Genomic DNA, 72,089 nt, shown 5'->3' on the forward strand with positions numbered 1-72,089 from the left:
TCCTTCCTAAACGAATCTCGGCCGTTGTTTATCTAGCCAAACTTTGTTTTGTATTCTGGATCATCATTGAAAATTCTTTAATTTATCAACAATAAAAATAAAGGAAATACTAAACATCAACTTTTTTATACATAACATTATTTAATAATAATAATTATTAGTAGTAGTAAATTTAATATTATATATTTATTTATTCAATACCAAAAAAATCATTATTTTTAAGCACACTAAAATGCACTATAATCTTCATAGAAATATTTGTCTTGTCATTTGCTACAACAAAAATGGTTGAACCTGATAATCTACGAAATAATTTTGCTCGCTTTTTTAACCGTCTTTAACATTAGTTTATGTTTCGTCGAACGTCAATTATTTTTTGTACATAGCTTAGTTCAGCAGCGCACACTAGAAACACGTTGTTGTATAATTCACAACAATACTAAACTAATCCTAAGCATTAATTAATAAAAATATATTTATTATAACTGTTGCTAGAATAATTTATTTATTATCACTCATAATTGACATTTATTATGGAAAATTAATAAAAAAATTATTATGAAGAATTAATGGAACATTAGTGATATGGTAAGTAAATTTTAGCCATTAGATGTATATCTAATCCTAATCACAACCATCACTTGTGACAAATAATTACAGCCGTAGATTTATCTCTTGTGATGACAAATCGGGATCGCCACTTACATAGGAAAAGTTATTCAAACCGTGCTCTGTATTCTTGAGTTGGATGTCCATAAAATAACAATAGCATGGTATTAGAGACGTTATTTTTACTTGTGTCGAGTCATTTGACCGCATCTTTACTCTGCGTCACTCGATATATTGTCCATGTATTAGACCCAATGAGGCTAGACGTGAGGAGGCGTGTGCATATTATTATAATTGGGACATTATTAGTCCCATATTGTCTGGGTTATCTAAGACCCTACGGTTTATAATCCTTAGGGATACTCCAATTATTGCCAATTGGTTTTGAGTTGGATGCCTATATTCTAGCATCGTCCTATATGTTTTGATATCATCCCTGAAATATAGGGTACCTGCCATTATCAATCATGAAATATATGATTTTAAAAACAACGATTTATGCGATAGGGTACCAAAGATAGGAGGTGTACGATTTGAGTGATCCAACGGTCATGAACATTGTCCTATATAATTTGATATCATTCCTAAAATATATGGTACATGCGTTTATCAATCGTGTTAAAAACAACGAACCATATCTTTTATAATATAATGTTATCCGTGTTGTAACGACACAAAACTAATATTGTTCACAACTATTTATCAGCACCCTCCGCCATTATTTGTTCCACCACCACTACCATAGACGGAGCCATGATTTTGAGAAAGGAAAAGCAAAAAGTCTTTGCAAGTTTGGATACAAGTGCAAAATGGACTTAGTAGACCATTTTATGATAAAAAAAAACCAAAAATAATTACAATTGGACTTGTCTGCGCCCCTGACCACAAATATTTCCGCCCCCACCCCTTTTAAAAAACAAATGATTAGCCCCCACCATGCAGTAGTCTATTGATATTATTTTTATCAGAATTATTTATTAACGGAAATACATATTTATTAAATTAATTAGGGAACTTTTATAATGTAAATAAAATAAAATAAGGCACTTATTGTAACCAATAGGGAAACATTAATTATAATAGAAAAATTTAATAAACCATTTGTTATGAGCAATTAGTGAAATATTAATTAATAAAAACACTTATAATATTTATGTTGAACAAACCACGATATATCCCCTCCTAGAAAAATCTCGGTCGTTGCTTATCTAGCCAAACTTTATTTTCTTTCACAATACAATCGTATATGCGCTGTAAAGACACAAAACAATAATATTGTCCACCACTATTCACCAACACCCACCACCACTATTTTTTCTACCACTATTACCATGGGTGGAGCCTGGATTCTGAGGAACGGGTATCAAAAGTTTTTGGCAAGTTGGATACGGGTGCAAAATGGACGTAATAGTCCATGTTATAATAAAAATACCCAAAATAATTACAATTATACTTGGATCCGCTTCCGACCACCGTTAATATTTCCTTCTCCACCACTCTCTAAGAACCATCATTGTTTCCTCCACCCGGTACCACCACTGATGTCCATTGATATTATTTTGTCAAATAATAATACGAATACATATTTAATAAATTAATTAAGAAAACATTTACAATGGAAAAATAATAAATTATTTATTGTGAGTAATTAATGAAACATAATTAATAAAACACTTTATAACGAAAAAACTAATAAACCATTTATTAGGAGCAATTAGTGAAACACTAACTAATGAAGCATTTCTAATATTTAAGTCTAACAAACCACGGCGGTAGATTTATCTCCCTCCTAAACAAATCTCGGCTGTTGTTTATCTAGCCAAACTTTATTTTGTATTCTGGATCATCATTGAAAATTCTTTAATTTATCAACAATAAAAATAAAGGAAATACTAAACATCAACTTTTTTATACATAACATTATTTAATAATAATAATAATCAGTAAATTTAATATTATATATTTATTTATTTAATACCAAAAAAATCATTATTTTTAAGCACACTAAAATGCACAATAATCTTCATAGAAGTATTTGTTCTTGTCATTTGTTACAACAACGATAGTTGATCCTTATAATCTACGAAACAAATTTGCTCTCTTTTTTAACCGGATTTAACTTTAGTTTATGTTTCGTCAAACGTCAATTATTTTTTGTACATAGCTTAGCTCAGCAGCGCACATTAGAAACACGTTGTTGTACAACTCACAACAATACTAAACTAATCCTAAGCATTAATTAATAAAAATATATTTATTATCATTGTTAGTAGAATAATTTATTTATTATTACTCATAATTGACATTTATTATGGCCAATTAATAAAATATTTATTATGAAGAATTAATGGAACATTAGTGATATGGTAAGTAAATTTTAGCCATTAGATGTATATTTAATCCTAATCACAACCATCACTTGTGACAAATAATTACAGGCGTAGATTTATCTCTTGTGAGGACAAATCTGGACCGCCACTTACATAGGCAAAGTTATTCAAACTGTGCTTTGTATTCTTGAAAGTTCAACAAATGGAGTATCGCTCACAAAGATGGAATTTAAAATGAACATAATTACCTCTACATGGTCGTAGAGAGTTTCAAATTTCCAATGACAAACTCCAATGGTGGTGCGTTTCTTTAATGATTATATTCTCTTTATACCCGATGGAAGTAAAAGTTAAGAATTTTGAGAATGGTCAGATAACACAGTGAAATAACTTGCGTTCTTGAGTTAATACATGTTGGTGGAAATGTTAAAGACAATGGAGTGATTTTTTTAGCATGATTAATACCACCGTGCTCACAAATATATACACTTTAATTTTAGAATGAAATGCTTAATCTAGTGTGTTCTAAGTCACAAACTTAATTAAAAGGCTTTATAAAACAGTAATACATTCCAACATAAAAGTTAGTCGTAACTGTTGGTTTTCAAAACAATATAGATTGCAAAAGTACAACCCACCGACAGTAAAAGAGACTTATTGTTGGTATTTCCCCTTCGGCTTGGTCATTGAACGGTTACAAAAGCTAATACTATTGTTGGAATGTTTAGAAGAATGTTTATTTATTTATTTTCATATAAAGAACATGAATAAGGGATCCACCATGTTTTTTCTTATATTACTAACAAATTGCACTTCAAAAATCAAATTAGATAAATACATCTTCTAATTTTATTATCCATCCGGTGCGTATGCACCGGGTTAGAGGATTGTTATTACTAGTTTGTGTTATTTCTCTGAAATGTTTTGTTATTATGCTAGTAACCTCATGTTGTCCTTCTATCCATAATCCACTATTGTGTCTGATAGAATAGATATTGTTTATTCTTTTTTCTTTCCAAAGCATTCTCATGAAAAAATTTAGTGTTGTGTTCATTATGTTTTATCCATTTATCTTTCACATGCTGACTCTAGTATATCTTTTCTATTTCATACCATGAACTAAGTTCATTTTGAAGTGATTCCAACCTATTTTTTGTGTCTGTATTGTAGGGTTTACTATTCTCAATGTCAATTTCAGTTAGTATATTTGTTATGTTTCTAAAAATATTTCCGAATTCAGATTTATTCCAAAGTCTAAGATCATATTCCATTTTTTTAATTAAACCATTTATATTGTAGTTACTAGTTTTACCTTCTTCTATTGATCTGTTTATAGTGTCATTATAAGTTTTATGTTCCATCCAACATCTCATATATCTGTAATGTTTACTTCCTTTTTCACAATTAGGTATGGTTTCTAGCATGATAGGAGCATGGTCTGAAGCTATTCTAGTTAAATTCCTAGTACTCGATTTTGGTAGCCATTCTAACCATTTGTGATTAACTATAGCTCGGTATATTATTTCCTGTATATGTTGATCTCCTGTTCATTTGTTTATCCAGATAAAAGGTAAGCCAGTAAAATTTAAATCAACTAATCCTAAGTTTTGTATACAGCTATAAACATAGGATAAACTACTTGTTGAAGCATCATTTCCTCCTTCCTTTTCATCTTTATGAAGTATGAAATTCATGTCTCCTATTATAGCCCAGAGTATTTGTTGGTCACTAAAGCTACTAATAAAGTCTCATTGATTAACTCTCGTATTATTATTGAAAGCACCATAAATAAAAGAAATGTTACAACTTATATTATCCTTTATGACATGGAAATTGAAAAAATTATCTTTAAAAGACATAAGATTAGCTGAAACTCCCTGAAACCAAGCCATAACAAATCCTCCAGATCTACTTATTGATGGATAAATAAACCAATCTTTTGGTTGAAGTTTTTGCAAAAAAAAATCTACTGTGTTATTTTGAACTTTTGTTTCTGATAGAAATATCATGTCTACTTTATGTGTCCTATTTAGGTGTTTAAGGTGATCTTGTTTTAACTTCGATCTAATGCCTTGCAAATTTCAGGATAAAATCTTAAAATCATGCCCAGTATTGTTTTCCACCATCACAACATGAAAGCAGGCATTTTTATAATTATAAGGAATCATGCTACATATTACAATGTCAAGGGAAAAAATGACTAGTTTAAGATTGTCTAGCTAAGATTGTCTAAAAGAGGCATTTTCATCACTGTTGTTATTGATCATGCATAGCAGAATTTGCGGAAGTATATAGATGAGTATATATATAATGTAAAAATCCACTTTAAGTGGGATGTAAATTTATTTTAGAAATTAAACAACAAAGTTTTGTTTTCCAAACCTCCAAGTGCTCCTCTGGAAATTGTGTGGTATTCTCTTGCTCATTGGAAGCCTCCTCGGCAGTTGCTCTTAAGAGATTTGAATTTTGTTGAAACATTTCCTGGTACAGTGGGTTTGCTCTTTCCATACCAACCAACTCATCAATCTCTTCATTGCTCATCATAGTGTTAGAGTTTATTCTAACTAGTTCATTTCTTCTTCTCCCATTTCCTATTTCAGAATCCTCATTAAGGATTTTTTTAGCAACTTCAACTTGGATACATTCCTTGCTTTGTTCAATCAAGTACCAGTCATTAAGAATGTTCTGGTTCAGCTTCTCCCTTTCCTCATCAATAACAATACTCTTATTTTCTAGAAATACTAGTATATTGGTCTAGCAATCTCAACCAATCCTCTTGTCTTCTTTTTTGTTGTTTTTCTTATTCAAATCCATTTGCTTTTTTTTTGCTGATGTAACTCTTCTTCTCTCTTGTGCTTTCTTCTGCAAGGGTATCATCAATGATAGGTGATTTTCCTTTTAGAGCTTTCTTTAGGTCTTCTGCAGTTATGATCCTCCTTTCTATTTCCTTGTTTTTTCCTTTTTCACTGCTCATCTCTTCATTTTCTTCACCTTCTACATATATTCTTCTTCTTTTAATTCCTCTTGTCATGTGTTCATCTTTATCCAGTTGGATTTCACAGATTCTCAAGGTGGTGGCAGATTCAACCAAACTTTCTACATTCTTTTCTTGCTTTTCTGACTGAGCCATTGTTTCTTCCTCATCTTCATTGATAAAGATTCTGGGGAAATGTTTTCTATACTCCTCAATTCTGTCTTCACATTTATTCCCAATATCAACATACCAGCAATCTCTACAAGTGCTATGAGGGATACACACATAAAAGATTCTTCATTGTATTGTTTCCTTGTCTCTTCCTTTTAGAAGTATGATCTTTATTTTATGAACTAGGGCTTTTGAAAAATCTACAAGTACATGTGATGTGTAGTCACCTTTTTTGTTGATAGGACCCGATAGAGAAAGAACATAACCCACCTTTTCAGCTACTTTCCTTGCAACATAACTTTTTGCTACTAGATCACTTCTCAAGGTAAACTCAATACAAACATCTTGCCCTTTAAAATCAATATCATGAATATTTTCATCACCATTAAAGAGATGCATGCTAAGAAATTTACCTTGAACTCTGTTTGGGTTTGAGAATCTTGCAATGGCAAAGTCACTTGCTTGGCAGAATCTGATAATGAAGATTTGAGGATCAGCTGTCTTCCTGATGATGAGACGACCCATATTAGACCAATCCATATTTAAAGCGAAAGCCATCTCATCAATTCTAAGACCTTTAGGATTATCATCTCCTTTAATTCGAAAGGGTTACACAAATAAGAATATTAGTATTGATCTCAAAGGAGGGACATGAGAAATTGTCAGAATAAAGCTCTTGGAAAAACTGATTAATAAGCTCCTTTATACCAAGATTTAAAAAACGACGGTTATTTCTGAAAAACAGCCGTTAAAACGGTCATGCCTATGTAGCGTATCTATGAGGGTTACCGACACCCGCGTCTATATAATAAAGATAAATAGAAAATAACGACGTTATTTAGACCCGTTATAACTGTTTTTCTAAAATTGAGTTTTACATTTTTTCCTTCTAAATAACATTTTTTCTTTATAGAAAAAGATCATATATCATCTAGCAAATACATTACAAGAGATTTACAAAGTCATTTTTATCGAAAACATTAGAATACATGCTAGATTTATGAATTTTTTGTCGCATGTTATCTGACATGTGTTGTAGCTTTTTAATCATTGCCTCCTTTGCAATGAAGTCCGCTGCTGAGTTATTCTTCCTCTTGATATATTTCACTTTAGCTTGAGGTAGATCGCCCAGTATTATCCTTATTTCTTGCAAGGCATTTTCCGTTGACCACGAAGAGTCTGTGCTTACCTTATTTAAAGTGTCCGCCAAAGCTTTGTAGTCGGTTACTATGAACACGCTTGATAATTTATTTTCTTTTAACCACGTAACAACCTTTAATAAGGATTTTGCTTTTGCGTGGAAAGCTGACGTTGCCCACGCTGAACCCGTAAATAGGTGCATGAAAGTCTCATCATCAGCTGAATATAGAATGAAAGCATATCACATAGACAAATCCTATTTCTTAAAAGAAGCGTCAATGGAGATTATCCAATCTGAATTTAGGTAAGACCAAGAGCAATTGTTTGAGATATTCTGTTGCGTTTTCATATTACTTTGAATGATATTTGATTGGGAAGATTGTAAGAAACTATTGATTTTCCCGTTTTTTAGACCATTTTTCCCGTTTTCACGTCAGTTATAACCGTTTTTTAAGAAAAAAGAATATCATTTTTTTTTACAATTCTTTATATTTTAAAACAAAGATTAAAAAATTACAATTAATATTTTAAAAATAAAATAACAAAATAATAATGTATTGAAAACGTTATACCAACGTTATTAGGTTTTCACGCACGTTGTAACCGTTAGATAGAAATTTCAAACCATAATTATTTTTTATTTCCTATTTAATCATTATAACGCCCGTTATTTTAGAATAACGTATGAAAAACGCGTTTTTTTTTCCTAATTAACGCGTTTTTTTCCCGAAACGTGCTCACATCCGTCAAAACGCGTTGTAACGGTCGCGCACAGTGGCCTTGACCTGAGTCGTGACCTTTGTTTTCAAACCTTGCTTTATACCGTGAGCATCAAAAAACCCATTCCCCATTCGGATTTTAAGAGCATTGATCTTATTTCCATGCCTCCTTACTAACATGGAGATATGCAAAACACATGGTATTAAAATTCCATACTTGCCATTGAACTTTGGACTGTTGAGCCCAAAAGGCTCCTTAAGTTTAAGATGATGTAAATAATTCTTAAACGTTATAACACTCGTCAGTTTAAAACTAGATGACCGCTGTCACGATAGGACGACCAACCGAAAAAATTGACGCAAAACTATATTTTGTACTCACAATTTAGTTCCGCCATAATGACATCAAATACGGACATCGTCCGGTCCAACTAACGGCACATGAAGTGAAGGTCAAAAAAGAAATAGGTGAGTTAGCCGAGTCAGCTGATCTGACTCGGTCTGATTGCACGGAGTTGTGTCGGACCAACTCAGATTGATCTGGCTCGGTCTGCAAGTATAGCTTTGACATGGTAGCATGTCAGTTGGAAAGACATATATAACAGTTGTCTAAAACCTTATAAACCTCCTCATTTGACCTTTTTTTTTTGATAAACAACTCAACTTCATTGATAGTAAAATTAGGTTACATAGGATTTCAATACATCAAGATTTAAGAAACATAATGAACAACCATACCATACTAGTACAACACCAACAATTCTAACAAGAGAAGAGGAAGAAAATTGGTAAAAGACTAGAAACAAGTATGAATAGAGAACCGACTGAATCGGTGGAGAAATGGTTTTCGTATTATGAATCCACCATTTTTGATAGTTTTCTTCTTCTTGAGAAAGAGGTACCCCATAGAAGGAGTGATTTGCTTTTGTTCTTGAATTTTCCGATGAAGTTTCTGGTAGCCGGAGGTCGCCGGAGATGTATTTTAAACCTTCTAAACCCAACATAAAACGACCATTGAAGTCGAGATAGGATGCTCCAAGAGCACAAAGACATCCTCCATGAAGACGAAGATAACTTGCCGTCGGGAAGGATGGGTGAAACCCAAAACTAAATCTAAAAGAAAGCATTTAAATCCTAGCTAAAACAAGAAAAAACTAACAACAAACGAAAGGGAAAAGAGGGTACGGCTCAGATCTACTCAAAAAGAGTAGATCGTCGGAGAAGGATGAGCTTGGTGCCCGAAATCGTTTGTGAAGAGAATAAAAAAAAGGAGAGAGAAAGAAGTGCTATGACAGAGCCGACTAAGAAGAAACATTTAAAAAAAAAAAAAAGTAAAACCCCCCTCTAAATTCATGTATAATCACCTAGATACGTTGTCGAAGAAATAAAAAGAAAAAAAAAACATGAATGACTCAATTGTGTTGAACACCACTAACAATAAAAGTTCTAAGAATTAAAGATTTAAGTCATCATCCATTCCATGCTGATTGAACTAAGTAAGTGGTAACACACATTGTTTCAATATCTCTAACTTATAGCGGATGAGAGTATCGTGTGGGTACAACAAGTCTACTTGTTAGGCTCACAAAACCATAGATAACATACATTTTTTTGAGATACAATTACCCATGGAAGTACCATTTTTCCATCTTGGAATGATGATATACCAATGGTGTTTGCACATTGGACGATAATAATATTACCAAGGTAGTTCAGCTATCAAATAAGATCAAATTTGCAATTATAAGGTCAATTTTTATTCCCAGTAATCAGAAACACATACAGAGGAAACAACTAAATCATCATAAAACTAAACAGGATAACTCAAAAAAAAAAAAAACTATTCGAAGAAACAAGTTAAATCCCCGTGTACCTACCTTTAGTTGTTGAAGGAAGATAACAGAAGTAGCATGAGATTGAAATCCAAGATTAAACTTAAATCCACGATCAACTAAATTTACCATACCATCATCACATCCAACAACGATCTTCCCTCTACCGAACAACAATTTATCAAGTTTAGTTTTATTTTATTTTTTTGATCTTTTCTTTTTCTTCGGTCGGCTTTGGCCGTCAAAGGCTTGACTTTGTCAAGATTTTTCATCCTCTTTGGATGCTTGTTTTCTCTCCTGAATTAAGGTGTTCTGTTCATCTATTTTGGATGATTGTTTCTCCCCTGTTATAGGTTGTTCTTCTTTCTCTTGTTTTGGTGTTGTAGATTCTTTCTCAGTTCTCTGTTCTTTGCTCAGTTTTTTCAAGTTCTTATGGTGTTTTAGTTTGGTTCAGTTCCTATTTCGTGTTTTTCTTGAGATACAAAGTTTTAGAGTGTTATTCTTTGATGGCCTCAACATCTTCAGAAATCAAAGAGGGGGAGGAGAGCAGTACACATAATACAACTATTATTGAAGAACCAAATACTCCTGTGTTTGAAGATGATGATGAAAGTACTATTCCTGCAGAGCACAATAAAAGTTAGTTTTCAGATTTATTTCAGGTAGAGATTACAGCTTACAAATCCTAAATGAGATCATTGCAAAGGCATGGAGACCTTCAGGAACTCTAAATATCATAGCTCTGGGGTGTGGGTGTTATACTTGTTACGCACTGCTCGGTCGAACTCGCAAGCGTCGCTATCTCAAGATTGTTTGTCAACTTTAGTTGCCAAAACTATAAGTCTTGATTTCTAGTCTACTTATAGCTAAGTCTCGGACTAGGATAGAAAGTATAGTTGAGCTCTAGACTCCACGACGTTCATCATGCAAAGACGAAGAACTACTAAAGGAACTGGTGGAACTTCGTCGAAAAAAAGGTACGTGGAGACTTGAACTTATCTATCACTCAAAAGTCTATCTACTCTATCTCCTATCTTGAGACAAAAGTCGTATTACTATATAGACTTCGATTATACACATCTGCTATTTCGACCCGAGTTTATCTCGCTTATCAATTTCTCTAAATATGTGTTGGTAAGCTTTCGCTTTGGCCAAGTTCATCTTCACTAGTGACGGAAGTCATGTTGATTATTTCAATTACTTGAAAATCTCTTTGATGAAAAATAGTTTGTGAATAACAACTATATAACATCCTCTAAGAATTTTTCAATGATTGAAATGAGAGTTTAGAATATATAACAATGTTTGGATATAAACATTGTATCTGAATTCATACTTGTATAAGTCCAAAATCCTTGAACCAAAGTATACATACTTTGTTGTTTAGGATGACCGGATCTAAGTCCGCGTACATGTCCGCATACTGTCGGAAGTTCACATCCCGTGAATTTCTACTGGAGTTTTGAACTGAAAACAAGCTCAGTCCGGGTACTTAAGTATGCGTTCCGGTATGCGTAATTAAGTGGGTTATTTTCTAAAAACAGTTTAATTCGTGAAGTAAGACATTTATAAATTAAGGAATGCAATCTGTGCAAACCGTGGCTATAATGTTCATGAATTGATTCGAGAAAATCAAAAAAAATTTTGCTTCGATTGTGTCTTATATACTTCTATGAGATCTAAGCAATTGAACAACTCTCTAACTAGTTCTTTTGAGTCATTTGAACTAGTTATGGTGAAGATAAATTAGGTTGATATGAAAGTGCTCATATGGCTAACCATTGGTTAACTGCTGTTGAGCCAACGACTTGTACACGTTTAAGTACGGTTGCTCAAACCTAAATGAAGTTACATTTTATGTGTGTATAACAAGCTAAGTTCGATCTAACGGTTGAAAGATATTATCTTGCATCTAATGAGGTTTTCATCTAACGGTGAATATAGAATGCTTAGTTACCAAGGTAGCATTGATTGCAAACCCTGATTTGAAGACTATATAAAGGAGAACTCTAGCAACTGGGAAACCTAATCCCCACACCTCGTGTGTGATACTAGTTTTATAAGCTAGAGTCGATTCTCCTTTAACCTTAGGTTTTTACCGAGTCCCTGTAAGTTAACGATTTGAAGACTTCATTGGGATTGTGAAGCTAGACCCAACTATTTTCTCTGTAGTTACGTGATCTGATCTTGCTGTTTCTATCGTGATTGAGTACAATCGTAAGATTGGCTTGAGATTAATTTCTCCGATAGGCAATATAGAAAAGTAGTAGTCACAAACATCATTTGTTATTCCACAATATCTTGTTTCGCTATTCGATTAAAATTATTGTGTGGTGATTCATATTTCTAGGCTGTTCTTCGGGAATATAAGTCTGGTATATCAATTGGTTCCTGTTCACCTTGATTTATCAAAAGACGGATTAAAACCCGTAGGTATTTTTGTGGGAGACAGATTTATCTATTCTTGCATACTTTTCTGTGTGATACAGATTTGTTTATTAAGGTCTTCGACTTTGGGTAGTAGCAACTCTTAGTTGTGGGTGAGATCAGCTAAGGGAATCAAGTGCGTAGCATCTTACTAGGATCATAGACGTAAGGAGCGGAATTGTACCTTGGATCAGTGTGAGATTGATTTGGGTTCAACTACAGTACAGACCGAAGTTAGTTTGTAGTAGGCTAGTGTCTGTAGCGGCTTAATACAATGTGTGTTCAATCTGGACTAGGTCCCGGGGTTTTTCTGCATTTGCGGTTTCCTCGTTAACAAAACTTTTGTGTCTGTGTTGTTTCTTTTCCGCATTATATTTTGGTATAGAATTGAGATATCACATGTTGTGCGTTGAATCGATCAATTGGTAAATCCAACTTTTGGTTGTTGATTAAAATTGATTGATCCTTGAACCAATGTCTTTGGTACCGTTCAAGTTATTTCTCTTGTATTCAATCAGGCTCGCAGATTTCTTGGGTTTGGAATAGCCATGATTTTGCAGTATTAATCTTTATGATTTCATATATTGCAACTTGTTATGGGATATGTGTGTTTGCGTTCGTGAACTATGAATGTCCCAAACGTGGTCAAAAGTTAAGTCTTTCATATGTCGATATGCATGTATTGATAAAAGATTGAATGAAATTTTGACAAACAAAAGTTAAGCCTTTTATGTCATTATGCGAATATTTATGGAAGATAGGATGAGCTTTTGTTTACAAATATTAATTCTATTATATGTCATTGTGCAAATGGCGATAAAGAGTATAATGAATCTTTGTTTATTCCGCAGTATTGATCTTCCCTGATCCATATTTTTATGTAAATATTGTGCGGCTCCGTAAGTTCTCTTATGTAAGCATTTCCAATTGAAGTAATCATGGGTTATCTTGTGGTTAATTTAATTGAGATTTTTTAATACAAATTCATATTCTTATGTGATTTGTTAATGTCCAAAAAAATCCTTCTTTTCTTGTAAAAGTAAGGTCGCTCTTGTTTGTTAGAGCACTTCTCGGTCGAACTCGCAAGCGTTGTTATCTCAAGCTTGTTTATCAAGTTTAGTTACCAAAACTATATGTCTTGATTTCTAGTCTACTTATAGCTAAGTCTCGGACTAGGATAAAAAGTGTAGTTGATCTCTAGACTCCACGGCATTCATCGTACAAAGACGAAGAACTACTCAAGGAACTAGTGGAACTTCATTGACTAAAAGGTATGTGGAGACTTGAACTTATCTATCACTCAAAAGTCTATCTACTCTATCTCCTATCTTAAGACAAAAGTCGTATTGCTATATAGACTTCGATTATACACATTTGCTATTTCGAGCCGAGTTTATCTCGCTTATCTATTTCTCGAAATATGTGTTGGTAAGCTTTCGCTTTGGCCAAGTTCATCTTTACAAGTAATGAAAGTCATGTTGATTATTCCAATATCTTGAAAATCGCTTTGATGAAGAATAGTGTGTGAGTAACCTCTATTTAACATCCTCTAAGAATGTTTCAATGATTGAAATGAGAGTTTAGAATATATAACTTGAATAAATATAAACATTGTATGTGAACTAATACTTGTGTAAGTCAATAATCCTTGAACCAAAGTATGCATACTTTGCTGCTAAGGATAACCGGAACTAAAGTCCGCATACCTGTACGCGTACTGTCGGAAGTTCACGTCCCGTGAATTTCTGCTGTAGTTTGTGAACTGAAAACAAACTTAATCCGGGTACTAAAGTATGCGTACTGGTATGCATACTTGAGTGGTTTATTTTCTAAAAACGGTTTATTCGTGAACTTAAACTTATATAAACTAAGGAATGCATATTTGCAAACCGTGGCTATAAAGTTCATGAATCGATTCGAGTGAATCAAAATCGTTTTTGCTTCGATTGTGTCTTATATACTTCTATGAGATCTAAGCAATTGAACAACTCTTTAACTAGTTCTTTTGAGTCATTTGAACTAATTATGGTGAAGATGAATATGGTTGATATTAAAGTAGTCATATGGCTAACCATTTGGTTAACTACTGTTGAACCAACTAGGTATGCACGTTTAGTTACGGTTACACAAACCTATGAATGAGCATTTCATTTGTGTATAACAATCTAAGTTCGATTTAACGGTTGAAAGATATTAGCTTGAATCTAATCGGGTTTTCATCCAACGGTGAATATTGAATGCTTTGTTACCAAGGTAGCATTGATTGCAGACCCTAATTTGAAGACTACATAAAGGATAACTCTAGCAACTGGGAAACCTAATCCCCACACCTCGTGTGTGATACTAGTTGTATAAGCTAGAGTCGATTATCCTTTAACCTTTGGTTTCTATCGAGTCCCTGTAGGTTAACGACTTGAAGACTTCACTGGGATTGTGAAGCCAGACGCTACTATTTTCTCTGCAGTTGCGTGATCTGATCTTGCTGTTTCTATAGTATTTGAGTACAATCGTAAGATTGTCTTGAGATCAATTTCTCCGATAGGCAAGATAAAAAAGTATTCACAAACATCTTCGCCTCATCGTTTGTGATTCCAAAATATCTAGTTTCGCCATCATACTATTAAGATTATTGTGAGGTGATTGATATTTCTAGGATGTTCTTCGAGAATATAAGTTCGGTATATCAATTAGTTCATGTTCACCTTGATTTATCAAAAGACGGAACAAAACTCGTAGGTATTTCTATGGGAGACAAATTTATCTATTCCTTTAGACTTTTCTGTATGATACAGATTTGTTTATTAAAGTCTTCGATTTTGGTTCGTAGCAACTCTTAGTTGTGGGTGAGATCAGCTAAGGGAATCAAGTGCGTAGTATACTTCTGGGATCAGAGACGTAAGGAGCGCAACTGTACTTTGGATTGGTGTGAGATTGATTGGGGTTCAACTACAGTCCAGACCGAAGTTAGATTGTAGTAGGATAGTGTTTGTAGCGGCTTAATACAGTGTGTGTTCAATACAAACTAGGTCCCGGGTTTTTTCTGCATTTGCGGTTTCCTCGTTAACAAAACTTCTGGTGTTTGAGATAGATTGTCTTAATGATGAATTCACCAGAACCATGACTTTAAAGGAAAAAGAGATTTATATTCTTAAGAATGACATGCAAAGGTTATCCGGAAATTCTGCCAAAATCTCAGCAATGTTATTCGGTTAGAAGTCCTTTGGAAACACAAATTGTCTGGGGTTTAAAAGCAAAACTGTAAACACAAACAACTATTCTATTCCGACTAATGCTGGAACAATGTATGTTGAATGTTGTGATAAGCAAAATGCAATTCAACAGAACAAAAAATCTTCATTGATTTTTTCGTTTTGTGGAAATGCAAATCATGTTCAAAGTATGTGTTGGAGATTCAAAAGGAACAACAAAAGAATTACCAAACTTCAGAAGAACATGCAGAGGATGAATCCGGCGTTGGATGATCAACAAGGTTTTCATAAAAAATCCAGAAATTCCAGATTCAGACGAGGTAAGAAATCTGTTTATACAACAAACTTTGATATGCCACTAGTTGTTAAAATATGTGAGCATTCGGCTCACTCTGTCACTGTCTAATACCAGTGACGTTCACATCCTCGTCTTTAGCTTGAGAAAATGAAGAAAATGAGGCTTGCATCAAAAGTGGCTCAAGACCTTGTATATGTGTATTCTTTTCTTATTTTTGTTAAGAAAATATTCTCCTTATAATTTAGATAATGGATAGTAAACCATGAAAGACTTTTTCAAAGTCATTCTAGGGTTTTGGAGGCCATAAGTCTATTTATAGTCATTTGTGATCAAGTCCTTCATCTTTTTTTCCTTGAAAGATACAAATTAATGGATCCTGTAACTAAAGGTACCACCAAAAAGGATGCAGTTGAAGCAGTTAATGTGTATCTGTGTGAAGAAATCACTTCCTCAAGGAAGAAGAAATAGATATTTACAAATGATGGAGAAGGTTCTTCCTCTAACTGCCTCTTGTCGGTTTGTCATTTTGATAAGGATCTAAGAGGTATGGTGAAAGACTTCATCAGCAAGAGAAATAATTTAAAATCTCAAATTGTTTCGTCTTTAGAAAAGATAACTCACTATGAGAAAATGTTGTCTCTAACAAAGAACACCCTGCATGAGCTAAAAAGAGAACTTAGTGAGTTGACTGATATTTCTGAAGATTTAGAGGAATTGAATGACCCCATAATCAATGGGTTTTTCAATAATGAGAAGGAATTCTCGGTAGATGCTCTGAGAAAGCTCTATAATGTCTGGGAAAACTTCTTATGATAATTTTATTCTTGTGTTTTTAAGAAGAATAACTAGAGTTTGGAATAGCCATTATTGTGATTACACATAGCTATGTCCAATGATTTTCATCTTCAATGTTTTTAGATTTATTCATTTAAATTCTAAAGGTTGTTTGGAAGATGATTTTTGCAGTATTAATCTTTATGGTTTTACATATTGCAATTTGTTATGGGATACGTGTGTTTGCGTCCGTGAACTATGATTGTCCCATGCGAGGTCAAAAGTCAAGTCTTTCATATGTCGATATGCAAGTATTGATAAAAGATTGAATGAACATTTGACAAACAAAAGTTAAGCCTTTTATGTCATTATGCAAATATTGATGGAAGAAAGGATGAGCTTTTGTTTACAAAGATAAAGTCTATTATATGTCATTGTGCAAATAGTGATGAAAGATAGAATGAGTCTTTGTTTATTCCGTAGTATTGACCTTCCATGATCCATATTCTTATGTATATACTGTGTCGCTCTGTAAATTCTCTTATGTTGAGCATTTACGATTAAATTAATCATGGGTTCTCTTGTGGTTAATTTAATTGAGTATTTTGGATACAAATTCATATTCTTATGTAATTTGTGTTGTCCAAATAAATCCATCTTTTCATGTGAAAGTAAGGTCGCTCTTGTTGTTATTTCAGGAATGACATTTTATGGGGGGAGAGTTCTTAATTGAACTTGTGCTTAATTGCCAAATTTTTGTGGGGAGTGCGGATGTGGAATATTATAGGGGTTATCTTGTATCTTTATAAACTCCTTGATGAATGCATTTAGTTTAGGCTATGTGATTGCATCTAAAAAGTTGATATGTGTTTTCTTTTGGTTATGAAGTGTCTTTATGGAAATTTCATTATGATCCCACTAGTTTTCGTACCTTTGCCAATTTTATTGACAAAAAGGGGGTGAATTAATTTGTAGTTCACTCTACAAATACATATGGTTTTCGGATCATTATGTAAGGGGGAGTGGTTTCTATGTGAGATGCAGTATTGACTAAGGGGGAGTGACACATATCACCAGAGCATTGTTGTCGAAGTTGTGATACAATTGAACTTTGATGATGTGTAATAATACTATGACACTGTGTAACAATGATTGAGAGCTTTTGTATTCTCATTGTTATGGCTACGGATTTTCAACAACGATAATGTTGAACTTACAACCTTTGGAATCATTGGAGTACTTGGAAGTGACGAAGATTTCGAGTAATTTTGGAGAACCAAGGAGATCATGCATGTGGAAGAGAAGCTTCAAAGTTTATTTATTTTGTATTCCATATGCATTGATAGTTCTGTCACTAAAATTGACAAAGGGGGAGATTGTTAGAGCACTGCCCGGTCGAACTCGCAAGCGTTGCTATCTCAAGCTTGTTGGTCAAGTTTAGTTTCCAAAACTGTAAGTCTTGATTTCTAATCTATTTATAGCCAAGTCTCGGACTAGGATAGAAAGTGTAGTTGAGCTCTAGACTCCACGACGTTCATCATACAAAGATGGATAACTACTCAAGGAACTGGTGGAACTTCATCGACTAAAAGGTATGTGGATACTTGAACTTATCTATCACTCAAAAGTCTATCTACTACATATCTTGAGAAAAAAGTCGTATTGCTATATAGACTTCGATTATACACATTTGCTATTTTGAGCCGAGTTTATCTCGCTTATCTATTTCTTGAAATATGTGTTGGTAAGCTTTCTCTTTGGCCAAGTTCATCTTTACAAGTGACGAAAGTCATATTGATTATTTCAATATCTTGAAAATCGCTTTGATAAAGAATAGTGTGTGAGTAACCTCTATTTAACATCCTTTATGAATGTTTCAATGATTGAAATGAGAGTTTAGAATATATAACCTTGAATGGATATAAACATTGTATGTGAACTCATACTTGTGTAAGTCCATAATCCCATAACCAAAGTATGCGTACTTTGCTGCTCAGGATAACCGGAACTAAAGTCCGCGTACTGTCGGAAGTTCACGTCCCATGAATTTCTGTTGTAGATTGTGAACTGAAAACAAACTTAATCCGGGTACGAAAGTATGCGTACCGTTATGCATGATTGAGTGGTTTATTTTCTAAAAACGGTTTATTCGTGAACTTAAAGTTATATAAACTAAGGAATGCATATTTCCAAACCGTGGCTATAAATTTCATGAATCGATTCGAGTGAATCAAAATCGTTTTTGCTTCGATTGTGTCTTATATGCTTCTATGAGATCTAAGCAATTGAACAACTCTCTAACTAGTTCTTTTGAGTCATTAGAACTAATTATGGTGAAGATGAATATGGTTGATATGAAAGTACTCGTATGGCTAACCATTTGGTTAACTACTGTTGAACCAACTAGGTGTACACGTTTAGGTACAGATACACAAACCTAAATGAACGAGCATTTCATTTGTGTATAACAATCTAAGTTCGATCTAATGGTTGAAAGATATTAGCTTGAATCTAATCAGGTTTTCATCTAACGGTGAATGTTGAATGCTTTATTACCAAGGTAGCATTGATTGCAAACCCTGATTTGAAGACTATATAAAGGAGAACTCTAGCAATTGGGAAACCTAATCCCCACACCTCGTGTGTGATACTAGTTGTATGATCTAGAGTTGATTCTCCTTTAACCTTAGGTTTCTACCGAGTCCCTGTAGGTTAACGACTTGAATACTTCATTGGGATTGTGAAGCCATACCCAACTATGTTCAATATGGACTACGTATCGGGGTTTTTCTGCATTTGCGGTTTCATCATTAACAAAAGTTCTGGCATATGTGTTATTTCCTTTCCGCATTATATTTTGTTATATAATTGAAATATCACAGGTTGTGCGTTGAATCGATCAATTGGGAAATCCGACCTTTGGTTGTTGATTGAAATTGATTGATCCTTCAACATTGGTCTTTGGTACCGTTCAAGTTAATTTCTCTTGTATTCAATTAGACTCGCAGTTTTCTATTTGCTTGAGTAAGTATTGAATCGAGAAATTGAGATATAACTCCTTGATATACTTTTTATTAAGATTGAGTTTGACCGTCTAATTGATTCTCTTAAAAGTATATTGGAGTTAGTCCATAAAGATTGCTAAGTGAATTATTGGGTGAGGTTGTTAGACCCCCGCTTTTTCATTGTTGTTCACTTGGGAATGACATTTTATGGGGGAGAGATCCTAATTGAACTTGTGCTTAATTGCCAAATCTTTGTGGGGAGTGTGGCTGTGGAATATCATAGGTGTTATCTTGTATCTTTATAAACTCCTCGATGAATGCATTTAGTTTCAACTATATGATTGCATCTAAAAAGTTGATATGTACTTTCTTTTGGTCATGAAGTGTCTCTATGAAAATTTCATCAGGATTCCACTAGTTTTCCTACCTTTGCCAATTTTATTGACAAAAATGGGGAGAATTAATCTGTAATTCACACTACAAATACATACGGTTTCCGGATCATTATGTAAGGGGGAGTGGTTTTCATGTGAGATTAAGATTTGACTAAGGGGGGTGATACATATCACCATAGTATTGTTTTCGAAGTTGTGATACAATTGAACTTTGATGTTGTGTAATAATACTATGACATTGTATAACAATGATTGAGAGCTATTGTTTTCTCATTGTCATGGCTACGGATCTTCAACAACGATGATGTTGCATTGAATATCTTTGGAATCATTGGAGTACTTGGAAGTGATGAAGATTTCGAGTAATGTTGAAGAACCAAGGAGATCAAGCATGTGGATGAGAAGCTGTAAAGTTTATTTATTTTGTATTCCATATGTATTGATAGTTTTGTCATTAAAATTGACAAAGGGTGAGATTGTTAGAGCACTTGTCGGACGAACTCGCAAGCGTCGCTATCTCAAGCTTGTTTGTCAAGTTTAGTTTCCTAAACTATAAGTCTTCATTTCTAGTCTACTTATAGCTAAGTCTCAGACTATGATAGAAAGTATAGTTGAGATGCAAATAATGATTCAACAATTAAGGTACACGCACATCCTCCGGTATTGGGCCACAATTTAGGCACCCTAGCCCATAAATTAAAGGAGAATGTTGATATCTATCTTACACAACCCAATAAAGAAACTCAAGTTATTTCAAGCCCTCAAAACAGCTATTCTCAACCCTTTTATCCCAAAACTCGTTCTCCAAGGAAAGATCTAAAATCCCTAGTAGAAGAAAATGACGATGAAGACTATTCTTCTTCAACATCTGCATCAGTTCTGGAGAGTAATAATAAGAAGATAAATAAAGGGTGGAAAAGATCTGCAAGGAAACAAGAACAATTATCAAGTGACACTAAGATTGAAGATGAGGGTTGCAGTTCAAAAAGATTGGCTTGCCCTATGGAGATCGATAAACCAATTAAAAGACTCAATAAACTGCAATTCTCTCAATCGCGTGTGGTGGCTGCCCAAAATCAGCCACAAGCTAGATGTTAATCTTCTCATGGAACTGTCGAGGATTGAGTAACATCTCGACAGTCCGTAATCTCAAGGCGTTTCTTAGGTCCTGCAATCCCCAACTTGCCTTTCTTACTGAAACTCTAATTGGTGAGTTAAATTCTCATAATTTCTATAATTCGTTTGGTTTTGATAATTTTAAATGTATCCCGGCAATTGGTAGAAGTGGTGGCAGTGTGATTCTATGGAACAATGACATTAGTTTGGAAGTCATAAGTGCTGATAAAAATGTTATTCATTGTCGTATTAGACAAACTCTTGGGCAAAACTGGAATTTGTTGTGTGTTTATGGTCCATCAGAGCATTATTTGAGGAACAATTTTTGGGCTAGATTTTCTCAGTATACTTAAACTTTGGCTAACCCCTGGTATGTTGTTGGTGATTTGAATGCTATCAAGTCTATTCATAGAAGCATGGAGGTAGTCAGAAGCTGAACACCGCTAATAAGGAGTTCAAGAACTTTATTAGTGATAGAAGGTTGATTGATTTGGGTTTTGTTGGAGCAACTTTTACTTGGTCTAATGGAGTTGTGGTTGATAATCCTATTTTTGAAAGACTGGACATGGCTCTTTGTACTACTGAATGGTTGCTTATGTTTCCGTACAATGGTGTTTTGCACCTTCCTAGAGTGAGTAGTGATCATGCTCCCATTATAATTAACATTCATAGAACTAATAAGAGGAAAAGGAAGTTCTCGTATAAATTTGAGTACTATTGGGTGGATAATCCTGAGTTCAATGATGTTGTTCATAGGGCTTGGACTTCTAGAAATGGAAATACTTTGATAAAGATAAATGAGGTTGGTATGGAGCTAAGTAAATGGAGCATAAAGAGTTTGGCAATATATTCAGAGCTACAGAAGATGCAAAGAATGAGCTGTTGCAAGTTCAATGTGAAGCCCATATCAGGGACACCATAATTAAAGAGAAGGAACTGTGCAAGAGAATTGAACAACTGAATACTATGCAATATAGATATTATGAGCAAAGAAGTAAAGTGAAATGGGTTCCTCACATGGACACAAACACTCGTACTTTCCATTTGTCTATCATTCAAAGGAAGAAGAAGAATCAAATTGCAGCACTCAAATCTTCTGATGGTCAATGGATTACGAATGCTGAGGGAGTGGTAAATTATCAGGTGAACCATTTTACTTCTTTATTTCAAAGGGACCCAAACAAAGAAAAGTATGCTATTGCGTTCCAAGATCCTAATCCCATTGACTGCACTAGTAATTCTAACTTGGTTGCGGTGCCTACTTCCGAAGAAATATGGAATAGCATTAAAAGAATGAAGAGTCTTAAATCTCCGGGATCGGATGGAATGCCTACGTTATTTTATAAGAGGTGCTGGGAATTGGTTGGAGTGGAGGTGATAAAAACTGTCAAAGATTGCTTCGTTACGGTGTCTCTTCCACCAGGACTGTATCACACGAACCTGGTGCTGATTCCTAAGGTAAAGAATCCTACCCTTCCTTCAGATTTTAGACCTCTTGCGCTTACAAACATATTATACAAAGTGGTCACTAAGATTATAGCTCAGAGATTAAAGGGTCACCTAAACCAGCTGGTATATACAGGGCAATCAACTTTTATACCAGAAAGACTTATTATAGATAATATTGTAGCTGCAAAATAAATAATTCATTCAACGTCAAACTCTAAATCCATCCTAGCGGCCTTTGCGCTGAAGATAGACATAAGTAACGCTTACCATAAGGTCAGTTGGAGATTTCTGAGTCACTGCCTTAGGATTTTTGGTATTGTGGGAAAAACGCATGATTTAATTATGAATTGCATCTCAACTACTTCTTTTTCCATTGTTATCAATGGGAAAGCTGAAGGTCATTTTGTTAGTGAAAGGGGTTTGCGCCAAGGCTGTCCATTGTCCTCGTACATATTCATAGTATGCTCTCAAGGGCTCTCGTGGCTGATGATAACTATGGAGAAGAACGCGCTCTACAATGGTTACAAGATATGCAAGCACGCCCCCACTGTGTCCCGCCTAATGTTTGCTGACGATCTGCTGTTGTTTGGCATTATGGAGAATAAAACTGTACAAACGTTAACGAAAATCCTTATAATATGTGCGGCATGGTATTGGCAAAGTGCTAATATGCAAAAATCAGCTGTATTTTTCAGTAAAGGTGTTGGCAGTGACAGAAGAACTGAAGTGGCGAGCTACCCGGGGGTTCAAGAAATGGAAAATGCTGATAAGTATCTGGGACATCACTTGATTAAACCACCAAAGCGCCTCTTATGACTTCCTCCAAGACAATTTTGACTCCAAACTGGAAGGTTGGAGAGACATTATATCGCAAGCTAGCAGAACTTTCCTTATAAAGACCGAGCTAGGCCTAATCTCTCTGTTTTACATGGCAACTTCGATCATTCAGAAAAAGACAATTCAGGCTCTAACTGGAGCAATGAGTAATTTTTGGCGGGGACATACTCGAAGTGAAAGGAAGATGCATTTCATTGACTGGAAGCATATGGAACTAGTAAAAGACCAAGGTAGGTTGGGCATCTGATCGTTGCAGGACCTAAACATGGCTGATAGCGAAACTCCTTTGGAAATTCTTGAATGATTCTGACTGCGCCTGGGGTCAAATGATGAAGGCGAAATACCTGAAGACAAGTAATTTTTGGAAAGCCAAGAAACCTGATGTGTGCTCTTCTACTTGTAATGCAATGCTGAAGTGTAGGGATATTATGCAAGATGGTTGATGTTGGAAAGCGGTGAATGGAGAGAGCATCAATATATGGGATGACCCATGGGTTCCAAACTTGCCAAAGAATGTACCTGAAAGAAGGGACGATTTAGTGGACTTCGTGCTTCAAAATATAAGGAAAGTGAGTGACCTGATCAACAAGGAAGAGCAAAAATGGGATGAAGACAAGCTGCAGCAGCTATTCAACCATTCATAGGTCTTGAAGATCTTGGAGATTCACTTACCAATGGAGAATGCACCTAATATAAATGATAATTTAGTTTGGAAATATCATCCTAAAGGTACTTTCTAAAAATACGGGGGTACAACAACCTCACCCAATATTTCGATTATCAATCTGTATGGACTAACTCTAATATACTTTTAAGAGAATCAACTAGACAGTCAGACTCAATCTAGATAAAAGTATATCAAAGAGTTAATATCTCTATCTCTCGATTTGATCTATACTCAAGCAAATAGAAATATGCGAGTCTTTACCAAATACTAGAGAGATAACTTGGATGGTACCAAAGACCAATATCCAAGTGTCAATCAATTTAAATCAACAACCAAAGGTTAAATATTCTAATTGATTGACCCTAAAGCACAACCTGTGATATTTCAATTATATAACACAATATAATCCGGAATATAAATAACATAAACACCAGAAATTTTGTTAACGAGGAAACCACAAATGCAAAAAAAACCTGGGACCTAGTCCAGATTGAACACCACACCGTATTAAGCCGCTACAGAAACTAGCCTACTACAAACTAACTTCGGGCTGGATTATAGTTGAACCCTAATCAATCTCACACTGATTTAAGGTACAGTTGCGCTCCTTACGTCTCTGATCCCAGCAGGATACTACACACTTGATTCCCTTAGCTGATCTCACCCAGAAACATGATCCATCTTTTGAACCACTTGAAGGTTTTCAAGTTATTTTATCACAAATTAGCACTAATAGTCTATTAGACTCACGGCTCGCGCATGGGTTGGTGGATAATCCTCCATTTTATAATTACTGAATCTTTAGGATCATTTGTTAGTAATAGTGTCTTTGTATTTTTATTAACTGTAATCGAGTCATAATCCTAGAATAAGTATTAGTTTGCATTAGCGTTCTGGTCCTTTTAAGTTAAGAGTTTGTAAGCAGACTTTGTCCTGTAACTTTACTTTCAACTTTTCCTTTCTGTAATTTTGGGTTTTTCAAGTTCTTAACTCAAAGATTCACCATGAATCAAGCGGAAAAACAAGGAGATAAACAAGTTTTGTTCGGCCATCACACCTCAGCAGCTGGGTTCTTTTTCATGGCTAGCACATCAGATCAATTGCATCGAAATTCACCACCAACAACATTGTTTCACCGTACATTTTCATGTCCATCAACAATACAACTTTTCTTGTGGAAAGCATTCGTCGAAGGCCTATGGATCCTCGACAACCTTCACTATGTCCGCCTTACCATAACCAACAACTTCCATCATGCAATTCTGATTCGGAGACTGCTACTCATTATCTGCTTCTCTATGCTGCTGAAGATTCCTGGCATACTATCACAATTGTAATTGTTAAATATCTGAGTATATCAGACCCTAATGTAATGACTCCTTAGTAGATTAATAAATATCATGCTTCAAAAAAAAATGCGTTATTGACCAGAAACGTGTGTTAACATGTCAAAACGCATTATACTGGTCACACCAATAACTTGAAGCGTTACTATTTTTGAAGCCTTGGTGTATCATGTATGTAACGGGTTGCTTGCTACTACTCGTTACATCTATATCGGCGTTTTATCGTACCAACGCGGCACGGGGTACCCTTAGTCCTTATAACTAGGGTGTGTGAGTCATCGTGGTGATAACAACAATTTGATCTTCAATTGCTTATTTCTGATAGAAAGAGAAACGAAAACCCTATTTGTTATTCTTCAAACTTTGGATTTCTTTATTTTCTTTTGGCAGAATCGTCTGGAAAATGGCAGAACAACTCACTGAAGAGCAGATCTCTGAGTTTAAGGAAGCCTTCAGCCTCTTTGACAAAGATGGCGATGGTAAATCTCTTTCTCTTTCTAAGCTTTTTTACATTCACGGGTTAATGTGTATGTTTGGTAAATGAACATGGCTTAATGGAGTGATACTTCACGCATATAAGGCGTACTATGATCTTCTATTTGTTGTGATCTTAATCTTGGGTTTGTGGTTTTCCTTTTCTCTTTTCTGTATGGATCTTTGTTTTCTACATCTTTTCTTCTGTTGATAGCGCCGATGGTATGTTGTTTTATGTAGATCGGTCGTTTTTGGATCTATCTGTGTCTTGGATCTTAAATTTATGTGTTTTTGTATGTGTATCTGTTTTTGACCTTCGTTACTTTTAGGTTTTTTTTTTCTTTTACCAAGCACTTGCTGTTTTTTTGTTTTTGTTTTTGGTAAAGAGCAATTGCTGGCTTTATGGTGTTTATTTGTGAATATAAATGAATGTTGAAGAGCATGGATTTTTTAAGCGTTGAATTAGGTCATACATGTACATTTTTGTCATCGATTTATCTTTTGCTTTAATGATCTTACATTTTCCATAATTTGTATCCTATATTATTACCATCAATTTGTCTCATCATTAAGTATTGGCTATACTTGTGGACTTTATTTTAGGTTTTCGAAACATGAATTAATTTATTTGATACATAATGATTATTGAGTTGTTCTTGGTTTTCTAGTGAAGATGCTCCGAGAGAAGTGAAAAAGTTGAATCGTTGTTGGTTTATTCTTCTCATTTATTGTCAGTGAGCCAAAGTTATCAGGTCATTATGTTGAATCCTTAAATTGGCTAAAACTTCTATGCTACTTTTTGAGAAATTTGGAATTGAATCAAAGCCATTTGGTTAATAGTGATTGGTTTGTCTGAAAATGGCTTGTAGACTTACATTTTATAAACTATAAGGGGTTCCATAGCAGTAGCTTAATCAGGGAAGATATTCATAGGTCTTGCATCGCATTTTAAATATATAGCTCTCAGTAGCAGGAGCTTAATCAGGGAAGATATTCATTGGTCTTGCATCACATTTAAATATATAGCTCTCATTAGCATTGTCAAGTTAAGTATTTTGAATATTGTTAGCTGTGAGAGTTTCATTGTCATTTGGCTTTTATTTGCAACTTTGCCGTTGGTTATGAAAGAGAATGGAATTATTATTTTCATTTTGCATTTATTTTTATTATTTTGCTTAACTTTAATCACTTTTACTTCTGTAGGTTGTATCACCACCAAAGAGTTGGGCACAGTGATGAGATCTCTGGGACAAAATCCTACTGAAGCTGAACTTCAGGACATGATAAATGAAGTTGATGCTGACCAAAATGGAACCATTGATTTCCCTGAGTTCTTGAATTTGATGGCACGAAAAATGAAGGTTAGTTGTTACTGAGTTGTCAGTCACTTTCATATGTTTGTTCCTCATATGCAATCTTTCTGAAACTTTTCTTGCTTTATGAAATTATGTTGCATTCTTTATTACCTCACTACACCTGTGTATGGTCTCTGCTAGTTTCTTATGCAATTCCTTTTATAGGTTCAACCAAAAGAATTTCGCGATGCCACAAGAGCAACTAACTAACTCAGTAGAAATCCCTGTGTGTAGCGTTAAAAGTTGCTTGTTCAAGTTTTTGTTGCTTAGTTACATCTTATCTCATTTTACTTTCTGAACAGTAGTGCCTATTTATCTATCAAAAAGACAAAAACAAAAAGAGTAGTGCTTCTTTCCAAACCTTGCTGGTTTGCAAATAGGTTGTGTTGGCTGGGTGAACTGATTTTTTTTTTTGAACAGAATCTATGCTGATCCTTTCAAATGCTAGTGGAGGAACTGTGTTCAACATAAACACAAGGGTTTCATCATAACAGCCTTTTTGAATTGTCTGAGTACATAAATTTAAAGAATACACTTGCGCCTGAATCCCTAGTTTCAACTTATGTGAGAAACTGATTGGCATGTGTCGGTGAAAAGCCAAAAAAGTGGCATAGAAGTAGTAATATGGATTACTTGGAGAAATAACTTAGAGTAACTTGGAGTAATATGGTTACAGAGATTTATGTGCAGGCACACTTGAGATATAAACACAACTCAGAATATTATAAATAAAGTGTATGTCGTGTGTCTGTCACATCAGTATCTAGAAAGCAGAGTGCATTGGTTTCAACCAAAATGAAGCATGTGCTTCACTACCTTCCCATTTTCTAGTTACAATCAAACATTTAGTAACACATACCAAAATTTTGTAAATTGTCAATTATATCTTGTAGGACACTGACTCTGAGGAGGAGCTCAAGGAGGCATTCAAGGTCTTTGACAAGGATCAGAATGGTTTCATCTCAGCTGCAGAGGTAAGATGATGGTTAGATGTCATTGTCCGCGTTTTATGTAAAAAAAATTACTTTCTTCATATCTTTGAACAGAAGATGTGTTTTGTCTTTTCCGTGCCTTCATTTGTACATACTTTTATATTGTATATAACCGCATCTGTAGTTTGTCTTCCTTATTTTCTAATATGAATAGAGGCATCCTCATGTGTCACTTGAATCTTTGCTTATATTTTGAAACAAATGTGTGGTGGAGCAGCTAAGGCATGTCATGACAAATCTTGGAGAAAAGTTAACGGATGATGAAGTGGACGAGATGATCCGAGAAGCTGATGTGGATGGGGACGGTCAAGTCAATTATGAGGAATTTGTCAGGATGATGCTTGCTAAGTGAAAGTATAAATGTGTTGGAATGAAAGTATTCTAGGGGTTGAACAAAAACAGACAAGGAAAACAAGGGTCGTGTAGTAGTGCCTGTAGTCTTGGTATATTTATCTTGTTCAAACCATGAACCCCCTTCTCCTTCCTTTCTGTATTTTATGTGTTTACAGTACACCAAGTTTTGCTTTGTTAAATGTTTGAAATTAAAGAGATCCGCTCTCTAAGATCGTCAATGCTGCGGCCATTTTTAATTTATATCTACCTGAAGCTTAGCATTTTTGCCAACTCTGTAGTGTTCAACCAGCCTTTCCTTTGGTTAACTTAGAGGGTAGCTGTGAGATTTTGAGATGAAGGTACAAGTTCTTGCAAAGGTGATGGGAATAACTGCCATGGTTGTTCCTCATCCTTACGTGCTGTATGAACTTGAGTTACACCTGGGAAACTGGGTGTTTCCTATGAGCATCAATTATGCATTGCATTACTTTCTTTGCTATGTTCAGTTACTGCTTAAAATGAAACTTCTGTTTATTGCTTAAGCTTAGCTTAGTAGTTCTTATTTATGTTCGTTACTTTTGTTTGTTTTAGTTCTTTTCTCCAGCTTGGGTTACATGTACAAACCAGATTACAGTTTCTTTCAAACCAATTGATCTGTGTAACACGCATTCTGGTTTCAAAAACCATCTAACAGGATTAAACCGTTTTAGGTAGGATCATTTCTCCTTCTCAATCAACATTCTTGTCTTGAAGGCCAATTGCTGGCAAGTAATAACATCAACATGAATTGGCTTAGGCTTTAGCAGGCGATTATGTAGCAGGTGGTGATTTGGCGCGAAAATGCTAGCCATCCCCCACTCCCGCGAAAATGCTAGCCATCCCCCACTCCCTTTTTCCCATTAGGTGTCAAGCAGATAGTGGTGTGATGCCAAACAAAAGGGTCCCCTGTTAATTCCAATCCAAGGGATCAAGGACTAAGATCGCTGCCACCTAATGGGGAAAGGAGAGGGGAAATGTAGCAGCTTCGGGTTTGGCGCCTAGTTAGTAAGTTCGCGAATGATTCGCGAATTTTTCCGTATCACGAATTTTACCGTTTTATTCGCGTACGTTTGCAACTCCGAACCCAAGTCACGTATTATGTGGCATTCCCGGATTATTCGCGAACCGTTCACGAATTTTACGTATTCCGAATGATACGTCCGCTTAATTCGCCATAAATTCTTTAGCTTTTACTTTTCAAAGACTCCATTTTTTGGGCTTTACTGCCTTCCGAGCATACACGACCGAATATTAGACGTGTTGTAATTTTTATGAAACAAAAACGACTGAAGAGATTTGAAGGTGAAGGTGAGAGAGATCTCAAACTCACTAACCAAGCATCTAAACCACCATACGACGTCCTCTTCGATAACTAATGTTGTATATATTATTAATATCATCATATTAAGTTTATTTTTTCTTTAAATAACTCACACATATGCATAAAAATTGGTCTATGACCTTATAAATACAAATTATTTGTTATATATAGATACCGAATTTTCAGAGCCGAACTCACATTTATAAATCGAATTATACAGTACGTATGCCGTTCCGAATTACTGACGAATCACGTCCCGTTGACCGAATTTTGGACCGAATCTGGATTTTACAAAACCGTATAATACTCGTACGTTTGCCGTTCCGTACGTTTGCCGAATCCCGAATTGCTAACTAGGGTTTGGCGTGAGTTGTCAGAAGCATAGTTTCAGCAAAATAACTTTGGGCCGCTAAGCTAAAAACCCTAAATTTGGCCCAGCCTTGGCTAACTATAGTATTTGCTTTTAAAATGAATAAATAAAAAACTGGAATCCATTTGTCAAAATATATATGTCAAACTTGCTTTTGGTTTTAATGAAGAGTGGTATGACTTTATAACTCAATGGATTTCTACATCTTGTATTGTTGTCTTGTAAAGGGGTTTGCTTTCAAATCCTTTTGGGGTTTGAGTCAAGAGATCAAATATTCCCCGAATGTCTTCATGTGCATGGAAGGCTTTTTTCTTCTTTTTTTTTCCCTGGCTTTACTGTTTTCTTTTTTTTTTTTGTTTCTGGAAAGAGGATTTAAACCTCATGTGTTAGAATTGCGATCCTTGTTCATAAACATGTGAATCCACCGCTATTAAATAGTCCATACAGTTATGGATGTAAAGACAGTGTAATATGGCTTTTAAACTCTCCCATATCCAAGCATTTTTTATCTGAAGGTGTTTCTAATTAGTAGGCGCTAAAATTTATAAAAGAATGTACCGTTCTCCCGTTTGTCTTTTGCTGATGACCTACGCCTTTTACAAAAAGAATTTCTTAATATTATTTATCAGTTGTTTCTCATAATAATCAGGTTTACGGATTCCTATCTGTTTGATTTGCTGATTACATTGAGAAACAGAGATATAACTCTTGGATATATTTTCCTTGATTGAGTATGACTTCTAGTTGATTCTCTTGGAATTATGTTGGAGAATCAACTAGACAGTCAGACTCAATCTTAAGAAAAGTATATCAAAGAGTTATATCTCAATCTCTCAATTCAATCCGCAATCAAACAAATAATAATTTGCGAGCCCGATTGAATATAAGAGAGATAACTTGAACGGTACCAAAGACCTATGTTCAAGAATCAATCAATTTCAATCAACAACCAAAGCTTGGATTTACCAATTGATCGATTCAACGCACAACCTGTGATATTTCAATTACATAACAAAATATAATGCGGAAAAGAAATAACACAGACACCAGAAGTTTTGTTAACGAGGAAACCGTAAATGCAGGTCCAGATTTGAACACCACACTGTATTAAGCCGCTACAGACACTAGCCTACTACAAAGTTAACTTCGGTCTGGAATGTAGTTAAACCCTAATCAATCTCACACTGATTCAAGGTACAGTCGTGCTGCTCCTTACGTATCTGATCCTAGCAGGATACGACGCACTTGATTCCCTTAGCTGATCTCACCCACAACTAAGAGTTGCTACGACCCAAAGTCGAAGACTTGATAAAAAAAATTTTTGCCCAGTAACATAGATTTTATTAATAAAAAAATGTTCAACAAATACAACGAAAGCCCATTAGGCACTCAACTGGTCTTTTTTATAGCCAGCCTGTTTACATTATTAAAATATAAAATAAGGAAAAAATGGAATTTATATTTTGGTAAGGAATGAAGGTCTTCCAATATAAACAATGTAGTCTCCCTTATTTAAACCTGCTACCCTTTTTGCTAGTGTATCAGCTGAGAAGTTGATTTCTCTAAAGCTGTGAGTAAACTCCCATTGAAGTTTGGAGCAAATATTATTCCATCTAGTTCTAGCAATCCATGGAAAGTTACCAGATTTAAATGCTGATATTGTTGCACTTGAGTCTGATCTGAACATAACATTAAAGAAGTTGTTTGAGATAGCCCACTCACGTGCACAGAGCACTGCCATCACTTCTTCTAGGAAATTAGTTGCAATGCCTAATCCTCCTGTTGCAGCTACTATTACTCCACCATTACAATCTCTTCCTACAAATCCAAACACTGCATTTCCAGGATTTCCCCTAGAAGCTCCATCACAACATAGGAGAATTTAATTCTCTTTGGGAGGGTGAAATAATATTTTTTTTTACCAGAACTGACTTCACCTTTCTACACTTGAGGTTGAAAAATTTAAGTACTTGCATATCATATGCAATATTCCACATACATTGCTTCGTTCTGTAGTCACTTTCCTGCACAAAATGAATTATCCTTCTTTTCAAAATTTCTTTGTTAACTGCAGTATTCTCATATACCACTTTATTTCTCAAAAACAACAATTCTTTCATTGTGATTAATGCAGCATTCCTCCAAATCTCTTTGATAGCAGGACTCTTTGATACTTCTAACTTTAGTATATCTTCCAGAGAATTAGGATTAAGAAAGTTCAAAACACCTCCAAGCCATTTCCATATTATTTCACTGAAATCACAAAACCAAAGAATGTGTTCTAGTGTTTCTTCTGAGTTTCTGCAGAATGGGTATCCAGAAGCCAGTTGCATAACTAGAGTCGATTCTCCTTTAACCTTAGGTTTCTTCTCGAGACCCTGTAGGTTAGCGACTTGAAGACTTCATTGGGATTGTGAAACCAGACCCAACTATTATCTTTGTAGTTGCGTGATCTGATCTTGCTGTTTCTATCGTGTTGAGTGCAATTGAAATAGTTGGGTTGAGATTTTATATCTCCGATAGGCAAGATAGAAAAGTAATCATAACTTGTGCGTTAAGATCAATCAATTAGAATATCCAAACTTTATTTGTTGATTTACATTGATTGACACTTGAATATTGGTCTTTGGTACCGTTCAAGTAACTCCTCTTATATTCAATCAGGCTCGCAGATTTCTATTTGCTAATTGCGGATTGAATAAGAGTTAGAGATATTAAACTCTTTGATATACTGTAATCTATCTTGAGTCTGACTGTCTAGTTGATTCTCTAGGAAGTGTATTGGAGTAAGTCCTCTCAGATTTCCAAACGAATTGTTGGGTGTGGTTGTTAGACCCGCGCATTTCAATTGGTGTCAGAGCAGGAAAACACATTAAAGACCTCATAAGTCTGTGTTTGTAGCGATCTGATATGGACAAAGGTGTTATCTCTATAAACGTACCACCAGTCTTCGATGGCTCTAATTACTTATGGTGGAAAATTGTTATGCGTGCCTTTTTTTTCAAGCGCGTGATTTTCAATCATGGGTTTATGTAGTTAATGGCTATGATGCTCCCGTTGTGGTAGTATGGAATGTGAACGTTCCAAATAACATTGGTGAATACAATACGGCCGAGATACTTGCTGCAAAGCAAAACTCTGACGGTTTGAATGCCATCATACATGCCATTACCCCAGATCTTCAGCACCATGTGACTACGTGCACTAGGTCTAAAGATGCTTGGGATATCTTAGAAACCGTATTCGAAGGTAATACCAGTGAAAAGGAATCTAGGCTTCAAAACCTTAATTCCGATTGGGAAAACCTTCGTATGGAAGATGAAGATTCATTTGATGAGTTTAATCACAAAATGTCTGAAATTGTTAATGCATCTTTTGCATTGGGTAAGACTATTCCTGAAAAGGACATTGTGATGAAAATTCTCAGATCGCTGCCATCTAGCTACGATTCTAAGAAGCATGCCATCGTTGAGGGAAATAACCTTAATACTCTTTCCAGAAACACTCTTGTTGGAAAGCCTAAAATTTTCGATCTTGAACTTTTTCAAAGAGAAAAATGTCACCTGCTAAGCAATCATGTTGCTACAGCTGATAAAAAGTCTCGACATCCTAAATTGATTGATATACGGGATGAGAATTTCTTTAATACAACTCTGTCACTGTTTACACAACAACTTAAGAAAACTCTTAGACAGAATAAAAGAAAGTCTCAAAAGAAAGCCCCGTTAGTCAAGAAAAAGGATAGAAAAACTATGATCATTAATCTTGTTCTAAGTGTTACAGAAGTATTCATGATACTTCCAAAAGTTCTGATGAGAATTTAAGTAAGTTAACTAAAGCATGGATGGCTACTCTCGACTACTTTCCTGAAGACGATATATGTGATAGTTCCCTTAACCTCTTTGTTGATAACTACACTTGTCCACCTAACAGTCCGGATTATTCCATGAAGCACAATCTTACCTCTCCAGAAGTGTTTCAACTGGAAGAGAAAAACTTGATTGAAAAGATTGAACATCTGGAATGTCAACTGTTTAACTTAAGATAAGAAATTATTATCACTCATATTTGTGATACTAATACGAAACATCGAACTCCTTCGATTGATTCCGTTAAGCATTATCAACAAATTTCCCCTGATTCTATACCATTCTCAAATCAATCTGAAAAGTATGATGTGTAGAATCACAAGGACTTACCAAATAGTTTAATCCCCATGTGTGGAAATCAGGGTCATCCATAAATTATATGCACTAAAGATCAAGAGTATTTCTCCTCAGTTAAACCTTGTTTTCAGAAGATGAAAATGAGACTTTCCGAGAAATCTTTATCCATTTCAAAAGGAATTTCCAAAAGCTATTCATAGTTTGCGACAACAAACAAGGTATTCAATGTACTAAAAAGGAAAAAGGATGATGTGAGTAACTCTTCTTTCCTGAAGGCAAAACAGAAACAAGGAAAAATAAATTTGTCACCCCTTCGTAAGAAGTCTCCCAGTCTGTTTTGGGATTGGAAGGATTACAATCTGTAGTTCTGTTTTGAGATGGTTCTTGTCTTTCTCTCTTAGACAAGAATCATAAACTTCGAGAGAGTTGTGATATGTCTGTTTAATACCTTGTTTTGATTTTTTTTTTCTCTTCAATCTTCAGTCTAAGAACTGTTTGTGTACGTGAACGGTTAGTTCTGTAAAGACTTTTTTTTAGGGATATGCAAACTCTATTAGGTAGAGATTGTGTCTCCCAAGGTGTGGTATATCATATGTGATTTGGCCTTGCATGTCTTCTTTTATAGTATTCAATGCTTGGCCTTCAAGTCTCCTCTCTTCTAGGGTTAGAAAACCCATTGGGATCAAGTTTACTTCTTTTAGAAGTCCAAAGCGCGTTAAAGTGTGTCCTTCTCGCCTGGTACAGTCGTCACGATCCTTAACCACGACACCAACTACTCTAAACACCCAAAATAAGTCATATTCTCTGTCTGGAAAGGCTCAAGGGTCGTCACGGTAATTTCCCTAAACCCTAACGACTCTAAGTGCTGAAGTTGACTCCTCTCTGCCCGAAAATCTCCGAGAATCGTCATGGTATAAATTTGGGTCGTCACCATCTTCTTCCTTATATTTTTCAGCATATCATTTAATCTGTAACTTCTTCATACGAACTCGTAATTACCTCATTCTTTTTGCGTTCACTTCATAATTGAATTCTCTTCAAGATGGTGATAAGATATATTGGATTTGAATGAGTTGAATTTATCTTTGGCCCTTCTTCATCAATAACACTTCACTTCTTTGCTCATTTAAGCACATTATAGCTCCTTTTAGGATGATTCACCTAATATGACACATAAACTAGAAAATAATCATAATAACTAGTAATATGCAATAATTATAGTTCAAATAAGTATGCAATTGACACTCCAAACATGTAAATTAAGCATTTATCAATCATTCACAGAGTTGACAACTCTTTTACTTTTATCAAGCAGATCAGCGTTCTTTTGCTTTGAACGCAATATCCTTTCCAGCTTTGGATAAACGTTCGTGATCAAAGATCTTTAACTTTTCAGCTAGAGCGTTCTTGGAAAGTGTTTCATGGTTATTTCCTTTAACGAAGGCGTGTTTCTTAGAATCATATCAAGTTGGTAGAGATCTGAGAATCTTCATCACAATATCTTTTCAGGAATAGTCTTACCCAATGTAAATGATGGATTAACAATTTCAAATACTTTTTGATTAAACTCATCAAATGAATCTTCGTCAGCCATACGAAGGTTTTCCCAATCAGAATTTAGGTTTTGAAGCCTAGCTTCTTTCTTAGAGGTATTCCCTTCAAATACGGTTGCTAAGATATCCCAAGCATCTTTAGACTTAGTGCACGTAGTCACATGGTGCTGAATATCGGGGGTAATGGCATGTATAATGGCGTTTAACCCGTCTAAATTTTTCTTTGCAACACTAATCTAGGATTCACTATATCTTCATATGTCCTTCGCAACAGATACACAGTTCTCTAGAACTGTTAGAGGATCGTAGCCATTTACAACACGAACCCATGATTGAAAATCCCGCGCTTGTGGAAAGGAATGCATAACAATTTTCCACCATAAGTAATTCGAGTCATCAAAGATTGGCGGTACATTTATAAAGATAACACTTCTATTCATATAGTCAGATTGGTACAAATACAGACTTATGAGGTCTTAGTGTGTTTGCCTGCTCTGATACCAATTGAAAACGCGAGGGGTACAACAGCCACACCCAACTATTTTGTTTGGCAATCTACGTGGAACATACTCCAATATAATTCCGAGAGTATCAACTTAATGAAACTCAATCAAGAAAGATATCAAAGAGATTTATCTCTTTCTCAATATAATCAATAAATCAAACAGATAGAAATCCGTGAACCTAATTGTTATGGGAATAACTCGGATGGTATCAAAGACCAATGTTCGAGTGTCAATTAAGTTATATCCAACAAACAAGGTCGGATTTATCAACTGTGATTGAACAACGCACAACCTGTGATATTTCAATTATATAACAAAATATAATGCGGAAAAAAAATAACATGAACACTTGAAATTTTGTTAACAAGGAAATCGCAGATGCAGAAAAAACCCGGGACCTAGTCCAGACTTGAAAACCACACTGTATTAAGCCGCTATACAAACTAGCCTACTACAAGTTAATTTCAGACTGGAATGTAGCTGAGCCCTAACCAAGTCTCACATCGATTAAGGTACAGTCGTCTTCCCTACGCCTTTTGAATCTCGCAAGACCCCGCGTACTTGGTTCCCCTAGATGACGTTATTTACAGCCTAGAAGTTACAACGACCCAAAGTCGAAGACTTATAAACAAATTTATCTCCCACAAATAAGTCTATTCTATTTATTGTTTTCGTCTTAAGATAAAGATCAAGGTGAACAGGAAACTCAACTAATAATCCGGTCTTATACTCCCGAAGAGTATCCTAGAATATTATTCACCTAAAAATAACCCAACTGATATACAAAGAAATTTATTGCGGAATCACAAGAGTCTGAGACGAAGATACTGTTGTGATTACTTTTTATATCTTACCTATCAGAGATAAATCTCGAGAAAACCTTAAAGAAAAATTAAACTCAATACGATAGAAAAAGTAAGATCAGGATACACAACTACAAATAAAATAGTTGTACCTGGATTCACGAATCCCAAGCGAAGTCTTTAAGTCGTTAAACCTAATAATAGTTTTCTAAAGAACTGGAAACCTGGGTTAAGAAAGAGTCGACTCTAGTTTGCAACTAGGACACACGAGAGTGTCGGGATTAGGTTTCCCAGATGCTAGATTTTTCCTTATATAGTCTTTCATATCAGGGTTGCTTACAATCAAAGCTAAGGTAGCTTAGTAACAAAGCAATTAATATTCACCGTTAGATGAACTCCTGATTTAATATTCAAGCTAAGTTTGCTTGGAAAATAAGCAATCAATCTCCACCGTTAGATGGTTTAGTTTGATACACACAAATGAAATATACTTATATTTATATATGGATGAATCGTACCTAAACGTGTATAACAAGTTATGTTAGAGCATAGCTCGGTTGAACTTACAAGCGTTGGTATGTAAAGTTTGGTTGTCATATTTTGGTATCAAAATTCATCTAGAGTCGCTTGATTAAATACTAGAGTCAACTTCGTTTAGGTTAGACTAGAAAGTCTAGGAATGTTGAGACATACAAGTATTACTCCGAAGATCTGAAAAATGTAAAGAAGTAACGAACTATAGACGACATCATCCTTCGACTTGAGGTTGGTAATATTGACTTGAACTTGTTTCATTCGTAACATATCTTTCAAGTTGTGCTATATTGAAAACATTACATGTGAAACTGTATATACTGTACATATTGTATATAATACTCTAGTGAAGAGACATGATTTTTAGAGCACTGCTCGGTCGAACTCACAAGCGTTGCTATCTCAAGCTTGTTTGTCAATGTTAGTGATCAAAACTATAAGTCTTGATTTCTAGTATAATTATAGTGATGTCTCGGACTAGGATAGATTGTGTAGTTGAGCATTAGACTTCACGACGTTCATCAATTGAAGACGAAGAACTGCTAAGGAGATCTTGTGGAACTTCATCACAAAAGGTATGTGGAGATTAAAACTCATCTATCACTTGGAAAGTCTATTTCTACTATATCTTTTATATTGTTACAAAAGTCATATTACTATATAGTATTCGATTATGCACATTTGAGATTTCGAATTGATTTTAACTCGCTTACATATTTCTCGAAATATGTGTTGGTAAGCTTTCGCTTCAACCAAGATTATCTTATATTCTTGACGAAAGTCAAAAGATGACCATGTGAAAATCGCCGAGTAACATCTTACATGGTTTGTGTGATAAAATCATTTGGTGTAGTTTTGGAATGTTTCGTAATGAATATTTCAATAACTTGAAAATTGTTTTGATGCTAATAGTTCGTGAAAATAGCTATTGTCATCCTCTAAGAAAGTTTTAATGATTGAAATAGAGTTTAGAACACTTAACCATCATTGGATTATGAACATAATACGCGTTCTTGCATATATGAGATCCATGTCCGGAACTATAGAATGCATACCTGTATGCGTACCTGTTAGTTGTGAAATTTCGGGAGCCTAAGTACACATGCCGGTACGCGTACTGGCGTAAGGTTTGGGTACGAGAATTTCTGTTGTGTTTGGAGGTATGCGTACCCGTTCGCATATTGGCGAACCCAAACTCAGTCCGGCTACTTAAGTATGCGTACCCGTTTCCATACTTGAGTGGTTGAAATTCTAAAATCGGTTTGTTCATGAAATAATTCATTTATATAATAAGGAATGCATTCTATGCAAACCGTGGCTATAATGTTCATGAATTTGTTCGAGTGAATCAAACCGATTTTGCTTCAATTGTGTTCTTGTATACTTCTATGAGAATATAGCAATTGAACAACTCTATAACTAGTTTCATTTGAGTCATTTGAACTAGTTGTGGTTAAGATGAATAAGGTTGATATGAGAGTGTTCATATAGCTAACCTCGGTTAACTACTATTAAGCCAACCTAGTGTACATGTTTAGTTATGGTTAGTCAAACCTAAATGAAGGTACATTTCATTTGTGTATAGCAAGCTAAATTCGATCTAACAGTTGAAATATATTAGCTTCAATCTAATCAGGTTTTCATCTAACGGTGAATATTGAATGCTTTGTTACCAAGGTAACTTAGATTGCAAATCCTGATTTGAAAACTATATAAGGGAGAACTCTAGCAACTGGGAAACCTAATCCCCACACCTTATGTGTGATACTAGTTGCGACTAGAGTCGATTATCCTTTAACCTTAGGTTTTTCACGAAATCCTGTAGGTTAATGACTTGAAGACTTCATTGGGATTGTGAAGCCAGACCCAACTATTTTTTTCTGTAGTTGCGTGTTCTGATCTTACTTCTACTATCATGATTGAGTATTATCTTTGCTAAGATTTACTTGAGATTTATCTCCGATAGGTAAGATTAAAAGTAGTCACAAACATCTTCATCTCATCGTTTGTGATTCCACAATATCTTGTTTCACTTCCACACAATTAAGATTATTGTGAGGTGATTGATAATACTAGGCTGTTCTTCGGGAATATAAGTCCGGGTTATCAATTGGTTCCTGTGCACCTTGATTTATCAAAATACGGAACAAAAATCGTAGGTATTCTTATGGGAGAAAGATTTATCTATTCCAATATACTTTTCTGTGTGAGACATATTTGTTTACCAAGTCTTCGACTTTGGGTCGTAGCAACTCTTGGTTGTGGATGAGATCAGCAAAAGGAATCAAGTGCATATAATCCTGCTTGGGTTCATAGATGTAAGGAGTGCAACTGTATATTGATCAGTGTGAGATTGGTTAGGGCTCAACTATATTCCAGTACGAAGTTCATTGGTAGTAGGCTAGTGTCTGTAACGGCATAATACAATGTGGTGTTCAAAGCTTGACTAGGTCCCGGGGTTTTTCTGCATTTGCAGTTTCCTCGTTAACAAAATTTCTGGTGTCTGTGTTATTTCTTTTCCGCATTATATTTTGTTATATAATAGAAATATCACAGGTTGTGCGTTAAATTCAATCAGTTCCTGAATCCGACCTTTGGTTTGTTGATTGAATTGATTGACACTTGGATATTGGTTTGTGATACCGTCCAAGTTATTTCTCTTATTCAACCGGGATCGCAAATCCTATTTGTTTGATTGCAGATTGAATTGAGAAATTGAGATATAACTCTTTGGTATACTTTTCTATAGATTGAGTCTGACTGTCTAGTTGATTCTCTTGAAAGTATATTGGAGTTTGTCTATTCAGATTGTCTAACGAAATATTGGGTGTGGTTGTTAGATCCCCGCTTTTTCAATGATCATAATAGTACAGTCATAGTATTAAGGAATTAGACTAAGAAGTATAACACTTATCTTTTGAACTTCGTAGATATGACATCGACATAATCTTGTATATAGTTTTATGATTATGTGTATGGGTATATGGTGAAGATTTGCATCCTAGGAAACCATGTTTTACATTTGTTTAAAGGAAGTACATTCATGAACTTGTTTCATGTATATAGTTCTTTGGCATACTTTCCAAACCGAACAATCATTATATACGGTTCCATAATTGGTTCCTAATGTATATTCTTTTATTGTATTTTCAAGACCTAAAGTGTTTGCTTGATTTTCAAATTATCTTAGCTTGAATTCTAAGCAACCCCTGGTCCTTGAGAATCTATAAATAGAGATGCTCTTTCAATTGGGAAATTCAATCCTTGATACTTTCTCTCCTAGTTGATTCTAGAGTCGTCCTTTTTCGACCTAGGTTTCCACTGAAAAACATAATTAGGTCCACGACTAAAAAACTTCCTTTGGGGATTCGCGAAACCAGGTCCGACTATCTTTACCTTAATAGCTCGTGTATCTTGATCTTTCTTTTCCATTATTGAATTTTTTGTAATCTCTTTCAAGCAAGATAGATAGTAATCACAAAGTTCTATTCATCTCAGACTTTGTGATTCCAAAAGATAGATATTTAAAAATTGATCTTAATTGATATTTTGAAGATTGTTCTTGAGAGGTGGTTAATAATCTAGGCTGCTCTTTGGGAGTTATAAGTTCCGTATTTGTGAGGTTTGCTAGCTTTATCCATTGCAAACAGATTTCCTCACCTTGATCTTTGATTTGAACAGAAATCAAATTGGCTTATCTGTTTGATGCAGATTGGTATCAAAAGTATTCACTTAGGTTGAAGTAGCTCTTAAGATGTAAATGGCGTCAGCTAAGGAAATCAATTGCGTATCCTTGCGAAGTTCAAGAGACGTAAGGAGCGCGAATGTAACTAAATCTCTTTGAGGGTGGATTTGGTAAACTAGATTCCAGTATGAAGTCTGATAGTATGCTAGTGTTTGTAGTGGCTTAATACAGTTTGTTATTCAAATATGGACGAGGTCCCGGGGTTTTCTTCTATTGCAGTTTCCTCGTTAACAAAAATTTCGGTGTCTTATATTTTTCTTTTCCACATTATATTTTTTTATCTTTATAATTTGATGTACACAGGTGCATATTTATTCAATCTAAGTATATACGTCCGCCTAATTGAAATCGATTACGAGATTCTTGTAGATTTTGTATCTTGAAAGATAGATAACAAGATTAATTATTTGGCAGAATTCCAATTGAATTATTTTGATACGACTAGATTGATCTTGGAGATCTTCCAAGTACTCTGCTTAATAATCAGGTTCACGGACCCTTTGTCTATTTACGTACTGATTGAGTAAAAATTAAATATATAAACTCTATATACATATTGTCAAGGATCATTCAGTTAGTCTACTTGTAACTGTATTAAGTTTTGTCCATATAGGTTACCGAACGAAAAAAGTTGGGTGTGTACTTGTACCTCTGCGTTTTCAACTTGTTCTTCTAAAATTTCTTGAAGCAAATATTCTTTCTTACTGCAGCTTTTAAGTCGCTATGAAGATTATCAATCACTTTCCTCATACTAATATTCCGACGGCAAAGTCCATCAATATTTTGGGTGATAATTGATTGAAGAGTAATCTTCACTCGTAATTTTTAGGAATTTGGTACCGGATATTAAGCAGTTTCGTATGAACCTTGCTCTGATACAAGTTGAAATGACGAGGGTACAAAGTACGAGTACACCTTTCCTTCAAGCATATGAGTAGAGAGATTCTTTTACAACTAAATATCTTTTAATATGGAAAGAATAAAAGCACACAACACAACATTTTTGTCAACGATGAATTACCACAAATGTAGAAAAACCTCGGGACCTAGTCCAGTTTTGAATACTCTCAGAATTAAGCCACTATACAAAGATACTACCAACTTCGTATAGTTGAGACCAAGTAAACTACCCCTAGTTACCTAGTTTCCTCAGTATCCCTGTACCTACAACCAATCTCGCCAAAACACGTGACTCCTATGATATAATCAACTATCTTAAGTTGTTTCATCCTCTCTGAAGGATTTAAGCACTCAACCTTTTCGATCGTCTTCCAAATAGTAAATGGATAATCTATTTGGTAATCACTCTCTTATCTCAGGAAATCAATCAGATATATATATATATATATATATGTGTGTATGTGTGTGTTGAGCGTGACAAAGTCTTTTCTGTTTAAAATCAATTAAAATCCTTTGTCGAGTTTAGATCTTCCAAGATATGGATTAACAAGTTAACTGATGGTCAAACAGACCTACCAAATTCGGATACTGAACTGTACCACCAAATGATAGATCTAAATACGACTAGCAATAACAATTCTATCAAAAGATAAACTAGATTTAGTGGTATCCCAGCCGATCAAGTTTGTGCATGAAGCAAACCACAAAGATAAAAGGCCAATAAGAAAAATCTTATTGTCTTCAAATCTTCAATAATATCTTGTACCTGCACAATAACAAACTTGATTTCGACTTATAATCGGGTCACGTACAGAACAGAGTATGTTAACAATGGATGATCACAAGCCAATTTCATATCTAAAGACGTACCTGAACTACAGCTAATCTCTTGATCTAGTTTGAGTGACCTTATGTCAGAAGAGAAGGCTCTCAAGAATAATCAAACTAGGTGCAATCAAGAGTTAACAAACTGTTAGTCAATCAAATCAATAATTGAAAACTAAAGTAATAATGCAATTATAGTTTCCCATCAACGGTACTAGTAAACGCTTTTTGATGCCAAAAAAGTATTTAAAACAACGGAAGTAAGAGACTTCGCCTAATTAGGTTACTCTTCTTTCCAAAATGGTATTATGAGAATACTATTAGTCGGATACACCAGAAACAACAAAGATGAAGTTTGTCTAGCTCAGGATAAGTTTGTAAGTAGAACAAACTTCACTATTTATAGGCCAAGGTAGTTTGAACACCAAGGAAATTCCGTAACCGAAAATATTCTTAAGATATGCAATAAAGCACCTAAATTCGGTTTTGTGTAATTCCAACCAATATCTAACTATATAGCCGAAATTTTCATGGACAACTCAATATTAGATAACACTTAGCTAATGTATCTTTCCAGAGATATGTTTTGATTGCTGGTAAAACAAAACATATTAATTTTGAAAATATCAAAAAGATCCTCTACTATTTCGGCTTGGGATCTCACCCTGAGTATCAAGGAATATCTTTGAACAATTAACAAATAAGATTTCCGCACATGTTCAAATTACTCATTATGTCGACATCTTGAAATTTCCTATTTTTCAAACCTAATCTTCAAATTACACAATCCCTAAAGTGTAAGTGACTAGAGAAGCCAGTTTTTCCTATTGGGATCGGTTCTACCATGACTCCTAAAACAAGTTATGATCAGTTCTACCTTGACTCCCAATATATCTAGGGAATGGTTCTACCTTGACTCCCAACATAAGCTAGGATTAGTTCTACCTTGATTCCCTATATAGGTTAGGATCGGCCTAACCTTAAGATCTTCAATGAAAACCGGACCTTCAATCCTCTTGATTTACTTTCAACTATGAAACAAGTTCGTATGTCTACTTCCTTAAATTCATGTAATTAAATATAGTTTTTTAGGTATGAAATCAAACCTATGTGCACTACATAATCTAGTAATGAGTTATAAAGATTATGTCGATGTCTTAATTACGAAGTTCAAAATATAAGCATTAAACTTTGTATACCAATATAAAGTACTTATCACCATTGATATATTGTTCCTTGATACTTCGGTCACAATATGATGACCAAGTCTCTTATACTATATTTTAATGTATATAACTTCACATGTTATGCTTTCAATTAGAAACGACTTGAAAGCTTACGATATAGAAATGGAAACAAGTCATGTCATATATTACTAACCTCAAGTGGAAGGATGATGTTACGTTGATGTCGATACATCTTCGGAATCTTCAGGTCTTCTAAGTAATACTTGTATGTCTTAACATTTCTAGACTTCTTAGTTTAACCTAACACACTTGACTATAATAATCTAATCAAGCGATGTATAAGTTCTGATACTAAAATATGACAACCAATGCTCAACTGAGCAACGTCTAATAGAGAATTCACCTATTAACGATTTAAAAACGGTGTAACACAGATCTTTTTTAGGGGAAAATACAAAATCCCCCTTAACTCAAATATGTTTTTCTTTATATTTATTTATTTGATACTCAAGGCTAGATCCTAATCAATATTGAAATCGGAAATAGGTGTGCTTTCTTTTCCCAGAAGATCTAATTTAGCAAACTACATGGATTTGCACTAGCTTATATTAGTTGTCATACTAGTAATATTTATCATATTGTAAGAACATCGCTCGGTCAAACTCACAAATTTTGGTATGTCAAGCTTGTTGTAAATTTTAGTTTGATTAAAACTATGTCCTGATTTATAGCCTACTAAAGTCAGCTCAGACTAGGATTAAAGCATGGTAGTTGAATATCAGAATTCACCAATAGACCTTGAAGATTAAATACTAAAGACGACGTCAAATAAAACTTCATCAACAAAGGTATGTAAAGACTGACTATCCGATCCACTCATATTATCTACCGTTCTATCTATTGCGACAAGTTATGTGACTTTAGTATAATGATGAACTTTTGCAAATAAGAATGAAAGCTAAGGAGTAAGTTAAGTGAAATCTTAAAGTTCACAAACTTTTTACCAGTTCACGAAATTGAACTTTTAAATATAAGAACTTGATAGTTTTTTTTTATCTGAATTAACTCATGTACATAAACTGAACTGGCCAGTGCGAACTAGTCGATTTTGAGATAGTACCGAATACTATTTAATTCATAGATACACAAACTATTTTGACAGTTAGGGAACTAGCTGATTTTGAATATTTCTTGTACACATTTTGCTTCCAAGTACACTAACTGTTTTCACAGTTCACAAACTCGCCCAAATCAAAAGGTTCTTGAGTTATGAGACGACTTTGAGTTCACAAACTGTTATGATAGTTTACGAACTAATTCGTCGTGTGTTACTCACTCCACTTATGCTTGATGGATCTAGAACCACTTATTCACGGATCTCTGGCTAACCACTTGGTGCATTACTATTGCACACATCTTCCATGTAATTCAAATCAAACTTCTCACATGCTTTCATGCACAATTTATATGGATAAGTTTAACTTGCTTGAATACAAAGCTGAAACGACGAGGATATTAGATAACACTTAACTAATATATCTTTCCAGAGATATGTATTGATTGCTGATAAAACAAAACATATTAATTTTGAAAATATCAAAAAGATCCTCTACTATTTCGGCTTGGGATCTCACCCTGAGTATCAAGGAATATCTTTGAACAATTAAGAAATAAGATTTCCGCACATGTTCAAATTACTTATTATGTCGACATCTTGAACTTTCCTATTTTTCAAACCCAATCTTACAAGGGAAAAATATCGTTTGGTCCTTTTTAGGTGAGCCCATGTCAGTTTGGTCCTTTGGGAAAACGCCTTTACTGTTTGGTCCATAATTATTTAAAAATATTAAATGGACAAAAGTACCCTTCCGTGTTAATTTCTACTTATTTTTTTTGTAGTAGTTCATTCTTCAAAATGAACTCCTGTTAATTTCTATTTATTTTTTCAGAAATCACCTAAAAAAACCAGAGTTCATTCCAAAAAGTGAACTCTATATAAAAACCTAAAAAAAACAGCGTTCATTCAAGAAATGAACTCCATATAAAAACCCACAAAAAACAGAGTTCATTCCAGAAATGAACTCCATATAAAAACCTAAAAAAACAGAGTTCATTCCAGAAAATGAACTCCATATAAAAACCTAAAAAAACAGAGTTCATTCCAGAAATGAACTCCATATAAAAACCTAAAAAAACCAGAGTTCATTCCAGAAATGAACTCCATATAAAAACCTAAAAAAACAGAATTCATTCCAGAAATGAACTCCATATAAAAACCTAAAAAACCAGTGTTCATTCCATAAATGAACTCCATATAAAAACCTAAAAAAAACAGAGTTCATTTATGGAATGAACTCCATATAAAAACCTTAAAAAAAACAGAGTTCATTCCAGAAATGAACTCCATATAAAAACCTAAAAAAACGACGAAAAAACACACAAATCTTCATCTTCTTCATCATCTTCATCGTCTTCAACAACAACAACAACAAGACGAAGATCTAAAAATCAAGATCTTCAACACCAGCAACAAGACAAGATTGCATCTTCATCTTCAACACCAGCAAAAACACGAGTTCATTCTTTTCAGCTCTGATATTAGTTCATCCTTCACAGCAAACATCAATATCGTCCTCTTCATATTCATCATCTTCATCATTTTCATCTTCATCTTCAACACAAGCATCATCTTCATCATCTTCGTCGTTTTCAACAGCAGCATCACCAAACAAACCCTAAAAACTCCATCGTCTTCAACATCACGAGTTTGTCTTCAAACATCATCACGAGTTCATCTTCAAAACAACATCATCACGAGTTCATCGTCGTTTTTATAAAAATTCATTATCTTCAACCGCAGTAGCAGATCAAGAAAAGCAAGGTTCATCTTCAACAGCAGGAGGAAAAGAAAATTCTAGAGCAAAGAGATTCTAAATCTCAAAAATAGGAAGAGAGAGAAAATAAAAATGAGATATTTTCAAGGATTTTTTTCCTATATATGTGGTCCCAAAAAGATATTTCTGTCACCACATATGACATTTACATCATCCATGACGTCACCTTAGGACCAAACTATAATTTTTATGACCAAACTATAATTTATTTTTCCAAAAAGGACCAAACAGACAATTGACTGAGTCAACTGGACCAAACTCATCCTAATATATTATTCCTATGACCTATTGGTATTTCCTACATCTTCAAATCACACAATCCCTAAAGGGTAAGTGACTTGGAGAAGCCGGTTTTAAAATAAGTTATGATCGGTTCTACCTTGACTCCCAATATAGATAGGGACCAGTTCTACCTTGACTCCCTACATAATTTAGGATTAGTTCTATATTGATTCCCTATATAGGTTATGATCGTCCCAACCTTAAGAACTTCAATGAAAACCGGACCTTCAATCCTCTTGATTTCCTTTCAACTATGAAACAAGTTCGTATGTCTACTTCATTAAACTCGTGTAATTAAACATAGTTTTTTAGGTATGAAATCAAACCTATGTTCACTACATAATCTAATAACGATTTATAAAGATTATGTCGATGTCGCAATTATGAAGTTCAAAATATAAGCATGAAACTTTGTATACCGATACAAAATACTTATCACCATTGATATATTGCTCCTTGATACTTCGATCATAATATGATAATCAAGTTTCTTATACTAGATTTTCATGTATATAACTTCGAATTTTATGTTTTTAATCAGAAACGACTTGAAAGCTTACGATATAGAAATGGAAACAATTCATGTCATGTATTACTAACCTCAAGTGGAAGGATGATGTTATCGTTGATGTCGATACGTATTTGGAATATTTAGGTCTTTTGAGTAATACTTGTATGTCTAAACATTTTTAGACTTCCTAGTTTAACCTAAAACAATTGACTATAGTAATCTAATCAAGAGACGTATAAGTTTTGATACTAAAACATGACAACCAATGCTCAACTGAGCAATGTCTAATAGAGGTTTCACCTATTAACGATTTAAAAACGGGGTAACACAAAGTAGGTATATTTTTTTATGGGAAAATACAAAATCCCCCTTAACTCAAATATGTTTTTCTTCGTATTTATTTATTTGATAGTCAAGGCTAGTGAAAAAGCGGGGGTATAACAACCTCACCCAATATTTTGATTAGCAATCGGTATGGACTAACTCCAACATACTTTCTAGATAATAAACTAGACAGTCAGACTCAATCTAGATAAAAGTATATCAAAGAGTTAATATCTCAATCTCTCGATTTGATCTTTACTCAAGCAAATGGAAATCTGCGAGTCTTTATCAAATACTAGAGAGATAAACTTGGATGGTACCAAAGACCAATATCCAAGTGTCAATCAATTTAAATTAACAACCAAAGGTTGGATATTCTAATTGATTGATCTTAACGCATAACCTGTGATATTTTAATTATATAAAAAAATATAATGCGGAATAGAAATAACATGGACACTAGAAAAAATTTTAACGAGGAAACCGCAAATGCAGAAAAACCCCGGGACCTAGTCCAGATTGAACACCACACTGTACTAAGCCGCTACAGACACTAGCCTACTTCAAGCTAACTTCGGACTGGACTGTAATTGAACCCCAATCAATCTCACACTGATCCAAGGTACATTTATGCTCCTACGCCTCTGATCCCAGCAAGATACTGCACACTTCATTCCCTTAGATGATCTCACCCAAAACTAAGAGTTGCTACGACCTAAAATCGCAGGCTTTGACAATAAACAAATCTGTCTCACACAGACAAGTCTATCAAAGGATCAATCTGTCTCCCACAGATAAACCCTAAAGGTTTTGTTCCATCTTTTGATAATAATCAAGGTGAACAGGAACAAATTGATAATCCGGTCTTATATTCCAGAAGAACAGCCTAGAGTTATCAATCACCTCACAAAAATCTTAATTATATGGTAGCGAAACAAGATATTGCGGAATCATAAACAATGATACGAAGATGTTTGTGATTACTTTTTATATCTTGCCTATCGGAGATATCAATCTCAAGCCAATCAATCTGATTGTACTCGTATGATAGAAGATGCAAGATCAGATCATACAACTACGATAAAAGTAATATCGGTCTGGCTTCACAATCCCAATGAAGTCTTTAAGTCGTTAACATGGTTTTAGAAGAAGAAAACCAAAGGTTAAAGGAGAAACGACTCTAGCACGCAAACTAGTATCACACGTAAGGTGTGGGGATTAGTTTTGCACAATACTAGATGTCTCCTTTATAGTCTTTCAAATCAGGGTTTGCAATCAATGTTAGCTTAGTAACAAAGCATTCAATATTCACCGTTAGATGAAAGCCTGATTTAGATTCAAGCTAATATTTCTCAACCGTTAGATCGAAAACTTAGCTTGTTACACACACTTGACAATGCACGCTTCTAGGTTTGTTAACCGTACCCAAAATTATGCACTTGTTGGTTCAACAATAGTTAACCAAAAGGTTAGCCATATGAGCATTTCATATCAACCATGTTCTTCTTCACCATAACTAGTTCAAATGACTTCAAATGAACTAGTTAGAGAGTTGTTCAATTGCAAAGAAATCTTATGTACTACACAAGACACAATTGAAGCAAAGATGATTTGATTCACTTGAATCGGTTCATGAACTTTTATAGCCACGTTTTGCAAACTGCATTCCGTAGCCTTTTTAAGTTTAAGTTCAGAAATCATCTTCAGATATATAACCTTCTCAAGTTCGCAGACTTAAGTTACTGGACAGAGTTTACAAACCCTAGCACAAATTCTCGGGTATGAGAACTTCGCCGGTTCGCGGACTGGGTTTGCGGACTTAGCTTCACGCAAGTAGTTTTTCAACTCCAGCATAAATTCTCGGGTTTGAGAACTTCGGCAGTTCGCGGACTGAGTTCGCAGACTTGGCTCACGCCATTTTTCCGGTTCTCTTGATCAACAAAGTTCGCAAACTTTGGTTTAAGGAAAAAGAATCATACATAAATGTGTTTCCACAACAATGCTTATGTCCAGCATTGGTTATGTAATCTAAACTCTCATTTCAATCATTGAAACATTCTTAGAGGACGTTATATAGTTGTTACACCATTTCTCGTCAAAGCAATTTTCAAGATGATTGAAACATATGATGACTTTCGTCACATGGTAAAGATAAACTTGATTGAAGCGAAAAGCTTACCAACACATATTTCGAGATATAGATGGGCGAGGTATACTCGGCTCGAAATACCAAATGTGTATAATACAAGTCTATATATATGACATACGACTTCTTGTATCAAAGAGTAGGAGATATAGTAGATAGACTTTTGAGTGATAGATAAGTTCAAGTATTCACATACCTTTTTGTCGACAAGTTCCACCTGTTTCTTGAGTAGTTCTTCTACTTGTATGACGAATCGCCATGAAGTCCTTGAGCTCAACTACACTTTCTATCCTATAATGAGAGTTAGCTATAATAGACTGTAAATCAAGACTTATAGTTTTGATCACTAACATTGAAAAACATGCTTGAGATAGCAACGCATGCGAGTTCGACCGAGCAATGCTTGAGATAGCAACGCATGCGAGTCCAGCCAAGTTGGACGGCGTAGGTCGTGTTTTGGGCGATCAAAAAAGCGTCGTTGTGTTCACCGAAGCTCACCTTCATCTTTTGTCCATCGAACCTCAACCGGTAATCTGTAGGCGCATCAAAACGATTGCCCAAAGTAGGATGATCGCGCTGTTGAAAAGTAGCTCAAACGAGCTAAGACCGGCCAAAACGGTCTCAAAACATCACGAACGCCAAACTTATCTAGCCTAGTTGGACGGCTTAGATTTTCCTTCGAATAATTAAAGAAGTGCTAACGTGTTTACCATCGACCCAACTCCATACTTGGTCGATCGACTTGCTTATAACAAGACCAGAGCACATCAAATCGCCGGCCCAAAGTATGGAGAACGCGCCATTTGAAAATCCTAAAAAATGCTTTGCGGCAACACACTACTGTCGCAGATCAGTCGTGTCCGTCGAACTTAGACAGCCTAGTTGGACGGCTTAGATTGCATTTCAGACGATCAAGAAGGTGGACATGAGTTCACCGCCGATCCAACTTCATTACCATTCAATCGACTTGCCTGTGAGAAGTCAATAACGTATTGAATCGCTCGATTGAACTAGAGTAGTCACGACTGTTCTAAACCCTAATTCATGTTTGCGGCAGTATGCTACTATCGCAAATCGATCGTGACCACTCATCTTCGCCAGCCGAATCGAGTGGCTTAGATACGATCTTAGATGACCCGGGAGATGTCAACGCACTCACTATCGGCTCATCTTCACACATGGCCAAGCGGCCTGTTCGAATCAACGCCCAGTGCTTTGATTCGACTAGCCAAAATAGGGAGGGCCACACGGCCCTTAAACCCTAAATTACATCAACGACAATATACAACTTCCACAAATCAATCATGACCGTCCAATTTCGCCAGCCTAGTCGGACGGTGTAGATTTATTTTCAGAAAACTAACAAAGCAGCATTGTGATCGCTGGACACTCTTCCTCCACAGGAAGTGATCGACCAAGTCATAGCACTCCCATAAGGTCCTCAAACGATCACCCAAAGATGTCGGTCGTGCTACTTTTAAGACGCTTAATCCGTGACTGATTCGATCGAGCTCAAAAACAGCGATGCTTCTAACACATCGATTATTTTCAGCTGCTTATTCGAAAGCGATGCTTTACATACATCGATTATAAGCAATCCTTTATAAATATTGGTTTCACAAATAATTTATTATTTGACCAAAAGCATTGTGTGCTGCTTTCAACAACGAGTCCAACGACTCGACCCACTTACTCGAGACATCAAACATGTCATAAACTGGGGTATGCTCACTGGGGTATTGGTTTGGCGGTTTACAGCGTGTGGCGTGCAACACGCCCATTACGAGAAAGTGTCAGGAAAGAATGGACGGTTAACAACAATGGGATAGTGGGTGAACGTGTTATTAATCTTCCCTCATAACGAAACACGATGATCACCACCTTCCCCACAAACCCACTTCTCCACTACTTAACTTCTTCCACTTCCTAAGAGATCAGGGTACGCTCAATGACTTGTATAAATAGGTTTTCAACCTATTCAAATGGACATACAACACAGGTGTTATCAACACAAGTGTTATCAACACAAGTACCCAGAAACACCAAGGACTGATAACTTATATTCTGCAATCCAGTTCCACATTCTGATACAAGTCATAAACAGCCACACCTTCATAATTCAACATTCTGATCTCAAACACCTTCTTCGCTTCCCTCCCTAAGATCAACCCCTTCTCCTTCACTTTGTGACCGAATTGAATCTGGAACGACCATTTTTTGGTTTAGGACAGAGTCTTATAGATTGATCTCTCGAATATAAAAGTACTCCTGTGCAGTGCATTGTTTAGGGTTTGAATTCTTTTCTCATCAACACACCCAAATTTACCAAAAACAGTTTTTACCCTCAAACAACTGGCGACCACAGTGGGAGATTAATTTCTCGGTTACAAGATCAATTTTCAAGTTTCATTCCAATTTTTCTCAAATTCAAGATGGTGGATCTTAGGTCTGGATCAGCGACAAATCCTGATGTTACTGGCACTGACAACACCCATGGTGTCCACATTCCTGCCGGTGACACCAATATACCACCTACCAGCACGATCAATGCATCTCGCGGTACTACATCCTCAACCACCAACACCATCAGCGCAGAAGACACTCCCTTAGGCGTGACACCTCCAATCACCGGAGCCAAAGCCGCTGCCGCCACCAATATTTCTTCGAGCGTAACGCCCCCGGTCGTTACTAGAGATACTGCCACTTCCCCATCAGGATGAGAGAATGGAGTAGCTAGACGAGAAGTTCTCGCTAAGGCTCAGACGGACATGGATACAACTCAAAAAAAGGTACTCACTTTCCTCAAGACGCTAATGGAACGACTATCACAAGAGCCGCATCATCCCATAGAACCAATGAGGAGTTCTTTCAACTCTTTTAGCGCAAGCACTTCAACAGGGCGTGCATTCATAGATGAAGAAGTTCGTGTTGCTCCTGATCGCTCAAAGGAAAGGAATCAGCCGTTCAATTTCATCACGCGTGAGGTTCTAAAACGACTTATCTAGCATCGAGGCAAGGAAAACCCGATAGACCCGCACCAACATCAGCCTATTTATCCTCTTGATGTGCAAAGAGTTCCTCTTCCGAGAGGATACTCCTCTCCTCAATTTTCCCTTTGTGACGGAACTAGTAATGCTCGTGAACACATCTCTCGTTTTCGGGAGTCATTAGGAGAGCACGAATACAATCATGTCCTCCGCTTAAAAGAGTTCTTAAAGTCACTTATCGGGAGAGTGTACACCTGGTACAACAACATTGCACCAAACAGCGTATCCAACTGGTGTGAGATGGTAACCGCTTTCTACAAGAAGTATTTCTTCGTATCCGAGCAAATCACCTTTTCAGATTTGGGGAGGATGTTCCAACGAAACAATGAACATCCAAATGATTATGTCAAGAGGTTCAAAATCCAGGCACTGGATTGTCACGATCCAAATATGATTGAACAGCGATTGGTGAAATTATGCATTAATAGGATGGTACCCATCTATCGTCACTAGTGGGAAATGGGGATTAAATGACCCACGTCAGAGACCCTCGTTGACCGTAGTTGATATGTTGACCAAAGATAACGGTCTCTGATTCGGTAAAAACACGAAAAAAATCCGAAAGCCTAATAAGTTGTCTCTGAATTAGAAAATTTATTTACCATTTTTCCATCATGGAACTACCGATTCCACGACCCTCGACCTCCGATTCAGATCTGGTGATCGATTCTGGGCCCCACAATTTCTGTGGTCATGATTTTCTCAACTTAAAAGAACGGCTGGATGATAAGAATCCTCTCTCTCTCTCTCTCTCTCGTTTTCATCGTATCCCTACTAAAGAAAATATCCTCTCTCTTTCACCACATCTACCTCCCACCTCATCACCTTACCTGATCTGCTCTCGGTATCCATCTCTCACCTAAAAAACCAGCACCATGGGAATCCTTTCTCTTGATTCTTCTTCTGATCAATAACCCCAGATGTCGCTAATTAAATTTCAAACCTGCTGGAAATAGATTTTTGTCATTGCTCCTTCTCAATTTGAAATTCAATTTATTTTCGATTGAATCCATGTTTTTCTGTTTTCATTTTTAGGGGTTTTGTCGAAATCTCCAACAACTTCTAAATAAACTGTGATCGCTGTTAAATTTTGTTCGTTTTAGGGTTTGAGAATCTTGAGATGTTCTTCGATTTCTTCGATCTATACAGATAGGTTTTCATGTTTTTGTTAGGGTTTTTAGTTCTCGATCTTCAATCCGAGAAGATTTAGATTCTAGGATTTCAATCATTGAATAAGATTGGTTTAAAACTCTGGTTCCTTACTTTGATTTAACACTCAATTGAATTATATTGAAGATATCAATGCTACTGAATCTTGAAATATATTGAATCTTTACATCATTTCAATGGTTCGTGAGGTTATCTTGCTGTAATCTGGAGTTCTATTTTTATTTGTATTATGTTTTTGGTTTTCTAATTCAGTTCATATGGATTTTATTTTTGTTTTTTCAATTTGGGTTTTAGGGTTTTTACAAAAGCTATATCCACTGCATTGATTTCGTTAATAATGAATTCATTTATAATTTTTGTTTCTCTCTTTCAAATTTTTACAGATCCTGACTCGGTGTCTCTGAAATCCGAAGAAAAGGTTGAGGCAATATTCTTATGGAATGTTAACTAAACAAACCTAAGTCAAAGTAGATGTGTTGCTGCATTTTAGATCTGTAAGGTTTTCTGGTAAGTATCAGGCATTTATTTTCTTATGTTATTATGTTTCTGTTTGTGTAGTTGGTTAAGGTTTTCACTATTCTTGTCAGTTTTCTTCAGGGTGGCTGGTTATTGATGCTATTTATGGTGGGATTATTCTTGCTAAGTTATCTGTTTCTACCTATTCGAAGAAATTATTGTGGTATTAAGATTGCTAAACCACATGCTGTTTCTTACAAGGTAACTGGGAAATGTTGTTCTGTTACTGTAAGAATGGTTCCTACTCCTCATGGTGATGGTATTGTTGCTGCTAGAATCTAATATAGAAAGTTGTTTTTGCACGGGAGTTGATTGGATAGTTTGAATGTTGTACTGGTTATTGTTAGAATGTACAAAACAGTTCTTGTCCCATGATTTAGAATGATGATTTAGCTAGAAAATACAGGGGAACTTAAGATACTTTCAACCTAACTTTCAAAATTTGAGTAACTTTTCTCATTATTCAGTAGCAGGAAATTTAGCTAGGTCATATTAGGTTATACTGTATAGTTCTGTTTAACATACTACTTTCTCTACGAGTATATTCGTAGTTTGTTACGCATTAATGAAAACGGTATATTCCAATGTTTATGTATATTGACTCCAACTCTCTACTGATTCTCGATGCAGGTTTGGTGGGGGCATGAGTTCAGCTAAAGCCGCTCCAGAGAGTGATACTGTAGCGTGTAGCTTTCTACGTATGTATACTTTACTTCTTTCATGGTGATGAACTCAGCAACTTTGAATGGTATTCTTATCCTTGGGTATGGTTTCTTGTTTTGTAATTGATAAATCTCCAAATTAGAAGTGTTTATACTTACACCTACTACATACATTATTGTTATCTGTATATTACCTTGAGTTGATGTAGTCTCCTTGGACAAGTTCCGCGATAATGTCTTATGAGATTTGCTCATATTGTTTTTTTGAGTTTCCTTTCCAGGGATAGGATATTTATGAAATTACAGGACTCTATCTTTGGATTCCCTGAGTTTGACATTCATCCATGTGTACTCATTTTGGTGTGGTAACAGGCAAGAGGGTTAAAAAAGCATTTGAAGAGGCTCAATGCGCTTAAGCATTGGATGCTTGTCAAGCTTGGTGGTACCTTTGTAAGAATCAATAACTTGACTTGGTTTTGCTTGTATCACACTTATTATTGGTATAAACGTTAATGTATGGCTTGAAATCTAAGAACTTGAAATGTTCTATTGAAGTTGGTGTTTGTACATATTTCTTTTAAAGTGATGCATCTCGACTTGCTTTGGGTAGTAACTACTCAAGAAAGTTAGTGTTCTCAAGAAATTTATTTTCTTAATGGTGTCATTGTATTCCTGTAGATTAATGGTGATTGATTTGAGAATGCGGTTGTCATCAACTTGTGTTTCACTGGGCTTGACATTCTATCTTGTTTGCAGGTACATGAATGGTGACTGCTTTGTCAGAAAAACATAGCCAATGATACAAGGAGTCTGTAGATTAGTGTAGGATCTTCAACAAATGATGTTATAAGTAAGCATGCCTTTATTTTACTGGTTCCCCATATGGGTTTGAATTACTAAGACCTTAATGCTGGTATGTATCTTTTGATTGAAAACATAAAAGTTATTTTTGATATGTGAAATATAGAATTTAATTTGATACTAATAAATGAGCTCACTTATAATCTTTTACCTGGCAACTTAACTTAACCCAGCTAATAGGTTCACTGATTAGCATTTTCGAGGATTCTTGAGAATTATTCTCAATTCCTGTAACTCCCATGTAGCTCATATGGACATAACTTTTCTTGTAGGTCATTTGGTAATGATGTTTCTATTACATAATGACCAGCTATTGATCCAACTCGTCCAGGGTGTTCACTATGAAAGTTCTGTTGTAAAACCTGGGCTTACTTACACTGTATATGTTCTATTTGATGTTTTTCTTCCACCTACTGCATACATTATTGTTATCTGTATATTACCTTGAGTTGATGTAGTCTCCTTGGAAAAGTTCCGCAACAATGCTCATATTGTTGTTTTGAGTTTCCTTTCCAGGGATAAGATATTTATGAAATTACAGGACTGTATCTTTGGATTCCCTGAGTTTGACATTAATCTATGTGTACTAATTTTGGTGTGGTAACAGGAAAGTGGGTTAAAGAAGCATTTGAAGAGGCTCAATGCGCTTAAGAATTGAATGCTTGTCAAGCTTGGTGGTACCTTTGTAAGAATCAATAGTCCCTTTCTTGTGTATTGATATGTTCAATTTTGATGTTTATTTGGATTTTGGTTTTAATGGAAGATTTTTATCTTCGTAGGCTCCATTCAGTGTGTCAAGATACGAGTGATATAAACACCACTATTTGTATCTGGCATAACACATTTCTGCAAGTTTTGTTTGGAACCAGATTACCGGCAGTCATTGGTGGTTCTTCTGCTGATATTGTACCTATCATCAACATTATCGGAGACTCATCTCTAGAACGAATCACTAAACCTCATAAAGTTCTGCAGACAAACTTTGATTATCTCTCCACCTCTTTCCATTTATGTTTCTTAACTTTGACGATTCAGCTAGTTTTATGCACATGTATTCTCTACTTGCAGAGATTTTTACACAGTATAATGGAAACTCAAGGAGTCCTGATTGTAGCTGAACGAAGTCATTGTACTGTTGTTGATTTGCTTTGCAGGAAATTGCATGTGAACCAAGGACACAACACATTGATGCTCTGCTTGATATCATTTGTGAAGTATTGTCATAGGACGAGTTGAATTATCATTTTATTTTTTTTATCATTTTATTAGTTTAGCATGTTGTTGTCAGAGCTTAGCAATCTTGGACATGTATTATCTGAACTCAGTATTTTTTTTTGTAGTTTTACACACAATGGAAAATTCTCAGTTAAATTGAAGTTGTACTTGAATTTCAGTTAAATTTGAGGTTGCATTTGAATTTTGACTGTAGTTTGACTTGACTGTAGTTTGACTTAACTAGACTTGAGTTGACTGTTTGACTTAAATACCAGTAAGATTAATTCAGATTCATCTATTCAGACATTTCAGCTAATCTGAATCTGATTCTTTTTATATTATAATTCAAATCTACGACCATTGGCGCGGGTCAGGATCTAGTTACTGTAAGAAACGGTTTCTATTCAGAGACCCACGCAATAAGGGTCGTGCAATTAAAAACACTTTATAAACGACCCATTCAGAGAACCCTAGAACATGTCGTTTAACTCGTATATATGACGTGTCTTGGCGGTCGCGGAATGTCTGTTTTCCACTAGTGCGTGCTATGCCGGAGAATCTGCAATTTCATACATCCTATGAACTTCGTGAAAATGTTAAATGCTCGGCTACAACAGTACCTGCCCTGCTAGAAAGAACCAGACCTGCCAGGAATGAAGAGCCTTATGATATTCGTGGAAGCATACATCTCACCAACAATCAATACATCCTTTAGCCTTCTGTAAGCAGCTTCACTAAAGCATCAAGAGGAAAACCACCGAGATACAACATCTTGCGCGTCCAAAACCGCCGACTCCAACCTCAGTACCACATGCACGACTATCACAATGATAAAATAACGTCCGAGATATACCATATCTGGCTTGACGACAACAAAATCGGTGAGAGACGCTTTCAGAATTTCGTCTCCCGTAGAAGAAGTAGTTGAATTACTGAAGAAGGTCGCACCCGGGACTTAAGAGGTACATACGAACTCTCCATGTCAAGAGCTTCTTTATATTTGCATAACCTGTTAGTTAAGTCATCCGCATGAGGGAACTTCCCTACTCCTCAAAGACACGAACCAAAGATGATAAAGGCAAAGGAGTGTGGCTGGGGACTGCTCAACACTACCCATCTCAAAGATGCAAGCAAGCTACCATTATGATTCCAAGATGTCCAAAAACGAGGACATACTCAAGAGAGCAGACGTATTGTAAAAGACCAGCGATATGCCTGGACGTTATGAAACGCAACGTAGACGGAAAGATGTTCTCATGATCAGCAACTCGTACGATCTTCATCAACATTGGGTTCAACTCCAACTCTCTTCCAAATTATTTCTTCAGGAACCCAACACATCTATCAAGTTGAAAGCTCAATAGATACTCGTGGGCATGAGACTGTCTCCCTCTTCTCCATTCCATGAGGAAACATCAAGGAAGTTATCGATTCCATCATCAGCTTCTCCCTCTAATAACGAGACGATCTCTACCATTATATGAAGACTTCCAAGTTCGTGCAAGTAGATACCACGCCTCTCCCTTCCGGTCTCTTCTGATCACAGCTACTGCCAAGAATCGTTGTTGCTCGCCAGAGCTTCACCATATCAACAACCACTGCGGACAGAGGTAATCCGAACTTCTGCATATTTTGTTTTCCTATAGAGAAGTAATAAAGTCACCAGTACGGAGGCGAGATGGTGATATATTTATTATGGTAAACCCACTGACCATAAGAGAGACTGAGGCTCGACACAGAATCCCTTCACTGCCAAGGACTTCTTCAACACAAGAGAGACGGTCAATCAAGAAGCATGTAATTTGAAAAGGAAAATCAAACTGAAGGTTGGTCGAATCCTTAATCATTATTGTTATCTACCCTATTTCGAATTACCGGAAGAGAGATTTGCATGCGTTGAAATGTTACAATAGAAATGGTATTCTTTCCCATGAGGAGAAAACACGACTTTCCGTCCAGTACTATTTGTGTGTCGTATTCCTATCTGCCATATCATATCGCCTCAGAAGAATGGGAAGAAATCATTTTTCAAAATCAAGGGTTAAGGGCGCCCTCACTGGAGTTCGCTCCAGAAGACGCTTCAACGCACACTCCAGGAGCCTCTTCAATGCACCCTCTCTATTGAAGCCGCTTCAACGCTCTCTCCCGAAGACGCTTCAGCACTCTCCCCCGAAGCCGCTTCAGCGCTCTCTTCAGAGGCCGAAGACTCTCCAACACCTTACCAGCAAATGCAATGGAAGTATGTCTTTCAACAGAAAATAAGCTTGGGATAATTACACCTGGGGACTGCCAGCACAGGATGTCTTCACGTCCCTCAACAGATTTATTTCTAATATCAGCATCATCACTGTTGAAGCCTTACGAGCCGCAGAAAATTCTCAACATGAAGACATACATGTGCATCAAAGACTCCAAAAGTATAAATCGGAGATGTTTTCACGTATCCAGCTATGCCATCGAATCTGAAGTGTAACTGGGGACTACTCGTAGCATCCCATTCCATACAACCATCCAAGATTCAGAAGACGGTTCAAAATATGTCGCTTGGAACGAAGTCCTTAAAGATTCGCGGCACAACGTCCATCCTTTTACCTACCTAGCCGGCATGCCACAAATCTTCAAGAAGCGTGTAGTCTGCAAGGGGAATATCAAAAAAAAAAGAATGGGAGAGCTCATATTGCAAAATCATGTACACAGGCTCTACTCCAACCTTACCGAGGAGCGCTACGTCTAAAGTTTCAAGGTATTAAGAGATCTTTCAAAGAATTTGAATTTCTTAGTCGGGAGATTTCATTCATTCGTCCAACTGGAAACATAAAATCATAAAAGCAGCATGAATGAGGATTATTATTCGATCAAGCTCTGGCTCCAGCCAAATGAAAAAAAACTACTAAACATCAAAGAAGTGTCATCAAATCCAGGGACAATGGCACCTTCACTAGAGTCCTCTCTGAAGCTACTTCAGCATCCTCTCTAGAAGCCGTTTCAACATCCTCTTGAGATGCTTCAACATCTTTTTCAAAAATTGCTTCAGCATCCTTTTAAGGATATTCCTCATGATAAGGCTCATCCACATCAGAGTCGAGGATTATGACGTTGTCATGAAAAGGGTATTCATGTTTATCCAGGAGTTCATGTTATGCTCCACCTTCCTTCACTTTAGCCGGGCAGCAAACCTTTCATCCTTAGCACTTGTTAGCTGAGATGCTTCATCGCGCCTCCACTTTTACTCCATGCTAACCGAAGCCAGGAAATCTAGGACGCACTCTCGAATGAAACTCAGATGTACAAGGGACTTGGAATGCAGTTTGAGATCCCAACCAACAGTATGCCTAATCTACCCGGGGCCAACCAACATCATGCTAGGGGAACGCTTACTTGGACGCCTCTTGAACGTGACATGTTCCAAGGACAGCACGAACCATCTCTCCTGGTAGCATCTAACTTTGTCTCATAAGTTTTACCTTTATTTGTCACCATCTAGTGCTTACCCCGCAAATATGTCACCGTTGCGTACTAAGCAGGGGACTTAATGTTGATGGTGGTTTTTAGTTCAAGGGATAAAATCGTAAACCCTGTATTTAATGCGCTGTCATCCTGCAAAGGAACATAATCCATTTAAAAGCAATGAGTGCTTAAGCCTCTTCTCTCACATATGTATTGAGCAATTCAGTATATATGTATATATGAAATTTACTCAGAATGGTGCGTGTTAGAGCATTGCTCGGTCGAAATCGCATGTGTTGATATCCCAAGCATGTTTGTCAATGTTAGTGATCAAAACTATAAGTCTTTATTTCTAGTATATTATAGTTAAGTCTCGGACTAGGATAGAAAGTGTAATTGAGCTCAAGGACTTCATGGAGATTCATCATACAAGTATAAGAACTACTCAAGGAACCGGTGGAACTTCTCGACAAAAAGGTATGTGAAGACTTGAACTTATCTATCATTCAAAAGTCTATCTACTCTATCTCCTACTTTTTGAGACAAGAAGTCGTATGTTATATATATAGACTTGGATTATACAAATTTTATATTTCGATCCGAGTATACATCGCCTATCTATATCTCGAAATATGTGTTGGTAAGCTTTTCGCTGCGATCAAGTTTATCTTTACCATGTGACGAAAGTCATGATATGTTTCAATCATCTTGAAAATTGCTTTGACGAGAAATGGTATAAAAACTATATAACGTCCTCTAAGAATGTTTCAATGATTGAAATGAGAATTTATATTACATAACCAATGGTAGACATAAGCATTGTTGTGGAAACACATTTATGTATAAGTCCTATTCCTTGAACCAAAGTTTGCGAACTTTGTTGATCAAGAGAACCGGAAGTATGGCAAGAGCCAAGTCCGCGAACTCAGTTCGGGAACTTCCGAAGTTCTCAAACCCGAGAATTTCTGCTGGAGTTGACAAACTATTTGCGTGAATCTAAGTCCGCGAACTCAGTCCGTGAACCCAGTCCGCCAACCGGCGAAGTTCTCATTCCCGAGAATTTCTGCTGGAGTTTGTAAACTCTGCCCGGTAACTTAAGTCCGCGAACCTAGTCTGCGAACTTGAGAAGGTTATATATCTGAAGATGATTTCTGAAATTAAACTTAAAAAGACTAAGGAATGCAGTTTGCAAACCATGGCTATAAAGTTCATGAACCGATTCAAGTGAATCAAATCATCTTTGCTTTAATTGTGTCTTGTGTAATACATAAGATTTCCTTGTAATTGAACAACTCTTTAACTAGTTCATTTGAAGTCATTTGAACTAGTTATGGTGAAGAAGAACATGGTTGATATGAAATGCTCATATGGCTAACCTTTTGGTTAACTATTGTTGAAGAAACAAGTGCATACATTTGGGTACGATTAACAAACCTAGAATCGTGTATTCTCAAGTGTGTGTAACAAGCTAAGTTTTTGATCTAACGGTTGAGAAATATTAGCTTGAATCTAAACCAGGTTTTCATCTAACGGTGAATATTGAATGCTTTGTTACTAAGCTAACATTGATTACAAACCCTGATTTGAAAGACTATATAAAGGTGACATCTAGTATTGTGCAAAACTAATCCCCACACCTCACGTGTGATACTAGTTTGCATACTAGAGTTGATTCTCCTTTAACCGTTGGTTTTCTTCTTCTAAAACCAGGTTAACGACTTAAAGACTTCATTGGGATTGTGAAGCCAGACCGATACTACTTTTATCGTAGTTGTGTGATCTGATCTTGCATCTTCTATCGTACGAGTACAATCAGATTGATTGGCTTGAGATTGATATCTCTGATAGGCAAGATATAAAAACTAATCACAAACATCTTCGTATCATTGTTTGTGATTCCGCAACATCTTGTTTCGCTAGCATAGGACTAAGATTGTTGTGAGATGATTGATAACTCTAGGCTGTTCTTCGGGAATATAAGACCGGATTATCAATTGGTTCCTGTTCACCTTGATTATTATCAAAAGACGGAACAAAACCTTTAGGGTTTATCTATGGGAGACAGACTGATCCTTTGATAGACTTGTCCGTGGAAGACAAATTTGTTTATTGTCAAAGCCTGCGATTTTGGGTCGTAGCAACTCTTAGTTATGGGTGAGATCAGCTAAGGGAATCAAGTGCACAGTATCCAGCCGGGATCAGAGGCGTAGGAGCATAACTGTACCTTGGATCAGTGGGAGATAGATTGGGGTTCAACTATAGTCCAGTCCGAAGTTAGCTTGGAGTAGGCTAGCGTCTGTAGCGGCTTAATACAATATGTGTTCAATCTGGACTAGGTCCCGGGGTTTTTCTGCATTTGCGGTTTCCTCGTTAACAAAATATCTGGTGTCTGTGTTATTTCAATATCCGCATTATATTGTTTTATTTTTGTAATTGAAATAATACAGGTTGTGTGTTTAGATCATCAATTAGAATAATCCAACCTTTGGTTGTTGATTGTCATTGATTGATCCTTGGATATTGGTCTTTGGTACCTGATGTATTTTTAATCGTTGTTGTAGTTATATAAGATTCGAACTTTAAGACTTGTGAAGATTAAATTTAAAGATTTAATGAAAATGATAAATAAAAGCAAAAGCGAGAGTTATTGGGACTAGGAGTCCACCAAATATTCAAATTCATGCGATTCACCTATTTATTCTAAACCATTATAGCTCATTCAATAAGAATTTTGACTCTATTTTTTGCATAAGGTAGATCCTTAAAGTATTAATTGTAAATCTTAAACATGACATATCAAAAGAATTAATCCTAAGCATAAACCATCAAACGAAATGACAATTAATTAAGAAATTTTTTTTTTCTAATTTTAATTTAATGCAAATAGTCATATAAATAATTAAATGAATTTACCACATGATGAATTTTGGTTTCCTCCGTCGTCCCAGAGAAAGGTTTAGCTCCACATGGTGAAAACACTCTCAAAATAATATTTCATTCCTCAAATGGTATTTACAAAGAAGAGAAAAAGAGAAAATCAATTAAAACAGGGATTAACAACGTTTATAAGCGTTTCAAACCCACTGACACAAAGAATAACGGTAAACTGTGGTAATGGACATTCTTATATCTTAAGCATAAACGACAGAGTTTAGCGACTGTCTTTGTCTGTCTATTCTTCGTGTTCTTCACTATTTTTCTGCTACTGCTGCAGATTTCTCCGCAGCAATTTTCTCCACTCTGTAGCCTCCCCAAACACTCGATATCCTCTCCTTTGACACCAACAACCTATTTATACATCACCAACACCCTCAACCACTCGATTAATGCAGTATATCTCGTCTTTACTCTCTCTGCCAAATCACCGAGATTTCTTTCTCTCTTTAACTTTTCCACGCATCTCTGGGTTGTCAAAATATCTTTCAATTATTAGAATATAATCCAGAGAATATTACTTCCTTAAACTGCCCAAAACAACTTCAACAGAGAATGATACGAAAATATATGCATTCCATGTTTTAGCTCATCACGCGTCTGTTCAGAGTTGACATACTCCAACATGCATATTTATCGTAATAGATTGAGTCTAACTCGTGCCAGGATGATATCTTCACGCAGCTTCGACGAATCAACCAAAGGAAATCCCGAGTTTTCCTCTCTTGAAAGCGTGCTCCCCTGTTTTTTTCAAACCTTCGCTGCAACCCAATTTTTTTGATCCCGATGGACTTACCAGTCCTGTTTGAGTGTAACAGGCCCAAAACAAGCTAAATTTTCGATTGAATCCCACCAGAAACTATCCAAACTGAATCCAGAAAATCCCGTAGTTTAATAATATTCTTCCCGTGAACTCTGTTTTCTTCACTGCCGATTATACAACCAAATCCAAATGATTTTGAAGTTCGTACCATGCCTGATACGCTCAATCCAGTCATCCCAACTAACCTCAGCCATTGAGTCTCTCTAAAACCACTGTAAATCACGAACCCCAATTCTTGCTGCCATTTTCCCGCCAAAAACCAGGTTTGAATTTTTGAAGATGATGTCCTCCCCCTAATCTTGTACGGGTGTCCCTTTAGCACTTGCCTTATGTTGGGTGTAAATAGTAAGGATGATGCCCCTTATCCGTTGAGATACCCCTTAATAATTGAGGTGACCCTTATCCAAAACTGAGAGTCCGAATAACATGTGTCCTCCGGGGTACAAAAACCACTTTCCGAGCAACTTTCTCCATAAGAGCTTATTTTCACAAAAACACCTACAAATAAGTTTATTAGTGATAAAATGAGTCCCAACTAATGTATTTACGGGTGAAAATGCGTCGCACTTTCGTGCTCATCAGTACCATCCAAGTTATTCCTTATGTTTGATTAAATACTCGCTGATTTCTATTAGCTCGAGTAAATCAAAACAAGAGAGAGATATTAACTCCTTCAGATACTTTTACCTAGATTGAGTTTGACTGTCTAGTTGATTCTCTAGAAAGTATTTCGGAGTTAGTCCATACAGATTTCAAAGCAAAATATTGGGTGGTGTTGTTAGACCCCCGCTTTTTTAATTGGTATCAGAGCAGGCAAACACGTTCAAGACCTTACAAGTCTGTGTTTGTAGCGATCTGACTCTATGGACAGAGGTGCTATCTCTATTAACGTACCACCATTCTTCGATAGCTCTAATTACTTATGGTGGAAAATTATTATGCGAGCTTTTCTTCAAGCGCGTGATTTTCAATCATGGGTACATGTTGTTAATGGCTATGATGCTCCCATTGTGGCAGTTGGAGATGTAAACGTTCCCAAGAATATTGGTGAATATAATCCTGCCAAGATACTTGCTGCAAAGCAAAATTCTGACGGCTTGAATGCAATCATACATGCCATTACCCCAAATCTTCAGCACCATGTGTCAAATTGCACTAGGTCTGAAGATGCTTGGGATATCTTAGAAACCGTATTTGAAAGTAACTCCAGTGAAAAGGAAGCTAGGATTTAAAACCTTAATTCCGATTGGGATAACCTTTGTATGGCAGATGAAGTTACATTTGATGAGTTTAATCACAAAGTGTCTGAAATTGTTAATGCATCTTTTGCATTGAGCAAGACTATTCCAGAAAAGGACATTGTGATGAAAATTCTCAGATCGCTGCCATCTAGATACGAGTCTAAGAAGCATGCCATCGTTGAGGGAAATAACCTTTATAATCTTTCCAGAAATACATTGGTTGGAAATCTAAAGATCTTTGATCATGAGCATACATCCAAAATCGGAAAGGATGTTGCCTTTAAAGCACAGAAGAACACTAAGTTACTTGATAAAAGTAAAAGTGTTTATGTCTCTGAGGATGATCAGTCTGAGGGTGATTTTTGGATGAAGATCTTGACAAATCAGTCTCCTTGATCACAAGACAATTTAGGGATCTTCTATTGAAGAGAAGTAAATGGTTTTCAAGAGACAAACCTAAGTCGTCATATAAACCTCACAATCGCGTCCCTCCTAAAAACAGGGATGTTGACGAGGCTGATGACGAGGACATGCCACAGTGCTTTAAGTGTAAAGGTTTTGGTCACTTTGCAAACGAGTTCCCAAATCATAGAAAATACACTGGGAACAAAGGTCTTGCTGTAACACTTGATGAGATGTCTGAGATCTATGATTCTGATGAAGATAGGAAATCAAGTGTTGGTTTTCTATGTGAAAACATTGATTTTGATAATTGTAGCAATACATATACCAACCTTGATGGTTTCGGTGAAGAAGAGAATCCAATCAAGCTGGAAGAATCAATTGACCCATCCTTTGGAAACTCTGTTTGTAATGTTTCAGGATCTACTACGTGTCTGGATGCTTTCACACCACAGATGCCTGAAGCCTGAATACTATCCGAGTTTGACGTGCTCTTTTTGTTCTCAGAAGGGTCATGAATTATCAAGATGTTCCAAGTACAAACATCAAGTGAGGCACGCCAAAAAACTTCAACGAAGAGCAAATCGATTGGCAAGGAAGCTTAAACTTTCTCAGAAGACTGCTGAGGTATGTAAGATTTTATTTTCGTCTAAGAAGTTAGTTTCCAAAGACAACATAAGACCATTAGAGAAGAAGTTATGGTCAAATCGCTTTAATAGACAGAAGTCGGAGAATTCCTCTCAAGAGGAAAATGGTGGACAATTGTTGTTCACCACAGCACAAATTAATTGTGTTGTTTGGTAAATCTTGTCTCATGTGCCTGATCGAAAGAGATAAGATTGTGTACCGCTCAGGCTTTTGGAAAAGTTTTTTTCTTAAGTTTGTTTTTCCTGTCTATCAAATAAAGTAAAGGGTTATTATCGACAATTCTACTCCTTATAGGGTTTAGAGTTGGCGTCCACGAACCTATTTAAAGGTTGCGAACCCCACATTCCCTTTTCCTCTTTGATATCTTTTATATCTTAAGACTGCTTGATGAGATTGTGAATTCCAATCATAAAAACCAGTTGTTTATAACTGTTCTCTAAGCATCATGTCTTTGGATGGAAAAGATGTCAATATGATTGTTAAACCATCAATCAAGGAAAAAGAGAAATCTCCAGTAATTCCTTCCTTGAAAAGAAAGAGGAGGAATACAAGAAAGCCAAGGGCTGTCCCTTCTAACTCTCAGAAGTTTTCCGATGTTCTCGATGAGTTGAAGGAAGTAAGAAAGGAGATTAGTGAAATAAAGGCTTGCGTTTTAAGATCTTTGGAAATTCAGAAGGCCCTGGTTCGACATCATCTGCCAAGACGGTTTGTTGGTATTGACTCCTTTTTCCACGAACCTTATATTCCAATGGTTGTTGACGACAAGGAGTTCGGGAATGATAAGGAATTTCTCAAAGATATTGTTGCCTAGTATGTCTTCTTTTTGGTTTAGTTGGAAGAATAACTAGTGCCTTGAATAGCAATGATTGTGACTACCCATAGCTATTATTTTTCATCTTCTTGTTCTTTTTTTAGGTTTATTGGTTTAAATTCTAAAAATATTTGGAGGATGATGTTTTTGCAGTATTAATCTTTATGATTTGTTATATTGCAATGGTTTATGAGATATTGGTGTTTACGTCTGTGAACTATATTTGTCCCATATTTTGTCAAAAGCAAAGTCGTTCGTGTTCGGTATTCACGTACTGGTAAAAGAATGAATGGACTTTTGACAAATACAAAAGTTAATCCTATATTGTCAATTATCTTGATGGAACATAGGTTAAAATCTTTTGTTTTCAAGGATTATGTCTATTATTGTCGTTATGCAAATAGTGATTGAAGATAGAATGAATCCTTGTGTATTCCGTAGTATTCATTATCCCTGATCCATATTTTATGTATTACTGTGAGGCTATGTAATGTATTTTATGTTGAGCATTATACAACCAAGTTGATTGACTTAGTTGTTGTTCTGTGAAATATGTTATGCCGAGCATATTGAACTAAGGGTATATTAATTATATGTCCCTAGTTTTAACATCCTACAAATATATCCTTATACAACAATAAATATATCCCTACTTTTTAATAACCTTATCCATTTAAAATTACATTACCTAAATACCCTCAACAATATAATATTTTCTTGTATTTCAAAATGGAACAAATTTCTTCCTCTACTACTTCACCCGTACCACCACTAGGATCACCTCACGTCCACCACCAACAACATTCAACTACCATTCCACCACCACTGTTCAACGACCACCACCTACCAACCACCACCACTAATATTCCACTACCACTCCACCACCATTGCATTACCACCACCAGTCCGCCACCACCATTGGCGCCACCACCACCACCACCGCCACCGTCACCACCACCACCGCCACCACCACCACCACCACCACTGATGCAATCACCGCCAGTCCATCGCCGCAACCACCACCTCCACTGGTTTAGGTATTTTGTATCAACAACAGTAGTTGATCCAAAAAAAAAAGGATCAGCAACATATGTTGATCCAATTTAGGGATCAACAACAGTAGTTGATCCAAAAAAAAAAAGGATCAACAACATATGTTGATCCAATTTAGGGATCAACAACAGTAATTGATCCAAAAAAAAGGAACAATAGTATATGTTGATCCAATCTAGGGATCAACAACAGTAGTTGATAAAAAAAAAGGATCAACAGTAGAAGTTGATCCAACTTAGGGGATCAGCAAAAGTTGTTGATCCCCTAAATTGGATCAACAATGGAAGTTGATGCATGTAAATGGAGTCGACAACCAAAGTTTACAGAAACATACGAGCGAGTGAACTTGGCGTGAATCGAACATGCATCATCTGACATGGAGTCAGTCATGCTACCATTACACCACAAATTCAACATTTGGAGAATTTATATCTATAAAATGCAAACATTCAAACTACAAGCATAATGATATTAATCCAAGGAAATGAGGTCAACAATAGTAGCTGATCCCATATAATATGGGATCAACACCTATTGTTGATCCATAAAAAATGGGATCAATACCAGGAGTTGATCCATAATTGGAATAACATCCATAGTTGATCCCATAAAAAAAATTAAAATACTGACATGAACTGTTGTTGGTAAGATATTTCTCTTACATATTTTATCGCACAATTCGCCAACACTGTTTTCCGATACCACAAAAACATAATACAAAAGTAGAACTCACTGTAAAACTTCAAGGGTGAATAGTGCATGCCCAAGAGAAATCCCTCCAAATTTGTTGGCATGTACATAGACAATGAAACCAGTCAGTAACGTTTACCCTAGTCACTAACAATAAAACGTTAGTGAGCAAGAACTATGTTGAGGATTCTAATCTCGCTTATAACATACCATAACAGTACAAATGTAGTAACAATGGCCACAACAAAAAAAAAACAATTTCTGTATGTAACACACCCTTAATACAATCAATGAAATAACTATAAAAATTCTGAATCTACAATTTGTAACTTCCCAACAGCTTGTTAGTGTGTTTTAATAATATATTTGCTTACAGTCGAATAGCATTTTCACATACGTCGCCTTGCGGATGAACACTTCACTGCAACTAAAATAGAGACCAGTAATCAAAGCAGAAAAAGAGATTATAATAGGTACCCATAACATATTGCGAATTGAACACAAACGGGAACAAAATCAAACAAACAAATTTTCGCATTAGCTATTAGGTTGAAGTCTCACCACCATCACCATATCCCAACCACCACAAATAACACCCAACCTCCACCAACACAATACCCTTGTTCTGGACAACATCCTTGTTCTGCACCACCTATTGCAGCTGCTATATCACTGCCTCCTTCAACCAAGATAACCACCTCAAACAAATTCAAGCACAACTGCAATACTGCTTCCATTTCTCTTTCTTATCCATCAAAACTCTCTTATCATCTCGGTATAGGTCCACCAATGATTCATCTCAGCTGCACCTGAACTGCATCATCTGCAGCTTCACCAGTTCATTGCTCATCTATTATATAAATAAATCACAGCTCCACATGCAATACCAAACCACCACTGCACAACAGAATCACCACCTATTCAAACTTCGTATGTATTATCACCTGCATTCAGTTTAGCTTGCAGTTATCAACGCTTGCTTTGTAAATCCAGACTCCATTGCATATCAGCACAACTGCAACACATATACAAAAACCCAGTGCAGTTACCCATTTCTCCAATTCCATCTCATCCTGAACTCCAATTGCAAGACAAGAACCAGCAACACTCATCCATGGATGTAAATTCCAACCTTGTAAATCTAACATTCATCTAAAATAGCTTCACTACCACCAACAGAGCTTCATTACTTCAACCACTATTGACTGAAATCACCAGCAACATGCTAATTCACCTGCACTTTCAAACCTATCAAACCACTAACGCACCCCTACATCTGCAGTTTGCAGCTCCTTCATCTCTTCAATACCAAAATCCCCAGAGTCTCAGATGGAGAGTCTCCTCTTCTCCATGTAAACCTAAAAATAAAGTCCAACCTTACCGGTTTCAGAATCAACAAATCTGGATCTCAAATCACTGAGTTCAAATCTCTAACTCAAAATCCACCTGCAATTGAATCCGAACACAGAAATCTCTGAAACCTAAAATGAAACCTAAAATAAATTTCAATCGATATTTCGATTGAAATATCTCTCAATCGATATTTCGATTGTAACAGCGGCGAAAAAAGCGGGGAAAACGACGGAGATGGTGGTGGTGGTGGCGATGGTTGTTCAAAGAAGAGAAGGAGAAAGTAATTTTCGATCTGGAAAGATGGAGATGTAGATCGTGATTAAGGAGATGGTGGTGGTAGTTATGGTGATGGTACTGGTGGTGTTGGTTGTGGTGGCGTCGGAAATGGTAGTGGTGGCGGCAACCATGATAAACTGTGATGCTCGTTTTTCATCCGAAGTGAAGAAGAAGAAGAAGACGAGTATATAACACATAAAGGTTAAAAATGGAAAACATAAAAATAAGTTTTTTAGATAAAATTTCACTTTTGCCATCAGGGATATATTTATTGTGTGATAAGGATATTTGTAAAGTCCATCAGAAGTATGGATAGAAATTCAATTACCACAACTAAATTAATCATCTTGTTTGGTTATTTAGTTATTGCTCCGTAAGTATT

At 35.8% G+C, this 72,089-nt stretch overlaps 2 protein-coding genes across 2 annotated transcripts; both read left to right on the forward strand.

The window, feature by feature from the left end:
* The first annotated feature begins 20,974 nt into the window (after positions 1 to 20,974).
* LOC113306072 lies at positions 20,975 to 21,921 on the forward strand. The gene is made up of 2 exons (XM_026555060.1): positions 20,975 to 21,328; positions 21,412 to 21,921. The coding sequence occupies exons 1-2, from the start codon at positions 20,975 to 20,977 to the stop codon at positions 21,919 to 21,921; spliced, it is 864 nt and encodes a 287-aa protein (XP_026410845.1).
* Positions 21,922 to 25,580: 3,659 nt separating this feature from the next.
* LOC113303148 (calmodulin) lies at positions 25,581 to 28,743 on the forward strand. The gene is made up of 4 exons (XM_026552148.1): positions 25,581 to 25,777; positions 26,976 to 27,133; positions 28,021 to 28,101; positions 28,337 to 28,743. Exons 1-4 carry the CDS (start codon positions 25,702 to 25,704, stop codon positions 28,469 to 28,471), a joined length of 450 nt encoding a protein of 149 aa, XP_026407933.1. The 5' UTR covers positions 25,581 to 25,701; the 3' UTR covers positions 28,472 to 28,743.
* The last annotated feature ends 43,346 nt before the right edge of the window (positions 28,744 to 72,089 follow it).

This window comes from Papaver somniferum, chromosome 8 (assembly GCF_003573695.1).
Source record: "Papaver somniferum cultivar HN1 chromosome 8, ASM357369v1, whole genome shotgun sequence".
NCBI lineage: Eukaryota > Viridiplantae > Streptophyta > Magnoliopsida > Ranunculales > Papaveraceae > Papaver > Papaver somniferum.

Coding starts and splice junctions, on each gene's coding strand:
- LOC113306072 (XM_026555060.1), top strand. CDS start 20,975: ATGTTAATCTTCTCATGGAACTGTCGAGGATTGAGTAACATCTCGACA. Junction 21,329..21,411: donor ATTTGAGGAACAATTTTTGG/GCTAGATTTTCT, acceptor GTCTATTCATAG/AAGCATGGAGGTAGTCAGAA.
- LOC113303148 (XM_026552148.1), top strand. CDS start 25,702: ATGGCAGAACAACTCACTGAAGAGCAGATCTCTGAGTTTAAGGAAGCC. Junction 25,778..26,975: donor CTTTGACAAAGATGGCGATG/GTAAATCTCTTT, acceptor TTACTTCTGTAG/GTTGTATCACCACCAAAGAG. Junction 27,134..28,020: donor TGATGGCACGAAAAATGAAG/GTTAGTTGTTAC, acceptor TATATCTTGTAG/GACACTGACTCTGAGGAGGA.